General features: G+C 40.8%; 2 protein-coding genes across 3 annotated transcripts in view; both read right to left on the reverse strand.

Annotated features, from left to right (window-relative positions):
- LOC144668488 (bone morphogenetic protein 2-like) overlaps positions 1-610 on the reverse strand; it is a 5689-nt gene extending 5079 nt beyond the window's left edge. Inside the window, exon 1 of the mRNA XM_078530518.1 lies at positions 463-610. Coding sequence (XP_078386644.1) covers positions 463-610 — 148 coding nt within the window. The remainder of the gene's footprint in view (positions 1-462) is intronic.
- Positions 611-6007: 5397 nt separating this feature from the next.
- On the reverse strand, positions 6008-56771 carry ercc6 (excision repair cross-complementation group 6). Of its 2 annotated transcripts, XM_078530739.1 has the most exons (21): positions 56608-56771; positions 53167-53604; positions 51984-52104; positions 51425-51530; positions 47353-48049; positions 32114-32248; positions 30683-30841; positions 29778-29913; positions 27929-28099; positions 24314-24490; positions 22223-22339; positions 19012-19107; positions 18365-18583; positions 17574-17684; positions 17293-17412; positions 16425-16519; positions 14724-14869; positions 12982-13797; positions 12339-12534; positions 11045-11123; positions 6008-9259 (listed from the first exon to the last, which is right to left on the reverse strand). In XM_078530739.1, the coding sequence occupies exons 2-21, from the start codon at positions 53592-53594 to the stop codon at positions 8834-8836; spliced, it is 4551 nt and encodes a 1516-aa protein (XP_078386865.1). In that variant the 5' UTR covers positions 53595-53604; positions 56608-56771; the 3' UTR covers positions 6008-8833. The 2 variants fall into 2 exon arrangements, with proteins under 2 accessions (XP_078386865.1, XP_078386864.1); XM_078530738.1 differs by lacking the exon at positions 56608-56771 and having other exon boundaries at positions 53167-54277.
- Between the last annotated feature and the right edge of the window lie 15318 nt (positions 56772-72089).

Consider the following 72089-nt stretch of genomic DNA (forward strand, 5'->3'; position numbering starts at 1 on the left):
ATCAGCACCTCAGCTGGCGTGACATCGCCAAAAACGTGCACTGGCCACTCAGTTTTAACTCTTTCGAGTTATCAACAGATCTCATGTAACTGTTTCGAGTACATTCACAGTTCTTGGTTTTTAATTTCCGGCAGTGGGATATGAACCCACAACCTTCTGACTCAAAGGCGAGGGTGCTATGAACTGAGCCACAGCTTTACCTGCTTTCACACTCACTGTGTCTCAACCGAATGCTCTTCCCTCTCACAGAAAATACTTTATCACGCAATTTGGAAACTGATCTCGGATTTCAACCTGTAGTGAATTTTGCGAACATCCCCCAAATTATTTTAAAGCTCTTTTCATAATCGCCGGGAATTTTATTCCCTATCCATGAAACTGACCCGAATTTGCTGCTGGGAAATAGTCACCAGTTATTATTGTGATTTCCTCTAAAACAAAAACAAGGTGTGTTTTGCAAACCTTTATCCTCAAAACTTCGCACAACGTTCCCTTCCAACAAGCGGGGGGTCTTGGTGGTGCCGTTGGCATCTGCCACAGCGTTAAAGAGATCCAGCATGTACTGAGGTGGCCTCCGGCTCGGAGCGGTTTTCCGTGGGAAATCTCCCATCTCGAACGCTTCCCGGAGCCTCTGGGTCGCCTCCGACACCACCCGGTCCTGGGTCGCTTCTCTCCTCTCCTCCACGCAGCGAGAGGGTGGAGAGAGGCGAGAGCAGCGCAATCCATTGGCAAATGAGGCGAGGCAGCATCGTCGGGTTTGGCGAGGGGGAAATCAGACACACATAACCACCCAGTTATACATCAGTTTGTGAGCGGTTGTTTAATGCCTTCGTCCCCCTCCACCCCCACCCCCAGACAGGAGAGGAGCGACAGCAGCCAGCCAGCTCCCTATAAAGCTGAAAATGTGCTACAGCCAGGCGTTGTAAATCAAATGTTCAGTATTTTTCCGATAGGGGAAGAAATGAACAAAACATAGGACTCCGGCAGCTTTGAATAAACACTATTAAAGGATTACGTTATTATTGATTAAGGCACTTTGGAGACCTTTTTACAATGTTTCTGCGCCACTCAGAATTCGCCCACACTAGAATTTCATTTTTAGTCTCAAAATTAAGCTTTGTCAACCGAGAACGACCCATTTCCCAAAACCTTAGCAGCTACCTTGAATAGTGGTCCTCATACTTCGGATGTTTTACCTGTACTACTTAACCTCGCGTTTCGTTAGTCTGAGGCGTTGGTTAATGCCAGCAAGGCACATTCACCCGTTTGTGAGTTAATCATTCGCTCTGATCAGAAGGCATATCAGCAAGTTATCAATGCAAAGGCTGTTTTTTCTGGTCGAATTTGTGGGAAATTTCCCTCAGTGGAACAAAAGTGGATTAAATAAACTATTTGAAGCCAAGTCCCAGATTGTTACCTGCTTCATTAGTTGTGTTAGCTTCCCTGCATATGAACTTTCCCCAGTTTCGAAACGCATGTGCAATGTTTATGGAATCGTTGTACTCCAGAAGTGAAATGCAAGGTGCCTTCGTCGTAGGAACCGTGTTGAATTTAATGGCCAATTAATGGATATCAGGTCCTTTTTTTGCAAACGCTTACAATTTCCATTCCTGTGGATGAAAAATAATGTATTTGATCCTAGCTCCGGCGCAGTGTGTTTTTCACACGCCGTTTGTGTTGTGGTATGACTTTCCAATAAAACCAAGCACGAGATGTTATCCAGGCTTCATGCTTGATGCTGACACTTGCAGTGCTCAATATTGCGTTTGCACCAGCCTTCAAGCTGTAGAGGCCTTACTGTACCCAGGCCAGATATATGGAACAATCTAATGCAGACTATTACACCAAGGACTTGTCATGAATTGTACACAAGAAAAAAATGATGAATGTAAATGGTTGGTTTAATTGTCAGAGGCTGTTAGAGATACTTTTCCTGTTGGGATACACATGCCCTGGTTAATTTCTGTTCATCTCGTTTCCCAGGGAACCTGGTGGTGTTATCTGTGAGTTGCCAGCCCAGTCCTGTAAGAAAAAGCAAACGAAATGGGCTGTTCATTGACGCAAATGAAAATCTGGTGTTTGTTGTCTTTCTTTCAATCCGGCTTTAGGGGGGGTTGGGAATCTAATTTTAATTCAATCTGCCAATATGTTTCCATTTCTAGTAATTGCATTGATCAGGAAGTAATTTACAGGATGAAACTGCGCGAGCTCCTCTCAATATTTCCCGGTGATCGGATTTAAAGGGTCGGCGGGTATTAAAGTCTTGGTGACCAATTCGTGAAATCATTATTTAAATAGGACTGAGGGAAGTCAAGGAGTCACCATTACCCTGAGTTTGGAAGGTGAATATGTTACCCTTAAGCAGGGGAAAGAGTTGTACATTTTACCCCACATTTAGACAAATCAATCCAAAAAAAAATCCACACACTTGTACTTGTACAGCATTGTGGATTAGTATCTTTATAGTGGTAACTGGGGAGACCAGGAATTGGCTGAAAGGATAACGAGGGGTTAAAGTGAGCGACCTGTGACAAATTATATTAACTCTTCCGCGAGGCATTCGGAGTTTCATTTAGTTACTTCTCTACAGTGGCAACAACGTCCCACCAGGCTGTGTAATAACATGTTGAGATAAGCAGGAATGTGAAAAGGCTAACTTTGTGTTTCCTCAAAAACATATATCGGCCAATATCGCTGTGCTTTTTTTAAAAAAAATCTCACATTCCAGGCAAAATGATCAGGGAGACCTCGAACAAAGTTATAAATGCCAGACCAGAGAAAATAAATAACAGTTCTGATAGTAAATTTGAGGGCATTTTACTTGAAGAACCACATTTTAAAAACACAATCAGGTATGAAGAAAAAAAATGGCTCATCTTCAAGATTAGCAAACAAAAGATTATCCAAACCAACCACGATGCATTAATCTAAGTATATGATGAAGCCGGGTCGTATTTCGAGGGAGAAGAGTGTTTTTGTTGATGGTTCTGAAGGTACTGGGGAACTCTGAGCGAACCAGTTGGACAATTACTGATTGGGGAGTGATCCAAACTATCCTTAAAATACTGCTGACCTTGCATTTATTTGAACGCCCTCAAACAAAAATAGTTTAAAAACAAGGGCGATGCTAAAATTGAAATTAATGAAATACAGTAGGAGTTACACATTTTTTTTTTAACCGGCATCCAATTTGCTTTAAAGGTTATTTTCACTCAGTCTCTTGTGTAAGGTTTGCTCTGAGACTAAGTGTTTACCTTTGCAACTGTGTAGAACAATTTAAGCCATACAGATCTCAATTGGTACCTTCTCCGGCGTTAAAAGCATTTGATGTGCGAATTCAAAAGTCAAAGGAAGGCAAATTTAATTTTGTGTTCAACTTTTCTTTCAGAACAGATTCATTAACTAAAGGACCCATTATATGATTATAAAGCATTATTTAATGTGTGTGTGGTGAGGGGAGAATAATAAAGACCCATATTTTCATTAGTGCGATCCCAGGAGGCGAGCCCAGGAAAGCCTCATGGGCGTGTTGTTGTTTTTCATTAGTACATAGCAATTCTGCTGACAATAGTTATCTAATCCAATTCCTAGTGTATCTCCTCGGTTTCCCGAAGCATTTAAAGATTGGGTCGTGGCGGTGTAATAAGTAAAATGTAATTGATAAGTAGAACGTAGTTCAGCAAAATGTAATTACACGGATTGATATTAATGCATCCATTCTGTTGCAGGACCCAGCCTAGATTTGGACTGTAAAATGACTCAGAGAGTCTCTCGAAATCAAGGTCGATTTCTATTTCTGTATTGACGTCGTTCGGCTTTTACACGATGCGGACTGGGGCGCGACCATGTGCACTTTACGAACGTCCAATTCAATTCGCCACTCTGATCCTGTTCAGTGCTTCTTCCCCGAAATCGATCAGTTGCATGTGAAGTGAGTGCAAGAAATGAATGAATGAATGAATGCATTCTGGTATTCATGCAAATAAGCTTGAGATCCTGTGACCAGCCAACACTCGGAACCCTGCCAATTAAAGTCTGTTGGTAAAGTTGTAAGGATATTAAACATTCAATATAAAAGGGCCAAATCTGAAATCGTGTTTTGGCCAGGGTTCACCAAAAGCCTGTGACTGCTCATCAAGGCTCTGCCCGGCTATTCACAGCCTCGGTGCCCAGTTGGACTCGGCTGAGGCGGCTCACTGCCACCCCAACATCATCGCCTCCCTCCAGCTCTAATTCAGGCCTGCCTCCACTGAAAGCCTTATCCATGTTCGTTACCTACCTTGTAGGCTTCTCCAACGCGCTCCTAGTCACCCTCCCAAAATGCAGCCTCTTACCTCCTTTCCTGAAACTGCAGCTTGGACAGAACTCCAGGCCATCCTGCCTTGCAATTCGAGCTCCACTCAATGAGCCCATTCGCCCTGACCAAGGCGGGCTCCCTGCTACTTCAAGCATTACATTTAAAATACTCATTGTACTCTCACCCCATCCTCCATTAGCCTAGCATCTCCTGGCCACGTGCTCTGATTTTACCTTTTTTGAATCCTCTCTCCTGCACCACGGCCGGCAGAACTTGCAGCTATCCTGGTCCTACTTCCTCGCCAAACTCCCTCTCCTCCCTGAAACAAAAACAGAAAATGCTAGAAAAATCAGCAGGTCTAACAGCATTTCCACAGATGCTGTTGGACTTGCTTGAGATTTTCCAGCATTTTCTGTTTTCGTTTCAGATTTCCAGCATCCAACACAGTATCTTGCTTTTACCCCTCTCCTCTCTACTTCCTTCTGAAAAAGCTGTCTTTATACCAACCTCTGCTATCCTTCTCCCATTCTCCAAAGCCCCATTGCCTCTGCACTTCACCATTAAAGATCATCTCAGAACTAATAATTCCAACTAAGGTTCTGGCTACCCTGTCCACCTCTCCCACCGTTTACTCCCTTGTCTATTCCTATTTACCTTTTACTCACCCCATTTCCACCCCCTTAAAGTGGATTGGGGCATTTTCTATGCTGAAGGCATTAGATAAATATCATTTGTTTCTTCCGATTTGTTTAGGATTCTCGGAAAAAAAGAACTCCATGCTTCAAATGGTTTCGTTCAACAAACATTTTAATGTCCACCCTTTGAGGCTAATTGGCAGTTAATCTATTCCACAAGTGTTTTAAAGTAGGCATCTTCAACCTAACATGCAGCATTCAAATGTCAGGGCCACATCCTATTGATTAAACTGTACAGGAAAGCAAAGGTATTTAAAAACAAAATATTTCTTCTGAAAATAGCTCCTTTTGTATTTGACATGAATTTTGTCTAAGCCTACTACACTCTATTCAGACACATGCTGTGCTTTTCCATATTTAAGCTATTAACTGGTGCTGTCCTGTACATTTAACAATTATAATTTCCATTAGCATCAATGTGTTTAGAAAGCAATATGAAAATATTTTAAATGCATGTCACATATTTCTTTTCAATTATATTAAGTACAAAAATGAAATGTAATTCAATTCACACATTAAGGAGTGCAATGATATCATGGAATTTCATTGGCAGGAGGGTGAGATGAAATTCTGTTCCTCTAGTATTCTAAGCTTACAAAAAATATGTTCCTATATTGTATTCTTAGAATTTCTTGGTAGTATAACAGAATAATCTGAAAATAAACCATAGTTTTAAAACTAAAGAAATTAAACTGCTTTAGCATTTCCTGAATCAGCCTTGTTTGTCGCCATCTCCAAATTGATCCTTTTAACCAAGCTTTTGGTCACCCCTCAGCCCCCATAGTTCCATAGCCCTTTCCTTATCTATGTTTTTTTTCCTTCCACCACCATTCATGTCCCCAACTCCAACAACCATAAAACACCTGAAAGTGTTTTCTACATTAATGCATAATATAAACACGTCATCTGACATACTAACTTCATAGAGACATCTTTTATCAACTTAAGCTGCTGAAATGATTTCCCCCACAAACATTTGAAGGTTGGTGTCAAGTGAAACTTCCCTTGCCAAAAATGATAGAAAATCAGCTTTTTATTCCAGCATTTTGATGTTTTGAAAATGCAATTAAAATGTGCAAAAAACACTTTCATTGAATTTTACCACATTAATACCTACCGCGACAAATTTAAGACATCAGCTTTCTGATTTACCTGTGATCTACTGGCAGCACAGCTTACCTATCACATCAGGAAATTATTTTCGTTTAGACGAAAATAATCCACATCCTCAATCCAAAAAGTAGCAAAATCATTGTCTCAGTTACTCTTCACTTGTTGAAAGGTTTCAATTTAGATCAAATAGACAAATTCAGGTCATTTTGGAATAAAACAAAAAAGAGTGCAACAGAAAGGTAATAGTGACAACTGACGAGGTGAAGGAATGTAGGCGGGAATGTGTTAAACAGCAGACTACAGTCAGTTAGAAAATACCCTGAATCTTAAAAGATATCACAAATAAACAGCCAACAGTCTCATTACGAACAATGATCAAATGACAGCTTCTTTGATTCTGGCGCATTCTGTAATCGAGCACAGAATTGTATTCACCCGTCAAAAACGCACAACAGAAATTCATATTGAAATTATTAGCTTATTTTGCGGAAACTTTGTTGCAATTTGAAGAAATATTGTGGAAATTGAACAATGATGATTGTACTTTTATACAGTAATAAATAACATTTGGAGCTCCAGTCAACACTCACTGGGATGCTGAGTGTGATTGTGCATTGCCGGAGGCAACCTGGGTAAAAACTCATCCTGTTGAAAATTTAATGAAAAAGTTCTGGAATTTCAAAATGGGAGTTTTAATTTTGTACTCTACTTTTTCATCAAAATTACTGACAGGCGAAATTTCACCTTCCTCTCTCTCTCTCTCTCTCTCTCTCCAAAATAGGTCCACAGACATTATTTAACATATTTATGGTATTGGAGTAGATCATAATTTGTGTTATCTAACTTTCCATTTTGAGTCAAAGAATACTAAAAAAAAAGGATTCTCAGTACAGAATTGTGGATTAAATGGTAAAACAGCTTACAGTGAAAGGGGAAAGCAAAAAGTTTGAAAGGATTTAAATCCACAATGAAAATTTAGACAAATACAAAGTGGAATTTAATCCTCAATATTCTGTACAAGCTGCATCTTAATTGTTTCCAGATTCAGGTTTAAAATACCCTGAGCAAGGAGGATGAACTACATTCATAAAGCAACTTAGAAGAGATTGGAGTACTGAATCACAAGTATAGGATTTGAGGTTTCATCGTTGTCAATCAATATAAGGAATCAAACACTTGTTCAAATCCTAATTTAATAAGTGAAGTATTAAGTTCTATTCAACATTGAAACAGCAATTTATAAGGACAAATATTATTAAACCCACTCAAAAAGTGAAAAAAAAACTGAAGAGATCATTTTTGATAACACTGTCTGAAGGAACTGAATGAGTTGTGGACATTTAATGTCAGCTTTCATTCTTAGTGTAAACCAGGTTTAGCATTTTAAATAAAACTTTTCTTACACAAACTAAATATAGTATATTCTGAACTAGCTTGCTCAGTTACTAACGCTCTTGCCTGAATCAGCAAATTGTGAGTCAAGCCTCCCTACAGGCTTTTAGCTCAGGGTATACAGTACTGAGGAAGTGCTGTACTATCAAAGGAGTTGAGACATTTGACCTACGCTCCACCATTCAAGTTGGTGTGAAAACAACATTCAAAGAAGTGCAGGAGGTTCTCCCAATGTTTTGTCCAACACTATCAAAAACAAATGATCTGGTCATTGATTCATTTGATGCAGGTGGACTTTTCTTTATGCTTAGATTGGTTACTGCATGTGTCTACATAAGAATGACTGGACTTCAAAAAGTAATTTACTAGTTGTAAAGCACTGAAGAAGTGATAAGGTGCTACATAAATGCAAGTTCTTCCTTTTCCCTGTGTTACTGCTAGGACCTCAGAATAGTGTAGTATTGGGGGCATGGAATTTTCATACTGTGCCTGCTTGAACTGTGGAAAAAAAAAAACACAAGCAGTTCAAATGGAGTGCACATTTAGCAATATAAGACCCGTGTGAAGTAGAGGCAGTGGGGCAATGATAAATTAACAAAAAATGCCTACTGGCATCACATTAAATCTCATTACCTTACAGTGGATTCTTCCATAGCATTATTTATTTTACTGGATAATCCAGTGCCCCACTTTACAGTCTGTAATTTGAACACATGTTCTGACTACATTTACCCATTCCCCTAAAACCAACTCAATGTAATGAAAAGACATTTTTATAAAAATAAAAAAAAATGCTTTTGGTTTATGATATTTGTATGAATCTAGTTCTTAACTATTTACTAATTATTGGTTATTAATTGGGTAATGCTAATTAAACATTTCCCAGGCTACCAAACATGTTTGGTTCCAAATAAATCAGGTGATCAAAAAGTGAAACATTTCAAAATATCTTAGGATTAAAAGTACTGTAACTTTCAGGGAATGGAAGTTAAGTGCAATGAAATCACAGATTTAACTTTACACACTGTAGTCTTAAAGGTCCATTTCCATATGCGAGGTCAGTAGCAACTTTTCAACATTAAACCTCCAACAAAAACGCTAGTTAAAAATCTTTCTTCTGTGTCACTGACTAAAAGGTACACATTTCTAGCAGTTTCAGTAAGAAATTTTATCCCTGCAGGGGAGAAAGTTGAAATCAGTTCTGCAATTTCAAGTTTTCTTTTTGTTGTCATGGATAATTCAACCTTTTCCAATAAAATTATTGCATTACATAGCAGCAATTAAATCCAGTACTCAGTCACACTGCTGGCACGAATAGCAGCAGCACCAGGAATGTTCACCGAAATTCTGGTTTCAGTCTCCAAATTCCGTCCCCGGATGCATTTCGGTGGAAAGTGCACAAGTTCCTGAGGAGTTCTCGGAAAACAGCCGTCTGTGCAGTTGATAACTTGGACTGGAACTCCTGTAATATCTCAGCAGTCGTGGCTTGCCCGTCGCTGTTAGCCTGGAACGCAATGAAGTTCCGCATTTCCACCAACAGGTCGTCGTGCTCAGTTGGAACAGGAGGGGGCGCCGCGGCCGCCGCCGCCGGCTCGGAGCTCTCGTCACTTTCAAGCCTTTGGAACAAAGTTAAGTGATTCCTCGCTCGCATTTTGGCGAGCAGCGAGGAAGAGGATGGAAGCATACGACTCGCCTCCTCTTCCTTTGCAACACCGCTGAAATGGGACCTGGCAACCTTGTCCTTTTCAATGACAGCAGCATCCTAAGTGGAAAAAGTAAATCAAAATAGTAGATCTCGTTCAAATAATTCACGGCCCACTTAGGTCATTAAAGAAAGACACTACGCAGTGCAAAACATACAAGCTAAGAAAGCAAAAAAAGTGAAATCTTCCTCAAACCTTGCAGCAGCTATCACAAAAAGTTAAAGGGGTGAGTCACATTTCTGATATAAAACATGAAGTTGATGCATAACCATTTACTTCTAGTGACTCACTACAAGACTTAATTCAAAAGTTATCCAAAAAATATTGTAACTGTAGTAGTAAAAGGTGCAGCTCACATTACTCTGATTACAAGGCCTCCAGCATGGTAAGTGTATCAGCAACATCCAGCTGCCCAACGTTTAATGCTGTTGAAATGTTACGTATAACACAGCAAAATACAAAATGGTCACTTTAAATGAATATTCTGTTTCTAATAGCGAAATCAGAATTTAAATTGTACCAATACTGCTTGGTGAAGTTACGCTAGCTCCTTCAAGCTGCTAATTTGCAGATATCTCAGCACACTACTTGCTTGAACTAAGGTTAGTTCAAGTACCTTTTATTATACAAACTCTCTAGGTTGAATTACAAGCTCAAGTATGTTTATTCAATAGCCACACACCACTTCGCATCATTGCTGAATACAGTGACCACTTAACCTACTGATAATCAGCTGTGCAAAAAGACCCTGAAAGTTATGGGCCAAAGAAAACAAAAAGTTGCAGCATAAGTTACACTAACTAATTATCCACCTATTTTATCAGCCACTTAATGGAAGCAACATTCTTTCTTAACACTTCAATACAGATTAGGCATGGACATCAAATTTCTACATCTTTAGTAGACCTAAAGTGAGATGCTTCTGTTCCTCTCAGTATAGAAATCATTTAAATTTAACCTATGGCTAAATCACCTATGCTTTTCAAATATGAATTTAAAGCTTGTTTGGTCCAATATCAGTAACGCTTTATCTTATCAAAGGTGGCTGTATCAATGTAAAGTGCCAAGGCGTGCCACGTAAAGGTTTAAGGAATAGAGGCCAAATCAAGAAATAAAGGGCGGGGAAGGAGGGAAAGAATAATGTTTTTGAGGCTCAAGTGATTCTGATGATGGATAGGATGCGAGGTGTCAAATTCAACTTCACAACTGAACAGAACAAATGGTCTTAGATGTCAGTGTCTTGGAGGTTAATTTGCTTTCTTTCATTGCATAGTTGACAACCAAAGTCTGACTGAGGCTGGTTGCCAATATTGTTCGTCCAGGAAAGGATAGAGGCTAGTCTACTAATAGGAGGGTAAGGGAATAACTTTTGCCCCTTCCTCTGATCTTTAGCAGAATCTTTAGGATAAAGTAGAACAGTGCAAAGCAAAGAAATGCTTGTAGAAGATACTTAAAATGCTTCTTTTACTTTTTATTATGCTACCTTAACAGTGTTTTATTTGTGATCTTTTTTAACCAGGACAGTGATTTTTCTACGTTAACTAATTTTACAGTATTATGACATTACAAATTTCATTTCATGTGTTACTATGAACCCAATGTCAATAAAAACCCTGAATATACTAAGCTACTGCCAGCAATAGTTAGGTAGGGTGGCTACTCAAATCCTAACAACAACTATCAATTGCACAGTGGGACAATGAACACTGGTTAAAGTGACTGTTATAAATTACTTGAGTTTCACATTACCTCAATCTTCAATTAATTAACAGCCCAGTAATATCTTGCAAGCATTCTATTATTCTATATTATTAAGCAATTAGTCAAAATCATGTCAACTATACCTTGCATTTTTCTGGAGTGGATTTGGAAGAAGGGCTGCTAGTTGGAAGCAGTGGGTTTTTCTTCTGACCAAATCTCAGCCTTAGACATGAGAAAACGGTGTAAGATTTTGAACTTTCAACATACATTTTTCAAAATGGTAACTTATATAATGCTCACACAGTATGTTACTAGTTTTCCTTTGAATCCATCACATTACTTTTCCTGTTCATATAAACATTGTTTACATAGGGATATTCCACTCTGCTTTAAATTCCATAAGTCCACTCAACTTAATCAAATTGGTACTGAAGTTACATGAAAAAGTAATTAACATATAAGGAGGAAATAGGTAACCGAGAGGGTCAGATGGTTACAGGTTTTTTCCATTTTATGTCCAAGCTGACATAAAGGAATATTAAAAGGTAAACATCACAATTAATCAAGGCTGTTTATTAAAGTAGATTTCAATGTTGCCTCTCAAAATCAGCATCAAAAATGCCTATGATGTCAATGGAACCAAATACTGATCCAATCTCTCTCAGCCTTGCACATTTAATTAATACATCACAAATTAGGCTAGAGATCATTCTGTAACATGTGAAGTACTTGTCTTGCATCCTGCATGCATTAAAAATGGTTTGGTACAATACTAAACTGGAGACAAGAATTTGATTTGTGGAGTTTTTCCTGCAGACACACCTTAGTTGTACTTTGAGGCTAAATCCATGAATTGTTATTTTGCACTGTGGTAACATTCGTTACTTTAGTTATTGTGTTTTAAAATATTTCTCTGCAACAAAGATGGAAGAGCTGGTGGATAAGTAAAATCTTGAAAGTACTGTTCATGTGCATTAATTAGAGGTTTAATATATTGTTTCTGCCATTTTACTACGCAGAACAAAAATAAAAAATGAAGAAAATGTAGTTTACAAGTTAAGCAGGTATCAGTAAAAGTGGCCATGAAGATTTTGAATTGTCAGAAAAATGCAAAATGTTCACTAGTGCCTTTTAGTTAAGGAAATGTGCCATTCTTATCCGATCAGGCCTGCTTGGGACTCTAGTTCCACACAAACATGGTTAACTCTTTAACTGCCCTCTGAAGTTGCCTAAGAAGTCACTGAGTTGTATTAAACTACTTTCAAGAAGACCCACCATCGCCTTCCCAAGATAACTAGGGGTAGACAATAAATGCTGGTGTTGCCAGTAACACCCACCTTCTGAGAACAAATCATTCTAAATTAAAAAACAAGCTAGACTAAAACAAAAACTAAATAAACTTCTTTTGTAAAAATAATGCTCCTGCTAATATCGTACTTTATACCAGCTGATGTTCCTGGCAGCTGACTGCCGCTCCTGGATGGCGCACCAGAGGCACCTAGCCAATGCTGTCTTGAGGCCTTCAGTGCTTTCAAAGCCTCCTGAGCAACTCGATTAGCTTCTGCTTCAACTAATACATAATCAGGACTGGATGACTCCATAATGACATCATGCTTCATCACACTGTGGATTCCTTTATGAATCAGAAAATAAAACCAAATCAACTGTGTCATTTGCACAATGGCTACCAACATTACTGCATTTATGTTGTGAATTAAGCTGGACTGTCCCCTGCTAATTATGACTTTTTATCCTCCCACTATTATTAACATCTAATACATGAATTAAATGCTGTAAATGATAGAAGTAAAGATGGAATTAAGGTGTATCATAATACAAATCAACCAACATCAGATTCATAATAATGCACTAATAATTTGCTCTCCCGCTCAATTATATTTGTAAAATTTAACCACAGTGCTAAGTAGCATATTTACTTATCTAACAGTGAGCCTACTAAAGCTACTTGGAACATCTGATTCACTGTTATCATGTGATGGAAACCTTAAGAAACTGGAACTTGTTTTATTATAACACCAAAATTCATCTTATAAGCATGTAAATGGACGAACAGATTTACCAGATTTTTTGAAGAGCTTTTCCAGCACATAATCGTCACTCTGCCTGCAGACTTCCTTTTCCTTTTGTTCCTCCTCACTGTCCCTCCTTTTCATTTTCTGCCTTTTCACCAAGTGAGGAATACGCTCGCCTTCAAATTTTGCATCTCTGTTGCGTTTGTGTTTTCTGTGTTTGTGCTTATCTTTATGCCTGTTGACTGAAAGAGCATCACTCTGCACAACCTCTGTTGTTTGATGTTTTGTTTTAGACTGGTGTTTATGACAAAGTTTATGACTCTTGCCAGTTTCAACCAAGGCAGTGCCAGCTGTGTTTTGCGATGTTTCTGAATTCAGAGTACAGTGTTTGCTGTCCTCATCCAGTACAGTTTGTCCTAGTCCGTGCTCATGATCAGATAGTCCAGCTTTATTGATGGATATAGAGGTTATTGATGTTTTAAATTCTGCACTATTAGAATTGCTGTCAGCTTCCTTATGCACAGAATTGGCAGGCTGACCACTGCCCAAGTTAATATTCAAGCCATGATATTCTGTCTCTGAACTCTTTGGAGATTCCTCATCTTTCATTCCTTGGTTTACCTGAGTAACAGTTTCACCACTGCCAAAAACATTGCTCTCTTTCACTTCATTTTGTGAGTGAACAGAAAAACTTCCTGGCTGTTTTTTCTCCGAATAGCACTGGGAAGGCAAATGAGGTGGTAATTTGATATGCTTGCTGGCATCTTGGTTTGATGGCAAGACGTTTCTCTTCCATGGAGAACCTGAGATTTTCCCAGTTTTCTTTCTGTGAGTGGTAGGCACATGAACATCTGAACCTGTGCCTAACCGAGAACAAACATATATTGAGATTTGCACTAGTCCGAGCCTATGTGATTACATTTCAAAACTGATCATTTGCTGTAAAATGATTAAAAGAACACAATTTAATTACAAGCACATCTTTCCTCAGCAAACTGCGAGAATCCTGCTAACAATTTCTGTCATATAAAATTGGCTGCTGGGGTCACCCTGTTTCCTTAAATATCAGGTTGTTTGGTTCCCTTTCAATTACCCACCATTCCTCCCATTAAACATGTCGATTCAGCCTATTATCCGCCAGCTCTTGGAGCAAATTAACAAGTCACAACTTGAGAGTTAACACTATCCATGCCAATCCTCAGTAGTAGCACTCTCACCTTTGAGCCAGAAGGTTATGGGTTCAAGTCCCATTCCAGAATATCGAGCGCAAAACATGGACAGACGCTGCAGTGCGGTACTGAGGGATAGTTGCACTGTCGGAGGTGCCGGCTTTCAGATAACACATTAAACCTACATTCCGTCCGCCCTCCCAAGTGCACATAAAAGACCCCATGGCGCTATTCAAAGAAGAGCAGGGGAGTTCCCCTCCAGTATCCAGGCCAATATTTATCCCTCAACAAGCACCTAAAAGAAATTTATTTGGCCATTATCACGTTTTGATTTGTAGGAGCTTCCTGTCCGCAAATAGGCTACCATGTTTCCTACATTACAACAGTGACTACCCTTCAAAAGTACTACTTTGGTTGTTAAGTGCTTTGGGACACTGTGAGGTTATGAAAGACACTGTTTAAATGCAAAGTCTTTCACTCTTTCTTTAATTGTGGATTCATCAAGCACATTCTTCTCTAAAGAAATAAGATGAGGGACACCAAGTGTGGTGAATTACAATCCGGGTGCTCCACTTCTTAATGCATTGTGTTCTGCTCGTAAACTTTAAATAGGGCAATACCTGCAAAAATTGCACTTGTTTCTGTTTCCTGAGAGCCATCGAGGCTGCTTAACGTGAAAAGCTCAGTGAGATCATTAGATTTGAAAAACCGTCTCTGCTTTGGGTCTTTCAATACTCGATTAGTCAGGAACTGCTTGAAAATTTGCCTATAATGAAGTGAGAATTACATAATTCAAGAAACCACATACGAAAAGATTTACAACTTCCTCTAATTAATTTAGCAATAAAAAAAAATTAAAATCACATGCCTCCTTAGTTATCTTCGGAACCGTATAGCTCCAGAACAAACATGCATTTTAAATGTATTCACATAACCTTTCCACAACTCTTACACAATTGTGAATTTATTACATTTCGAAACTTTCATCTCCCAATGCTGATTTATTAATCTAAGATAAAAATGGTTAAATATGTAGAATATTACTAAATAATTACATGCAGGAAGCCTCAATTTTTCCCATGGTTTCACAAAAAGTCATCACGTATTCGTCTACCACCAATTTAATACGGCCTTTTCTATAAACATTATGCTTTAAATCATATTGTGGTTGGGGAGGGGGAGATGGTGGGGGAGGGATGGTGGTGCTCCAGCAGGTGTTCATTTTTCCCATTATTTAGCATGAGAACTAAGGGGTTCTGCTAAGAAACGTAATTTAAATAGGACAAATGTGTTAATAGTGGGCTTTGTGAAAACAAATCACTGTAACAGCACCATCAGTACATAGGGTCCAACGTTACTCAATGGTTTACTTTTCATTAATTTCACAAACTAAACTTTTCTGCACTTAGTTGTAATTTTGGTTTATTTTACAAGAAGGGAATCAAACTGCAGAGTGCAAATAATGAAGGATGGTTGCCGGAAACCAGAAATATAGAACATGTACAGCTGGCAACTGAAAGAGAAACACAGGTTAATGTTTCAATTGGGATTCTCAATCAAAACTTTTAGTGAAAGGGGAATGGCAGGTACAGTGGGCAAATACATTGGCCGTTCATGTCTGGGACCTGGGTTCATATAAAATTTCTTCTTCCTGCTGTTTTGAAGGGTGATAAGTTAAAAGTGTTAAGCCAGGCTTAATTTGGTTGCTTGTGAGCATGAACTTACAATTCAAAACCACTCCTAACTTAACGTTCATTGGTAATGTTGCTCAGAAACACTATAGCATGGCAGATATAGAATATGAGAAACTATTACTCTCACAATAGGGGCTGTTCTTCTGAGGCTGGACTCAAGTTCTCTGGTAACCCAATAGAAGGTTCCTGAAAGGTGAAGAGTTCCAGTCCCCAGCTACAACATCTCTTATCTTTTAGGATTGTTTGTAGGGATCCCAACTGAAATATTAATCTGCCCTTCTCTTTCGGAACAGGTTTACTTGCCGAACATTTTCAGTGTTTTCTCATTTCATTTGCATGTGTTTCTCTATTCATGTTTCTCTTTTATATCTCCAAATGGATGAATGCAGAAAAATGAAATTGTATTTATAACTGAAGAGTACTCAGTGGGGGTGGGGGGGGAGGATTGAGAGTCAATGTCTTAGTGGTCGCCCAGTGTGAAATTAAAATGTTCCTGCTTGCTAAACCATTAAAAATAAAACAAAATGTATCCTGGGCTAATGTACAATGTTGGCAACATCAACTGACAGTTTACAAAGTTTAACATGACACGACAAGTCACAAAGCCATTCCCAGTTTTGGGCAGACCTGTGGTAGATCTTTTCTTCAATCGATCCGGCTGTCAGTAACCTGTAAATAGTAACTTGCTTCTTTTGGCCTATCCTCCAGGCACGCTCTCGGGCCTAAAACAATGAGCATTTAGTGATTATTACCCACCAGTTTCGCCACCGCTGAGCAAAGCACTTCAGAATCAAATGCCAAACATGGAAAGGGCAAGCGCAATTCATTTCTTTAAACAGCTACAGTTCCAAGTTATACATTTTTTTTATTGCTGAAACGGTGAGCATTTATTACAGGGAAACATTCTACAAGTAGGGCAAAGGTTTAGTCACATTATAGTTTAGTAAAAATTTGTTACAGCCCCACCTGCACAAAGCAGTCATATTGCTAGAATTCCAGCAGTTTTTAATTAAGTTTTCTACAAGCTTTATACTCGCTGTAATTGCTGACAGCTGAACAACCATATTGCTACACCCAGCCACATGTGAATCGGCCGAACTTGTAGGCAACATTTTATTTCAGGATACCCTTAACGACAGCGCAAAGTGAGCTGTTTAGTGTCAGCATTGGGTCAGACATTTCAAAGCAATTCAGATTATTTCAACATGTACTGTTCTTTCTCAGGCATGAAATCTCTCACATTCTCTGTCCCAACCAGAACAATTTAAAACAGCATCGCCACCAGAGTACATGAGGTAATAAAATGCACAGATTGCAGGTTTTAGCTGCTCTCAATGTAACACACTCAGCTTGCACTTATGAATATACATAATTGCTTAATAACTGCTCTAAATGCACATGCATGTATGTGGTGTTATGTTGAGTACCGATGAGAGATGAAAGCACTGTAATGATTCAATGCTGTTTGCATTGACACAAAGTGAAAAGGGCCCACCTGTGTGTCAGTGCTCGGGTTCCAGTCAGGGTCGTAGATAATAACTCGGTTTGCTCCTGTCAAGTTAACTCCCAAACCACCAACTCTAGTGGTAAGGAGGAAGACAAATATAGAGGAATTCTATAACATGAGAACAGATTTTTGTTTTTAAAAAATTGTTTTTCAAAAAAAATGGCATTTTTTTTTGCATAGAAAAACAAATGCAAACTTGGCAAGCACTAACAAAAATGCAATAATGCAGCACAGGAATAAGCATGAGCAATTTTAAAACAAGTTTTTACCTCATTGTATCTAGAAATGAGCGGCTGTCTAGAACCTACTGCAGTTGTTCCATCCATTTTAAAATAAGAATAGCCTAGATTTCGTATAAACACCTCCAAGATGTCCAACATCTAGTAAACAAAGGGAAAGAAGTATGTTTATCGGGTTCGTGGATGTATAATCTTTATGCACGTATATATCCATCTCTAGAAAACAAATTAACATTATCCACATTTTTAATATAGTATCTGCTCCAAGCCATATACATTGAGAGCAGAATAAAAATGCATTATTTGAAACAGGGATACATTACATTGTAATGACAGAGAAATGTAAATATGCAACAAGATGGTCTTTAATTTTAGGCCTGCTTTTGTTCTAAACCCAAATGAAATGATAAGAATCTGAATATTGATCAGTTAAATCACAGCTGAAAATGTGCCAAAACTCATTTTAAGCAGCATTACCTGGCATTCTGTCAATTCTTACACTGCTACATGTGCAAGATCTTTGGCTAATATTTAAAATACATCCAAGTCCTGGCATATGAAATGTGAATATATTTTATTTTAAAGAATCTATAAAAGATACAGTTTGCACATAAACTCAGCACCAAAAAGTGGGGGAAAAAGGATTAATTTCAGTTATGAGTTGGAGAGTTAAGAGAGGGATTAGATTTTAAAATAGAATCAAAACAATTAGTACAATAAATGCCTGACGTCTTGCTTTTGTGAAGAGGTGTTAATAAGTGAGTTTGTTTTGCATTATATAATTGGCAAAACATCTTAGTATGTCTGCTGAACATGCTAACCTGTCGGGATTGAGAAAAAAGCAGTACACGATGTCCTTGTTTGTACCACAGTTTTAGCAAGGCATCGACCACGATCATCTTTCCAGACCGCTTCCAATACCCAAAGTGCTCTTCTTCAGTCAGCTGCTCGTCAGGTACCCCCTTCAGAATCTTGGGGCCACCGGAAAACAGGTCAGGGTGATTGCAGATCTTTCTGAGGGCTATCAGGCCAGAGAATACCTATAATTAGGTGGGTGGGGGATGGGAAGGGGAAAGAGACTAATCAATGTCTTGACTGTTTGTTCTACTATCCAAACATTAATGTGTCTACGTAAGAACATTAAGAACTTGTGCGCAAGGGGCCTCTGCACACAACATTGGACCGTGTGAGTAGGTGGATGTAGTCTGTTTGGACTACACATGTGTCCAGTACTGATAATAAGCAGCTTCTACATCACAGCACTGAATGGGGTTCCTTAATTATTATCAAACACTTGAAGCTCCATTCTTTGTAAGCACTCACGGATTCATATTAAAGTTAAAGACGAGCCTGTCATTGCTTCTGCAGTACACAAAAGAGGAAGTTCCCTATCCTTAACCCCTCCCCTCCCCTCCCTGAAGTCAGAGCAGGCTTCCTTATTGAATATATAATAGCAGCAATACCAGACCTGCATTTCTCTGTTGAGAATCTGATAGACTTCCTTGGAATCTATAAACTTTTGGTAGACTTCACGTTGTTCTTCTGTTAAGCGACAAAACAGGACCTACAATAAAAGTTTCAGAGTCAGTTTTCTTTACAGTGCTCATTAGGATAACCCGGTCACTTGGGGTTAATGCTTTTGTACAAAAGGCTCCATGACTAAAAGGTTACTTTAATTTCTTCATTCAATAAATGAAGTGTTGACAGGCAATATGCTGTTCAGTTCAAAACTTAATAGAATATTAACATTAGCAGTAAACTGACAGATTCAAGAACAGTCTAAAGACAAGCGACATAAATTCAGAACCAAGTGCGACACCACAAGCTTCTTTATGCTCAATGAAAAATGAATTGTATGACTGGTGACTTTCAAATCAAACAGAAATGCCCTGCTGATCAGACAACTTAATGCCAAACCACTTAGATCACATTCATCAATCTGAATGCCTCTTTGTCCTTGTTTAACCAACAAGATTCACAAACAAAATTAATTCAGATCAGTGTGTAACTAACATAACACAAGGTGTGGATTTTGGATCAGGTTTGCAGTCGCTAGTTCCCTTTTTGTTTTGTGGTCCCGCCCACTCCTAAAAGGTTTATTTTCCCTGAGTCCGCATTTATGAAAAAGCCGGCAGACAGTGTACTAGCAATGGTTTCTATTGTCATAGCTTTACTTTTCTATTTTTTTTTGGCTAGGCATGAATAAAATGCTAACGTTAAATTGTGAATGGCAGGTGACAAGCATGATTCCAATTTAGCTGTGGTGACTGTCATCTTAATTCCAGATCACTGAGATGTGCGGATGTATACCGTTAGATGAAGAACAAACCAAAGAGCAGAAGGAAAACCCAAGAGCAATGCATGGAGCAACTTCATGAGATCCTGTACATTTCCACTGGGTCATCAATCCCCCCCCCATAAATCCAGAATACATTAAGCACACAGGCATAATAATAGCTCCTGCAATAGGTACTAACAATAGACCACGAAAGGCCAGGAATGGGGAGGAGTAGGATCCAAACCCCAAGGAAATTTTTTTGGCTCAACTGGTCAGTATACCACCCTCCATGATGCAAGGATTAAGATAGCACAAGGGCACCTCACAGGTATCAGCTGCACGTTGCAAGCATATGATCTAAAAGCCTATTCATTGACCAATCAAAGGGATATTAACCTGTAGACCTTGAAAATTCTGTGGATCCACTACAAAAGAAGTAAGAGCAATCCTTTCAATCGCCTGGTATATTATCCTCCAATACAAAGACACGCAGGGGCTGGTTTACTCAGTTTATATTATCTACGCACCTGCCAACACTCTTCTGGGACCACAGAATATTACCCATGAAGCTTTACAAGCACAAAGCAAATCTGGTGGAGTTTCAACTTTAGCAAACTGCAGTTAGCAATATGAAGCAGAACAGATGTCCTCCCATTCATTCTTTGAAATATTAATGTTTCAGTTCTGCCCCAAGCTCTCTCTCAGGGCCAAGGCTTACTTGATAGCAAAATTGACAAAAAGGTGGAGCCTTCCTTTGTCTCTGTAGAAGAGGGAGAAAAGAGAGGAAAGTGCTGCACTGCCATCAAACGAAAAGCATTCTGTTTGGAAATTTTCAAAATAATGCATTCTTCTGATGCTTTCAAAGAACATTACCAATCGCAAGGTAAAATTCCTGCTGTAGCTGGTAATATACTTGGACTTTCTCCCCCACCCACTTTCTGATTTATTCTTGGGACGTGGGCATCACTGGCAAGGCCAATGTTTATTGCCTGTCCCTTGTTGCCCAGAGAAGGTGGCGATATGACAGAGGGACTTGCCAAGCCACTTCAGAGGTGAGTTAAGGGTAAATCAAGTTAAGTTGGCAGGTCCTTGCCCAAAGGGCATTAATGACCCAGCTGGATTTTTATGACAATCCAACGGTTCTTACTGAAACCAGCTCTTTCAAATTATTTTTGAAACTGAATTTATATTCTAAAATTTCCAGGGTAGGATTTGAACTCATTCTCTGGATTACTAGTCTAGGCCCCTGAATTATTAGCTGAACGGGAACGCACAATGGGCTTCAGGAAGTATTTATGTCTTTTTATGAAGTGATGATGAATGTTATATCTACAGTATAATGCAACAGCATTACTGAATGAAGTATCGTGCATTATTGATGAACACTCTACTTTCTGATTAGTTCAGTCTTTAGCTTCTGCTTTTATGCTAATCACTAGTTGCTCTTTGCAGCAAACAACTTTGCTGGGATACATTATTGCCAATTCTTAAAAAACATATCCAAAAAAAAGACGACACTAATCTTACCATTTGCTAGTTGTGCGCGCAGTGTGTTTGACATGGAAATACACGATAGGCTGCTAATTAAAGAATAATTCCCAATTACAAAAATGAGCCATTAAAGTTATTGGAATAAAATTAAAAACAATGCACTTCCTCTTTAATTCAACTATAACTTATACAGGTAATTAAAAATTCACAGGGCACAATTTTAAAAGCACAATCAGCATCTGTGCTCGCAGATGTGGAATGCTCTTGTTTTTGTGGTAGGACTGAAATCTTCTGTTATTTTGCATTCATTTCCCCTGCTGTGCTTTATGATGGCATTTAAATATTTAATGTAGCTACTGTCACACCAAGCTCAGGGAGAGAAGGACCCAATGAAGTTCTGGAGGTCATTCCTCCTAAATATTTTGGTCATCTGTGTTTTAAGCAAACCAGCCATCATCTGGGACTCTTGTTGCACTGTGAAACAACAGTACTTTCAAATTGGATTAGCTGTTAACTTTTAAAATTAAGATGGTGCAGCAATTAATACTATACCCCCAAAAGTGATGCAAAAATAATCAACTTATTAATTCTGAAATCTCAATAACTCAGTGGGTAATTGCATACATAAATTGTGGCAGTGTCAACAAATCAGCAAGATCCCAGGTGCATTCCCTGTACGGTGCTGTCAAATAATCTGAACCAATGCAATAACTGGCACAATAATTGGCCAGCACCCCCTGCTAAGAGCAGGAAATTTCCGTTTCCAGGCAATGGGGTAGGGCATTGCAATGGGATAGGAATGCAGAGTGCCCTCATTATGCTACAATATGACACTACTTGGATTACTGAACTAGGGATGGCCCGGCTGAAATTTATTTCTAGCCATTAAAAACCCCCAAGTTTTACTCACCTGTTCATTCTTGTCTGGTAGTGCCAGATTCATTTTTACATCTGCTTTTATTCGTCGCAGCAAATAAGGATTTATGGTGTCCCGTAAAACACAAGCACACTTATAGGCAGTTTGCACCTGAGAACATTTCAGAGTAACTTTTAGAAGGGTACATATGTAGGTCGAATAATAATAAACCAGCGGGGACACATTTACAAAGAGTAGTTAAAGCAAAAATGTGCTTTGAGAAAATCTAACTCACCACTTAACAGAGACCTTAGAAATAATATATAAGTAAGTTCATTTTAAAAACACATTATGAAGACATTTTATCGGGCACAGCAAGAGTAACACATTTAGTGTCAAACCGGTCTCTTGTATGTTTATTTAGCCAAATTAAATCGAGAAATAATGCACGTCTGGTAATTAATACTGCAATATTAACTCATATTAACTATAATAATCTTCCAGCAGTACTGATTCTTCTAGTGGCAAATGTGGCTTTTATGTTTAATTCTTAATGATACCAGTGCTCCGTTTTACTAATGTTTGGATCTATGTATAATGGCTTAGACTCAACAATATAGTTCAGAGCTCTCAGGAGGACACGAAATGGAAGTTTTATTAGCTGCGCAAGCCTTACCCTCAGGGAAATAGCCCTTTCATCATGGTACGTTATCTTTGTGTCTAATCCTATATTAGCCCAAATGCCATTTATCACTAATCTGAGTGGTCTAAGGATCAAAAGGAAACCTGCAGGAGGCCTGCAAGATGCTACACAATACAAAATGATTAGTGCCTATTTGCCACTACATAAGTAGGCTTAAGGAAGAGAAAAGATCATGGCACAAACAGAAGGCTGTTTTTAGTTTAAAGAACATATGGCAAAGTAATGGATCAGTTGTATGAAAAGGGTAGGTATTAAAATACACGATTGAAACACCTACTCAATTAACATAAACAAGACTTCTATTACTCAAACAAAATCTAATATCGCAAAATAAAATACAACATTAATGTAAGTAAATTAATTATTATGCTGGCGAGGTTAAAAGAAAAAAGCTGCACATTCTGAACAACAGCATTTAAACACTTCCTGTAATGGAAAGAAAACTCGTATAGTCAGCATTTCAGAAAAGAGACTCTTTAGCAGCCATGAACCGCCATATTGCTGTGGGGCAGTAAAGGCACCATTCTTGCTATTTCTCCCCTTGTTTCCAATTTGATAGTGATATTTTTACCTTTGTTTCTATCTTTTCCTTTTTCTTTTTGAAGCCTCAACTTCCACTTTTCTGTCATCTTCTTTCCATTAATATCGTAAAGATTAAGGCCAGGATTTTACATTGGTTGGGCAGGCTTGGCGGGGGTTGCCCGCGATCAGCTCCGCATTACGATTTCACGCGGGTGGGCCAATTAAGGCCGGCCCAGCGTGGATCGCGAGCGGTGCACTACCTGTGCGGGCAGGGGGAAGGAGGAGGGAGAGTCGGGTCCAGCACGTATTAGAGTGCTTCAATCTCCCTGAGGCAGCTCCGTGCCTCAGGGAGATTGAAGCGCTTTTAAAAAAAAATGATTAAAGACACTAAAAATTTAATGAAACATGTCCCCTCATGTGACTGTGTCACATGAGATGGGACATGTTTTTAAATGTCAAAAGAAAGTTTTTATTTAACTTGCAACAGCTTTAAGAAGTTGATGAGGTTTCCTAAAAAATGTAAAGGCCGCTTGGCCTTTTCGCTTGCCTGCCAACCGCTAGGTTGGATGGGTAGTGTAAATTTGAAGTTAGTTCGTTCGTTAATGGCCTTAATAGGCCTTTCAATTATTGGCGGGCGCGCAGCTGACTCCGGCGCACACCTGTCAAATGAGATATCGCGAGACAGCGTGATGACATTGGGGCACACGCCCGGCGTCATATTACACTCGTGTGGCGGGCACGCGCCTGCATGCCGAATGTAAAATTCTGCCCTAAAAGTGTGAATGGTGGAAATCTAAAGCAGAACAGGTTGCAACAACATCGCAAGATGGCCAGCATCTGAAATACCAAAAACCATGAAGTCGGTGTACACTTTTTATTCATTATTTTGTATGGAAAGCATCATTTTCTCTGTCTCATACCTGAACAGGTGAGGCATTTTGATAGCCTCCCATTGTGATAGGGACAGAAAACTGTTCCATAAAGACTTGCAATGTTCCTAGCTTTCCTGGAAAGACAAAGTCAAATAAGGACCAGAGCTCCTTCAGGTTATTCTGCATCGGTGAGCCAGACAGGATAATGCGATGTGGAGTGCGGAACTGCAAAGCGAATCAAAAAAAATTATGAAATTGCAGCGTTTCTTCAAAGTGCCCTCAAGCCTTCTAAGTACTACCCCAACATTCTTTTCCAAAATATTCAAACTTTTCTGCATTACACTACATTTATAAACTTTACCAGATTTGCCACACAGACTGGAATGAGTATCCATAATCCCATAATATCCGGCAAAAAAAGCTTCTAAACAGAGGAAAATGCGCAACACAACTGCCTCCTCTCCCCACCATCACCACCCCCAGCCCCTCCCTGAACACTGGAAATATAGCGATGTTGTACGAAGGGTTTCAAATGGGGCAGTTTTTACACTGAAACCCGAGCAATAAATTTTTGTTGTGGTCTCAATATTGGGCTACATCTCTGTACCCAATTGAGTGAGAGTTGATCTATGGGTTGAATTCTGGAATGCTCTAACCCAATGCACTGCGGATACTTAGTCGCTGAGCATATTCAATACTGAAATTGATAGATTCTTGGGCACTAAGGGAATTAAGGGATCTGGGGATACTGTGGGAAAGTGGAGTTAATGTGGAAGTTCAGCCATGTTCTCACTGAAAGACAGAGCATGTTCAAGGGGCAGTATGCTTCACTCCTGCTCCATTTCACTCGAAGGGCAAGTTCCTAAAGATGTGTGCCAACCCAACACTGGTATTACAGGTGCTATTTTTCTTTTCAAAAGAAACTTGTTGCTGTTGGGTTGCTTTGCTGCTTAAAACTCTCTATCAACTAATAAAATTGATAGCATTGCGGTATAAAAATACATTTTAATTTTTGCTACTCTTAGTGCTGTTAATGCACACTACTTGCCTAAGTGCAAGATCATTGTAAAACTCTCATTAAATAAATCTCTTTAATTATTTATCTACATTAAAAGCTCTTATGATTCAATAAAGCAGTGCCAAAATTAAGTTCACAAAGATACTTTTAAGAAAGAAATATATCCGATCGTTCAAATAATGGTATGCAAGAAGATTTATCCATTTGCAAACAACGATTTAGAATGGATCTCACCACCTTTTAAACATCAAACTATTATGAAAAGTTGTGGTTACTTTTAGCATGCATTAATTTTTTCCTATCAGTTTAATTGGTCTCTTTGTAAATGTTTCTTTATGCAGGTAATTAGCACACAGGAAGAGTCTAGGGGCTACTGGCTAGAAAGGCAATAAATCTTTCTGAAATTAAACAGAAACAAAATACTGTGGATCCTGGAAATCTGACGAAACCAGTTCTGATGAAGGATTATCGACCCGGAATTCTAACTCTGCTTCTCTCTCTACAGATGCTGCCTGACTTACTGGCCAGAATTTTTCCCTCGTCAGGCGGGCTCGGTTGGGAAGCCGACCACCGCCCACGATCGGCTCCGCACTGCGATTTCACAGGCCTGGCCTGCGTGGATCGCGAGCGGCAGCACTAAGCGCTGCCTTTGCGGGGGGGGTGGGGTGGGGGGGGGAAGAGCGGGCCTGGCACGCAGTTCGTGCTTGCGCGCAAAAGAGCGCTCCAATGTCCCTGAGTCACGGAGCTGCCTCAGGGAGACTGATGCGCTTTTTAAAAAAATTAATAAAGACTATAAAAATTTAATGAAACATGTCCCCTCATGTGACTGTGTCAAATTTTTAAATTCAAAATAAGTTTTTTATTTAAATTGTATTAGCTTTAGGAAACCTCATCCTGCTCATGGATGAGGTTTTCTAAATAACGTAAAGGTCGCTTTGCTTTTTCGCCTGCCTGCCAACCGTAAGGTTGGACAGACAGCGCAAATTTCCAGTTAATTACCTTGTTATTGGCCTTAATAGGCCTTTCAATTAATGGTGGCCACGCAGCCGACTCCGGCGCACGCCCGCTGAACGAAATATTGCGCGAGTGCATGGTGACGTCAGGACGCATGGCCGACTTCATCGTGCATCAAATTACGCTCGGGCGTGCGCCCACAAGCTGAAGGTAAAACTTTGGCCACTGAGTATTTCCAGCATTTTCTGACTTTGTTCCTGAAACTAAGTTTTGTTGTGTCAGGGGCTGATTCCTTTGAACCCTCTCCTTGAAATTGGTGGGTACCAGCAGCAGTGATTAAAAGCTAAAATCTCTCTGGAACAGGGCCCAAGAAGAGTAGGTTCATAAGGGCAAAAATAGTTCTTAACTACCATTAACTGTTACATGACAATCATCTACTTGAAACATTCAACGTGTTAGGGAAAAGATAAAATCAATTACTAAGAACTAAACACTGGATTTTACTACATATTCATATAAATCTTTACAGTTTATGGTGTGCATCGTGTGATTCTGGAAAGTGAGCCAAATGCATGTGAAATCTTTTAAAATGCAAATAGATCTCAAAGTGATTCTTTCATTGTATATAAACTTACAAAATAAATAGTAAAGCCCATCTGTGCAAAATGTGAATGAACCTTTTAATAAAAGATTTGAATACATAGCAAAGGAGTGTTATATGTAAAGGTTTCCATTGGTGACAATTGTTTAGACTTAGTTTTAAATACAAAATATTGCATGTTGCTCAGATACACTATGGGCAGGATTTTATGCGTCGGCAAGTGGGGGCGGGGCCCATCGCCAACGCGAAAAATACGCGTGGTGACGTCGGGGGGAATTCCCAACGTCACCGCGCCCCATTTAAATTTTCAGGAAGGTGGGGCCACAGCAAAATCAGCTGCGCGTCCACCGACCTGTCAATGGCCAATTGAGGCCATTGACAGAGGCAATTAAGTAATCAAAGGACCTGCCCATCCAACCTTAAGGTTGGCGGAGAGGCCAGGAGCCCCGGCGTGAATTAGAAAAAGCATGAAACCTCATCCACGGGCGGGATGAGGCTTCATGTAGCTTTTAAAAAATTTTAATAAAGTTTTTGTGAAAATTATGGACATGTCACATGAGGGGACATGTTAGGGAAATTTTATTTCTCTAATTTTAGGTTTTTGACATTTACAGCCGGTCTCCCTGAGGCTGCACTTAGCCTCAGAGAGATGAGCGCGCTCTTTTGTGCGCACGCGCGAAAAAGCGCACTCTCGATTTTGGGATGTTTGTTGTGGGTTTACTATCGACTGAAGATTTTAGGCTTGCGCCTCCTCAAACAACCATGAAGTCAGGCAACAATTTAGCCCCAGATTTGTTTCATAATCATTTGGCAGCTGGCCAGTAGGAGGCATACACATCTAAACAGCCCACACAATTTTGCCCCCCCTGTGGGATGACATTTAGAAGTCCTCCTGGTATCTCTATTAAAGAAGTGGCCAAAGTCTACCTGGTTTGGTCAACCAACATGATGCACTTGACCCTTAATAGCATATGAAGTGACTTAGCAAGAAGTTTAGTTATAAACACAATCACTGAGGGATGGGCAGCAAATCTGGTCTCAGCTGTGTTGTCCACACTCCAAGAGCAAATAAAAAGATTTTAGGGGGTACCTGTTTACATGCAACAGTAACTGCAGCATTTGGGTTTCTGATTTTGTGCCCTTCATCCAAAATTACGTACTGCCAGTTGTAGTGTGCAATGGACTCTTGCATAATTCGGACGTAGGAATAAGAGGTGATCAGAATACCGTCACATGCTGCAATTTCTTGAATAAGCCTCTCCTGCAAGATCAAAATACATTGTGTTGTAATTGCATCAAGAGATTCGTACACATAATTCTGTTCTGTATGCACAGAGTGATCACAAAAATCATTATAAAGTGTACCAAGACTTCCATCAGCAGATGTAATACTCAAATCATCTCTCGCGATTTCAAATTAAGTGCTTGTAAAATATGTAACCTCTCCCAGTTTTTGCAATTAATAAGGGACGTCTGCAATTAGCCTAACTCGATGAACACAGTTCTGCTATCATTAAAAGACATTTTGTGAAAGTGCTGCTGTTGTTATTGATGCTCTGGAGACCTATCCCTCCTAGAGGGCAAATAGTGGACTGTTAGAAAACAACAGCCATAAATCACACTGTCAGGTACCAAAACAGGACTTAAACGCAGGCACATGAAGCCCATTCACAGCAAACAGAGCATAGGAGGTTCACAGTCATGAATTGCTGAACCTGTAATTAATTTAAACTTCCTTCAAGCAAAATTTTAAATAAACAATGTCTTGTGCTGACAAGGGGAAAAAAACATGAGCGAGGAAGCTCCATGTCAAAGTAAAAAGGAAACTGGTCTTTGTCAAACCTCTTAATAATGTACGCAACAAATAAAGCAATCCTTTTGTTTCTTTTTCTGTGCTGGTAAACCCTCTAAAGCCTGAGACAGTGTTTTCCATCATAACGGAAAATGCAAAAGGAGTTTTATTTTAACGATTACTTAAAAAGATATAAGTAGCATACTACTTTCAGTTCATTACCTCATTCCAGTTATTTATCATTAAAATCAATCACACAGGCAGATGATAGCTGATCCATATGTACACATATACACGGACACAGTTAGATCGGAAAACCAGTGAACGTTTCATGGCAGAAGCAATTGTTTTCCAAGAATCATTATTTACAGAACTTATATTTCTTCAGCTAAGCTCATATGACTATAAGCTAGTTGAATTGTACGTGGCATCTATGGTTAAGCCATTGTTGACACTAACCATATGACTTTAATGTAAAATAATGCATAGCTGGGAATGAACACCAGGCAGTAATCTGATCGATGTGTTCAGAAGACATATTAACCATCACCTGAATAGAGAAGCATTAAAAAAATGTTTGGAAAATAGTGACGGGACCAATTCCGGGTCTCAGGGGACAAAGCTGTGAAGAAAGCCTCAAATGACCAAGCATTTTTCTCTGAGTAAAAGACGACAACCGGAAGAGGCGATGCAGGTTTTCAAAAGAATACTAGTTATGGGGGGTGTGGAAGAAAAATTATCTTGAATAACGAGCATAGGGCTACTCGTCAGAAGTCCAAAATTTGCAGGTTTTTGACAAAAGGTCTTCAGCCTGAAACGTTAACTTTGTCTCTCTCTTCACAAATGTAGCCTGACCTGCTGAGCATTTCCAGCATTTTCCATTTAATCAACAAATTTCCAGAATCCGCAGTATTTTGCTTTTGTAAATACACTCATAACCCAACTAACATCAGTATGTCTGGAGTCAGGATAAGATTATGCATTGCATCAATATGAATCAAACTCTATCACTTCGTACAAAACAATTACTGTTAACATTCTTATCACAATTGGGCAATGATTTTCCTATGCTCACGGACACCTCAAAGCGTTTTGTTGTTGTCCTGAGGTAAACACTATCGTGATCCTCACCTCCCAAAGCACCCACCTTTCTGCTGGTAAAGGAACCTGTCTCATGAAGAACTGCCACTCTGAAAGGGGGCCACCACGTGTGGAATTCTTTCACCCACTGGTGCATCACTGTTGCTGGGCAAACAATAATCACAGGTCCCAAGCCCTCATATCTTAAATTTAAAAGAAAAAAAAACACAAGTCACCAGCTTTAGTAAGTTCATATTTCATTAATTCAACATGACAACTTTTCAAAAATCAATTGACACAGGTCTTGTTTTCTTGATGGTCACATGCAACTGTAAATATCACTAGGTTCTGATGCAGGCAAAGGTCGCTACTCAGCAAAACACCCTGGGGTTCTCCAGGGCACAGCAACGCAAAACCAACAGATTGCAGAACAAAAACAACGAGGTGCAAGTCTGCGGGGGCAGTGAAGTACATCTGCATAATGCAGTTTTTCTAAGCACTGACTGACAGCATCCAAAGATATTCATTACTGTGTAAAAGCTGTGGACACTGTGTGCTGCCAAAGCAGATTTTATGCAAGATTTAATAAACTAAGCTAACAATTTATATAGGCGATATAAAATTCTGTTTACAAAAACTATCGATATTGAGGCATAAGTGAGTTTGCAAACAAACCCCTACTGTGAGGGTAACCTTATGCAACTTATCGACCCATGGCATCACATGTTTCTCTTCTGTAAAGTGAAGTTTAAATGTTTTGCCTTTCATTAAATGTGTTACATGTTTAATTTCTCTTGCCCTTCAGCTCCTACATCTCGTAAAAATTCCCTTTGATGGTCCTACTAAAAGAATTAAAGGAATATTGTAATTGAAATGTCATTAAAAATTCACGAGTCCCTCCTACAACAGCAATACAACTGATGAAATATTAATTGAGCTACATAGACTGACAGTCTGCAGAGGGGCACTTGCCTGTAATTTGAGCCTCGTGTCCTTATCTTGCTGTAGCTCAGGCCTGCCAAGAAGGCAATTATCTGAATGGTCTTGCCCAGTCCCATTTCATCTCCCAAAATTCCCCCTGCTTGCTGGCAGTGCAATTCCCACAGCCACCTCACACCTGTCTGCTGATACCTGGGAGCAGCAAAGTGAGAGTTGTTTTTTTTTTAAACAAAACATAATGGAAAGCATTCACAAATGAATCATTAACTGTTGTACAATCTTGAATTCAATTCAAAACCAGAGACAATAAGCACGCTTCAAAGCCTTAAACATTACCAATATTTAAATCATATTGCAATTTTGGTGCAGTGAGTGAAAGCAAATAGTTTTTAAAAAAAATCTTGAAAATGCAATTAATTTGACAAAATACATTATACAGCACTTTTTGTTCCGTATACTATCGATTTAATAATTTATTTTTTGTCAATATTTCAAAGTAAGCAATGAATCCTATAATGTTCTGCGAGCAATTATTTCTTACAAACTATACATTGCTTAATAGATTTTAAAAGCCGGCACTGAATTTTTCAACCAAATTACTAAATGCTGCATGATCCATTTCTATTCCACTCAGAAATGGTTATTAATTGTTTTAGCAGTCAATAAAATGGGCAAGGAAAATACAGAAGTGTGCAATACTCTTTCCCACAGCGACACAAAGTGATAGCATTGAAAACTGTCCAACTGAAAACTGAAATTTATGCATCAGTTTACCTCGCCGCATGACAAATGCCAATAAGTAAGCAAATGGATATTCAAACTAATTAACTCAAATAAAATTCAGGCTCTGGCTCTATAACTTCTACTATGCAAATGTGTAGTCCGCATGTTCTAATAATTTGTTTTGCAGCACCTAACACTTTCCAAACGAGCTTTTGTGGCACATTGGGTAGCGTCCCTACCTCTAGTCTCTACCAGAAGCACCAGGTTCAAGTCCCACTCCAAGACATGGCCATGGAAGATGCATTCATGCTTGGCCAAACAGGTTGCTTATCCCCTGTAAATCCTTCCAAAACACCTGATGGCAGGAGGTAAGAGTGGGAGAGTTTCCTGGTCAGCCATGCTGCAGAAAGCAATGGCAAATCATTGCAATACTTTGCCAAGCATAATCATGGACCAATCCATGGTCGCCAATGCCCTCTTCGGGTATGGTACCTAAAAGGGGAGGAGGCACATATTCCCATGTTAGCCCGGCGGCACTGGTTACTTTTACACTAGCTGGTGCTTCTTAGCCAGAGGTAGAGAAAGAACCCACCATGTGAAGAGGCATTTCCAGTTCTGGAAAGATGCACCACCAGCTCCAAGCCTCACCTCGCCACCATCAACCAACTGCACCCACCCATCATCCCCCTCCTGGCAACTCGATTTATAATGTGAGAGTCATCCTTTTGTGTCTTTACATACTTGTATAACTTTCTCCAAAAGAAGCCTGGCACCTTGAATCCTTCATCAAACTCTGCGTCGCTTTCATCAGATGCAGCACCTTCACCGTTAGCTCGTCGTTCTTCCTTTTCCAGAAGCCGGTTCCTTTTCCATCTCCTATGTGGTGACCAGTTAGGTTATGTTAACACACAGAAATAAGGTGGAATTTAACAGTATAGCGATGCCACTTTCAGTTCACGGCATGTCACGTGCTGCTGATAAGGTCACATCCCAAACAAAAGCAGCAAGGCAACTTAAAAATAACGATACCATCCTTCATTCCCGTTAGGCTGGGGGAAACCAGCTAACCATGTTCCATAGATAGCTTTGTTTTACTGACCAATATTTACCCCTGAACCAACATCACAAACAAATGGTTTGGCCATTATCGCACTGCTCTTTGTGGGAGATTGCTGTGCATAAATTGGCTGCCAGGTTTCTAAAACAGTGAATGCAAGAGGCTCACATCCAGATCAGTGTTAACTTGATCCTTTCACACATCTTTTACGCAACTATAAACTGTGTCCACCATCAAAAAATGGATCATTGTTAAGCAGTTCTACACAGTTTCAACTGAGGTTTAGAAGACGCTTCCATTGCTAGCTGCAGACCTTATTTCAACGTTCATAGTGTCCTAGCATTAAAGATGATCTATTCTAAAGTTACTGCCCCATTAATAGGCTGCATAAAAAAATCAACAGTGCTATTTTAACAAGCTTGTAATATTTACTAAGGACTTAGGGATTCCCTCAGAGTATTGCATCAGGAAATGTTCTAAACATCTATAAACAGGAAATGATGAAAGACAAAGTACTACACACGCTGGCATTTAAGAAACCTCAGCGCATCAGCAAGTTGGGTTTCTATTGCCTTGCAAAGGCTTGAATGGCAATTTACAGACAACACTGAACAAAAGTGTTGTGTACCTGGATATCCCAAAATCTGCATGGTTTTCCTGGAGCAGATTCTGTTGCTCCCTGCTGGGGCTGGTGACCCAAAATGATTTCTCAGTGTTGGAGCTGAAAGATGCATTCCTATCAAATGCATATTTTATTTTAAGTTCACCTACATTGTGCTTTGCTGGCTGCGATGGAAGGCAAACAGCACGTTTACACTGAATTAATCCTTAACCTTCCTGCCTTACTTTCTCATTTTCATTAAAAGTTACTGTTTGAGAGTGACACTATGGATTGTGGAGAAAGTCCAAGATCTTATTTGCATTGCACAATAATCATAAGTAATGCACTTTCTAATTGTTTTAGTGAAGTAATATACTATGATCAAAACTTATGAAAATTCAATAGTACAGAAATCAATTATGATGGATGAAAAATGGCACAGGAAAGACTTACGTGGTAGTATCATAGGGACACAATGAATGTAGAGATAAATACACCAGGATAAAAAAACTGACAGTCAGGCAGAGTGATTGACAGGTAAAAGGCAAGAGTAAGCACAAAAGGAACAAAGCTACAGTGGGGAAACATATAGCTCATGGCATCTTCAAACTCACTAGGGCAGTGCTAATAAAAATAAAATCCACTGAACACAAAGCCACACTAAATTTTCACAAGTGCAAGAAACAATCAAGTATAGCAGCAACCATATAGACTGACTTTTTAATAGGTACCCACCATAAACAGCTGGATTCAGATTTATAGGATGCAACACAAAGTTCAAAGTAAGACAATGTGAAAAACTAAGAACAGCAATCTTAATCCACCTAACCTGTGGAATGACTGCTATATAAATTTATAAAGGGATACCAAGTGCTGGTACCTCAAGAGAAGTCGCAAAATCAAATTCGAAGGATTCTGAAATTGTTTAGCCCTGGATAGATAAAATCGATAGATGGACGAATGATGGACATAGAATTGTTATCTAATCACGGTTCTACTGAACTTGATCTGAATTTTATTCCTGTTTAGGCCTTGACAATTCTGCTTACTCTTACCCATAAAAATATATTTCCAAACACTAGTTGTCTGAATTTTACTAGCCTCCAGCTACAATCTCTATCAGCCAGGTTAGGCTGTTCCAATCAAAGAGAATGCTTTAAGTTACCACAGGCTTGGTGCAAAGGCTAAACAATGTTTAGTTGCAGGTCATTTAAACAGCTCTGAACTGCAGAGAGTTTGATTCCCCTCATATCAAGTTACGTTTGTAATATGGAAATGAGGGATTGGGTTTCTGTCACCTTTCCGTCTCTGGTTTGTTAGGTGGGCATCAGGGGAAAGCAGCAGCATTCTCAATATGTAAATCAACTAGTTATGGTTGATGCTGTAAATTTAATTTACAAACAAAAGTAAGTAGTAAAGAAAAATCACGAATTACAGAAACCTGTGTCTAACACAGAATATGATAGAAAACAGGTGGCCAATCTGTCAGCAGCTAGAGGCAGAAGACACACTAGTGTTTTGAGAAAATGATGGACAGAACCTTTATCAAACTGTTGGAAGTAACGAGGGGAAAAGGCAGGTGAAGGTCATAAACACAGTGATACTAATAGTCTGTAAACTCGTAAAGAGGAAGAAAGAGATGGAAAATGATGAGTGATAGACAAAGGCCCTCAGTCAGGCTATGATATGCATTAGAACGAAAGAAAATAGAACAGTCCTAAAATGGGATGGGGCCTAGTGAAATGAGAATGGGAGAAAACAGCAGAAGAACGATAGAGGTTTAGAGGTGCTAATGGAAGAAAATGCTGGAAAAGAACAGCCTGAGAGAAAAACAGATCTGAAACGGGTCTCCGTAGACAGAAAGGGAGCCATGCTTGAAAGAGCGCTTTCATGAGAGGGTGGTAAGGACAGATTTAAAACCAAGTAACAATGGAGTTTTCTGACTACTGTTGAAAGGAAGTGATGAAAATAAAGTCCCTGGACATGTTCTTGATGAAGATTGGAAAAGGGCACCTGCTTTGGATTTTAAATGGCATTTCAGGCTCCAGTAATATTGTTCATCTGGTCATAAAGGGTACCAGTAAATCTGTCAACCTTCAATTAGTCAACTAACAGTTGACCTTTACACTTGATTTTATAGTACATTGGCAAGAATAAGACTTTGCAAGGGTGGATCATAATAATTTCATAAAATTAGTGTGGCCTTCTTGTGTTTTGGGAGAATGCTTAATTCTTAACCTGATTTAATTCCTGGTGATGATAAAAATGTCCCAGCAAGCCAGTTAATTGTATCAAACTACTACAAAATCATAAGAATAAATAAAACTAAGCAGACCACCAGATGTCAATGTAGGCACTGGACAAGACAAAAGCACATGCAGAATTAGTCACACCTCTAGCCAAGCTGTTTCAGTATAACAGCCCAAAATTGCCTAGGTATGACCTGCCCTACTCTCAATCATCAGCCATGGCGATGGAAGGTGTTTACAGTGTTCTCAATAAGCACTTACTCACCAATATCCTGTTCATCGGTGCTCGGTTTGGATCCCAACAGGACAACTCAGCTTCAGACCTCATTAAAGCCTTGGTTTAAACATGGACAGAGGAACTGAATTAAAGAGGAGATGTGAGAGTGAATGCCTTTGACATCAAGGCGCCCTAGCAAAATTGAAGTCAATGAGAATAAGGGGGAAAATTCTCCATTGTCTGAAGTTATACACAGCACAAAAGGAAGATGGTTGTGGTCGCTAGAGGCCAATCATCTCAGCTCCAGGACATTCCTGCCACACAAGTGCCAGGCAATGACCATCTCCAACAAGACAAAATCTAACCATTGCCCCATGACATTCAATGGCATTACCATCACTGAATTCCTCACTAACAACAACCTGGGGGTTACTATTGACCAGAAAATAAACTGGAATAGCCATATAAATGCTGTGGTTACAACAGCAGGTCAGAGACTAGGACTTCTGCGGTGAATAACTCACCTCCTGACTCCCCAAAGTCACCCCCCACCCCAAACCAATCACCATACTTGGAAACATATCTATGTTCCTTCACTGTTGCTGGGTCAAAAACCTGGAACTCCCTCCCTGACAGCACTGTGGGTGCGCCTACACCACATGGGCTGCAGTGGTTCAGGAAGGTAGCTTGCCACCACCTTCTCAAGGGCAATTAGTGACGGGCAATAAATGCTGGCCTAGCCTGCGAAACCCACATTCCGTGAATGAATATAAACAAAAAGATCACTGTAGGCTTTTCCTCAGGGAAGAATTCTCGGCCCAACCATCTTCAGCTGTTTTATTAAGGACTTTTATTCCATCATAAGGGCCGAAGTGAGGATGTTCATCTATGATTGCACAGCATTCAGTTCCATTCATTACTCCTCAGATAATAAAACAGTCTGACCCTACATGTAGCAAGACCTGAAGTACATTCAGGCTTGGACTGATAAGTGGCAAGTAACATTTGCGCCAATCAAGTTCCAGGCAATGACCATCTCTAAGAGAGAATCTAACCATCTTCCTTTGACTTTCAACAACATTACCATCCCCAAATTCCCCATCATTAACATTCTGAGAGTTATCATTGACCAGTAACTTAATTAGGACCAGGCATATAACTGCCACAGTTACAGGATCAGGTGAGAGGCTGGTAATTCTACACCAAAGCCCATCCACCATGTACAAGGCACAAATCAGGAGCATGTTGGAATACTCTCCACTTACCTGGATGAGTGCAGCTCAAACAATAATCAAGAAGCTCGACATCATCCAGGACAAAGCAGCCCACACCTCCCAACACTCTAAACATTCATTCTCTCCACCAATGGCACGCCATGGCTACAGTGTCTAACGCTTACAAGATGCACTGCAGCAAGTTGCCAAGGGTTCTTTGGCAGCACCTCCCAAACCCATGACCGCGACTACCTAGGACAATAGCAGCAGGCATATGGGAACACCTGCAAGTAGCCCTTCAAGTCACACACCATCCTGACTTGGAAATAAATCGTTGTTCACTCATTGGTACAGGGTCAAAATCCTGGCATTGCCCTCCTCACAGCACTCTGGGAGGCCTTACAGCACATGGACCGCAGTGGTTCATGAAGGCAGCTCAACACCAGTTTCTCCAGAGCAATTAAGCATGGTTAATAACTGCTTGCCCACATTACATGAACATATCAATAAGTACAAATCCCAACCTTGCATAATTGTCACGAATGAGAGACAATTAGATGCACGTGGAGCATGTGATGATTGAGGGTATTGTGAAAATGCCAATAAATGGAGTCAATCTATCAAAAACAACGGATTTGTTGAACCTAATGGTGTCTTTCAGTTCTTTAGTGTCTTTATACAGTGAATGCCTCACCCATCCTCAGGATTGTAGGCTTGCTGTGTTGGGAAGGAGAAGCAAAGTTGGCAAGGAGCAATCCTGTACTCAAGGTATAACATCTACATTCTGCTGTGAAGCTGTTCACAATTGATCTCTGGTGGTACACCCTTAGCTGAAGAAAGTAAAAGAGCTGCAAGCCACAGCAATGAGAAGCTGAACATAAATCGTAGGAAATAAATTTGACACTCAGAATTTTTTTCTAAATATAATTGCACTCTACAATACTTGGTTACTGATCGTAATGAAGAAGCAAACAGAGCTTGTATCCTTTTTACACAAACACTTTCACAGTCCTGGAAGACCAATAAGGGTAGACTTCAGAGCAGTGAAGGCAGTTTCATTTGCATTTTCTGTTCCTTTTAGAGTATAATATTCTAACATTCATAAGTAGAAACTGCTCCACTATAAAAGGATAATAAGAACTGGAATTTGATTTCTTAAGTGTTATATTTGCTGGTTCCATACTGTGTTTTTAATATTGCTAGTGTGTATAAGCAATATCTCATCCATTTAAAACAACACAGCATTCTCAGCTGACTTATCTAATTCAGTATATTAGGTTATTCAATGCAATTGGTGCGCCATCTTACTTTTATGGCATAACTGAGTGGGTTTAATTGATGTGTCTTAACTGTCATAATACATGCATTTATTGGTGGTGGTATCATCTCGCAAATTAAGGTTGATAAAGCTAATTATACATCTGAGTAAGAAATTAAAGGTGCGCATAGAGAGTTTAAGAGAGCTTCCCTTGTCCAATTCCCAGTTCGGCCATTTCAACAAACATGCACCCTCACCAGTTTTAAGCTTTCGCAAACACTTTCTGCATAATTAGTTTGAGGTAAAAAAAAAAAAATTCAAATAAAGGGAATGTACTCTATTAGAAAAAATCAGAATGCTGAAAACATGAATTGAATTAGTCACACGGGAAAAGTGCAGAAGCTTGAGAAACCCAAAACCCATACCTGGCATTTTACATAACTAAAGGTTTTTTTCATTGGTAGAACAAAGGGGGCAACTAGTTTCCTGTGATAAAAACTCAGTGTTCTAACACTTTCAAGGGAGCAGAGAACCTTTGAATGCTGTTTCAAACTGTTCTTACAACTAAGTAATAATCTGCTTTTTGCTTGAATCAGTTCTTTCCCCATTTGAGTAGTAAAAGTTTAAGCCACTTCTAAAGGAGAACGCGGTAATATGGACACACATTAATGGAATATATATATATAAATATTATAATATGCCATATAAGTACAGTACATGTACATCAATACCATATTATGTATATTAACGGTGCTGCTCTTTGCTCCTGTTAGTATATGGGGACATCACATTTTTTTGCAGACAAATCATTGATTAGGCAGTAACAGCAAATGTGATTTGGAGTGTCAATCAGTATAACCATACCACATTCACCAAGCTAAATCTGGCCCTCATGCTTTTTGCGAGTCCTGTCCACAAAAAGCAAGACAAATCCAAGCCAGCCAATTACCACCCCATCTGTCTACTCTCGATCATCAGCAAAGGGATCGTTGACAGTGCTATTAAGTGGAACTTACTCAGCAATAACCTGTGCACTGACGCTTAGCTTGAGTTCTGCCAGGGTCACTCAGCTCCTGACCTCATTCCGGCCTTGGTCCAAACATGGACAAAAGAGCTGATGGGTTAAGAGGTGAGAGTGACTGCCCTTGACATCAAGGCAGCATTTGACCGAGTGTGGCATAAAGGAGCCTTAGCAAAACTGGAAACATGGGAGTCAGGGGAAAACTCTCTGCTGGTTGGAGTCATATCCAGCACAAAGGAAGATGGTTGTGGTTGTTGGAGGTCAATCATATCAGTCTCAGGACATCATTGCAGGAGTTCCTCAGGGTAGTGTCCTAGGCCCAACCATCTTCAGCTGCTTCATTAATGACCTTCCCTCCATCATAAAGTCAGAAGTTGGGATGTTCGCTGATGATTGCACAATGTTCAGCACCATTCGTGACTCCTTAGACATTGAAGCAGTCCATACCCATATATGCAGCAAGATCTGGACAATATTCAAACTTGGGCTGATAAGTGGCATTTAACATTCATGTCACACAAGTGCCAGGCAATGACCATCACCAACAAGAGGGAATCGTACAATCTCCCCTTAACATTAATGGCATTATCATTGCTGAATCCTCCACTAAACCAAAAACTGGACCAGCCATATAAATAGTGTGGCTACAACAGCAGTTAAGAGGCTGGGAATTCTGTGGGGATTAACTTACCTCCTGACTCCCCATAGCCTGTCTGCTATCTACAAAGGCACAAGTCAGGAGTGTGAGGGAGTACTTTCCACTTGCCTGGATGAGTGCCGCTCCATCAACACTCAAGAAGCTCGACACCACCCCAGACAAAACATGCTGCTTGATTGGCGCCCTACCACCTTAATCGTTCACTCCCTCCGCCACCAAGGCATAGTGGCAGCAGTGTGTACCATCTACAAGATGTATTGCAGCAACCTCACCAAGGTCCTTCGACAGCACCTTCCAAACCTGCGCCCTCTACCACCTAGAAAGACAAGGGCAGCAGGTGCATGGGAACACCACCACATGCAAGTTCCCCTCCAAGCCACACGCCATCCTGACTTTGAACTATATCGCTGCTCCTTCACTGTCGCTGGGTCAAAATCCTGGAACTCCCTCCCTAACAGCACTGTGCATGTACCTACACCACATGGACTGCAGCAGATCAAGAAGGTAACGCACCACCACCTTCTCAAAGGCAGTTAGGGATGGGCAATAAATGCTGGCCTAGCCAGCGATGCCCACATCCCATGAAAGGAATATTTTAAAAAATGCATTTATTTGATAACAAAATCCATCTCTGCATCAAATGTTGCACAAGAATAACCCTGAATTTAATAATTCATGGAAATGGAACAAACAACACATGGCCAAAATTAACTTTCTTCTGCACTTTTAATTCAATGCACGTCACCATCCATTGTAACACTATTACTTAAAAAAAATTGTTTACAAGTTTGTGGTAGAGCTTCCCTGAGTTCATTCAGTCGAACCTGTTTCTGTGCTGATCTAGGTCCAGCTGCAATGAAAGATATGATGGGGTCATACCTAGCGGTATACAGTGCTCTGAGAAAACGGGCACAAACTTCTGCTTAAAAAGCAAAGCTTCTCTTTGTTAAATAACATGGCAGAAGAGACACCTGCTTTAAATGAGAAGTTTCAGTGGAAACGAGAATGCAACTTCCACAATAATACGGATTTAAAGAAAAGGTTGAAAACTGCACAGAATCATAATTTATAATCACTTGCAGCTATTTTTACACAAATAATAATCATTCATTATGATAATTACTGCTATGAACTATCATTTATTTATAACTAACGTACGCAGTACTCAGGAAGGCTGCTGGTCGTGCTGTGTGTGCTCTGCCACTAGAAGCCACTGCTGCATAAGACTGAATTCCTTTCTCAATCTGCAGTCTGTCTCCAACAGATGTCACCCAGATTTGACTTTTTCCTTGTTTGAAAAAAATACAGCCCCTATAGCTGTCATGCTACTTGTAATCTAAAGAGGCAGCTGAACCGGGCAGAAATCCAAATGGCATATCAACGATGATCAGAAATATGATGCTACATATTGTAATTACACAACCATTCATATACTTCAAAAATGACTATTTCAAACAACTGGTCGAAACCTTAAATCACATTGCAGGACTTTAGGACAAAGCGTCTTGGGAGTTGTCAGATTTCCAACTTAGAGAGGACAGTCTCTTAAGGATTTGGATTGCTGATTGTTTATTTAACACATCATTTCTGTTTCTTGCATACTATTGCCACGATAGCACTGTTTTCCTCTGAGTGCCTGACAGAGTCTTTACAATGTGCTGATATTTACAGGTGGTCTTCCACACAGAGAAGTTTGCAAGCCATTTATTTCGGACTCCAAGTCACAAGCCATGAGTTAATTTATATGTAATTAGGTTCATGGAAGATCAAAAACTTTTTTCTCTCTCTCAGCCACTGAAGGCAGCATCTTTTATTTAAAGTAGATGCCAATGTTTATTTAATGTTCATTCTTTGCAAGAAGTTTATTTAAAATTTGAAATTTAGTCTTACAAATAATAATCGGGATTCAGTCTACAGCTCTTAAGTTTAAAACAAAATCAGTAAAAATATACAGAATTTATAGGATAGTTATAATACAGTAGAAAATAGTTTTAATTCAAAGTTGCTTAATTCAAATTGTCAATTTAGTTGAAATTCTGCAAAAAAACCACCTTGTGCTGTTTTACTCAAATTATTTAATTTGAACAACTGGGTAATTTGGAATTTTTTCAGCAAAAAGAACCTCTGAATTACCAACGGCTGACTGTAATTGCTACATCATCAAAAGTATTTTTGCAAAATTACTTGAAAAGTTAAAACTGAAACCCATTTCTTATCTATTATTCCCTGTTTTTGTGTGCTTTTAACAGGATAAACAGCGTCTTAATTAGAGTACATAAAAGACAAAGCAAAGTGACAGTTAAAACAGTGCATTTTATTCAGACTGACAGTATTTGCTTCCAATGTAGCTCCACTTTCTAAATTACATTAGATTCCATTTAGTTTGGTTTAGCCTATTTGCTGAGCTGTGAAAGTTGCTTTACATTAGGGACACCGATGAGCCTGCCTCATCCTTTCACAGTGATATTTCACAGCAGTAGCAAAATATGCCATCTTTTGCAGCTCTTATTTTAATACACTGTCACAAACTTCAGGGGGACTGGACATTATACTTTTGTCAAGTGTTGCAAAATTGAAGTGCTTGTATCGCAGCACTCATTGGCTTATAAAAATCTCAGGTAGTTGTGCCTGCTGTCAACAGCCTTGCCATAAGGTTTGAATCAGAATGAGTAGCTATTCAAGCCTCTAGCGCCTGCTGCGAACAGGATGGACTTTTAACTGAACATTAAAAAAAAATCCAAATCTATATTTGTAAAATACCTGAAAAGTTTGAGCAAGAGGAAGTTGGATGTTTTACGCTGCTTCTATGCAGTGGCAACATGAGTGGTGTTCTCCACTAACAGAATGCTGCCACGAGCCAAAAAGACGTTCTGCCTACCACACAAATAAGTAATGTGGCATATGAATTTCAGTGTCGGAGTACGTAGGCCATACAACCCAACAACTAGTGGATCGTATCAAACAGCACGTCCCTTTGGCTGTGCACAATAGGCGGAGTACTGACTGCACTCAATCAATCCATACTTTCAAAACTCAGATCGTAACAGCTAACGTTAGGTGTGATTCTGCGTTTGGGCACTTGCTGAATAATCCCAAGTATGTTAAGAATTACACAAAAAACTAACTTATCATCAGTCGGACTTGCAACGTAGCTAGCTGACTTATGCTTGCTCGAAGCTACATATATTCATATGCAAGGAGTTGTCCTCTGCAGGCTAAAGGGACATGCCCAGACATTGAATCTTTTTTGAATGAACAAAAGCATGGGGGAACAATAGCTCCCTGGTGCAGTCCATGGCAAGATCTTCAGAGCCAACTTGCCAACCAATCAGCACCCCTTTTCGCATGCAGTATAAATTGTTGCTCCTTTTGAGATTTGGCATTCTTGTGTCTGTCCTAATGAGTGCAAGACGGAAAAGTTTCAGCTCTTTTTCTTTGGCAATACTCAAGTTCTGTACTACCAAGCAACTATATCTATACTTCTAATATGTTAAAAATCTTATGCTTGAGTGCACCACCATACATCCTCAGTTCCTATTGTCATTTTATTTGCCACTCTTTTGTGTTAACTTTTATTATAAATTCCTAATCCCTATAATAGAAACTGCCTATGTAAACTTGTCAAACTGTAATTATACCTTCCCACCAATAGTCATGCTGCAGCACCACAGTGTTGCACTTCCCAACTTCTCAGTGCGTACTGCAAAGCTATGCTCATACATCCTACTTCCTAAATCATCACGGGGAGGATTTACCCCTCGTCTGGCGGGCGGGCCTCAGAGCGACCGTGAAACGGTCCACCGGTCCCGCAATCTGGCCCCAGCCACAATTTCACACTGGCTGGCCAATTAACGGCCAGCTCGCATGAAACGCGTGCTGGGAGCCTCAGCGCTGCTAGAGTGGGGGCAGGGGGAGTGCAAGCGCTGAAGTTTGCGCATGTGCGCAGGGGGTGCGCTCACTGAGAGCTTCCTGAAGGCACAGAGCTGCCTCAGGGAGCTGAAGATTTTTGAAAACAAAATCAGAGGTGTTAAAAATCCGGGAAAATGCCTGCACAGCGGGCTCACACACCATTACGTGGTGATTATTAAAATCCTGCCCAAACATTCTTATACTTTTAAATTAATTATGGAAATTTAATTAATTACGGAATCCTCGCTCCGCCTGTGGATGAGGTACCACAAAAAATGCAAAGGCCGCCTGGCCTGTTCGCTCGCCCGCCAACCGAATGGTTGAGCGGGTAGCAAAAAATGCAAATTAATTAATTAATTGCTTATGAGCCTTAATAGGCCTCTTAATCGTCGGTGGGCGTGCTGCCACCTCTCACGCACGCCCACCAGCTGAAAGATCGTGGGAATGCGTGATAGCGTCAGAATGCTCGCCCGATGTCATTGCGCACTATGTCACTCCCAATCAGGTTGGGCACGCACATGCCTGCAGGATGAAAAATTCTGCCCCATGTGTTATCTAGAAATAATACTATATAATTTCATACACGGGTAGGGTGTCTCAAAACCGGCAATGATTCTTTGGCCCGTTCACAGTTCAATGTTAATGTCAAATTATTATTTAAACGTACTTGTATAAAATGTACTGATTAAAGTGCATGTCGAACAGTTTCTAGTTATAGCTGCCATTCCTGCAGCAGCTGTGGAAAACTCTAAGTTCAGTCAAAGGATGAAATTAAAGTTCTAAAGTCAAGATTCTGAGTGAATGTAATGGAAACTTATAATGGATAACCAGTCACAGCACTGAAATTGAACAAACACTTTCTCCATCTGGAGGGGAAAGAGTACTACTTTTGGGTTTCCTGAAATGGGAATATTCAGGTTTCACGTTCTGAAAGAAATACCCTGTTTACGCGAAAGGAAGTTTTCTATTATTCACTTTTGAATTGAATGAACACGGAAAAACTTCTTATACTTGTATAGATGCACCAAGTTGCTTCAATTGTAGGAATGGATTCTTGATTCAAGCACTTATCATAGACTCGGTTTTATTAATGCCCACAAATTTTAATGGGTTCTACGCAAAAGGAGAGAAGCTAGTGGTGTGGCACACAATATAATGGTGCAATTAAAGTCATAGAAAAGGTTGACATCAGCGATTAAACGGCACAATTTTGAATCACATTTGGGAGCCTTTGATCAGATCTGACTTTCTAATCCCCAAGTACTTCCCTGCAGCGTCTCATGTGAAAACTTTGTACGGAAAGTGCTGAAATGCTCCTCCTTGCAATTTCTTCCACTAAGGATGTTGAACTAGCACAAAAGGTTCGACTTTCATTTTCAGACCAAATAGCCTATTGGAAAATATGTTTATTTTCATTTATTCAGTTATGTATCTTGTTGGCTGGAAGGTACGCTTGAAATGTGGCTGATCCCTACCGGTCTATTGTTGATTGCATAATGGCAACACACAGCAGATAAAACCATGTTATTGGGATCAGGCTTTAACGTAACATGAATTTTAAGGCTCTTTTGATAGACATTACTTAAACAAAATGCCAATTTTAACACAAAAAAATTGCTGAATTATTAGTTTCATTTGCATTTTGTAGAATTTTCTGTGTGCAACTGGCCACTTCATTTGCTTAGTTAACAGCAATTGTATCCAGAGTAATCCATTGGTTGTGAAGTTTTCTGAGCTTTCTTGATAATGAGGTTACATATAACTGCAATTTCTTTCTAATAGATTTTTGTCACTTACTGATGTGCAAAGATAGGTTTTATGAGATTAGAAAATGATCAGTGCTCGAAACCATTCAAAAATAGGCTCATGCTTAATGGAATTGTGTTGTAAAAGGTGGGTAACTGTTTGTAACACTAACATTTCCTGTGTTGGAGTGGGAATTAAGAACTGGCATTGTGATGAGAAGGAGTTGTAAAACTCTGATGAGAATAAAGCATAAGTTTATGAATTTAATCAAAACCCAAGCTTTTAACCATTTCCCCATTGTCGGTATTGATCATATGATACTGATCAAACTCCTGTGTTGTACACAGAGAGTTTACAACAGGCCCAGACCGGGCATGAGGAAAAGCCCCGTGGTAGAAAGTGATATCATGTCACAAATTACTCACATCAATCCTACATTCATCTTTCATTTGTTTCAACCTGAGTCTCATGTCCTCCTCTCACTATTTAAATGATATTCGGGTTCATTACACTTAAATCGCTTAAGTATCTTACACATCTCTATAAAAATCACCTCACAAATCCTTCCTTTGCACGCTGTAAAACCTAGGTTTTTCTAGACTCTCCTTATAACTTTATCCTGTGCCACGTGGAATCTACCTAGGAATCCTGTTCAACAAAAGACTGGTGACACTCTAGACAGCAGAGTTAACTAGGGGCATACACTGTGTCTCAGATTACTAGTGGGACAGAAGATATAGGTACTGAGTGATGAAAGATATGCTGGGATGCATGTAACATAACAGTGGCAACATGGAAAAGGGCAAATTTATTTTTATAACAGACTAATAATCTCTGTGATGCTTTAAAGAGACAAAATACTGCGGGGTGTGAGAGAAAATATATTTGTTCAGGGGTAAAAAAAAATCTAACATTTGAGGAGAAGTTTCACAAATTGTGAGCAGAATCACAGCTGGCACAAAACGTTTAGTGCTTTTTGGAAATGTCAGGATAAATATCCGGGATCAGGAAATATTCTGATACATGTTCAACTCAATTATGGCTACAACCACATAACGTTCGCAAAACGATTCCATTCTGGCTAGCAGACTGCCTGCCCCACAAAACTCAAAGAATGGAACATGCGAGAAATAATAAACCTTTTTTGTTTTTGGAATTGTGATGTTTCTGCCTACCAGGCACCATTTGGCTCAAGCTGTACCATCAATTGAGTGAGTTCAAGTTATTTTGGCCTGAAGAAATTGGAGGCGCTACATAGTTTGTCAATTCAATTTTTACCGCGTTGTACATCAACAGGAAATGAGAAACTTATTGGCAGTGGAAGTCACATAAAAACGTAGTGATAAATGACTGAGCAGCTTAAATTGACCAAAGAAATACAGAAATGCTAACAGATACCGTAGGCTTTATTTATAATCTGTATTTGGCATTGAGGGGAGTTTTTTTAGATTGAAATCACTCCCCCTAATTCGCTTCTCTTTAATGTATTAACACATTTCTCAAGTCTTCAATCACTTTAGCCATTAAATAAAGAAAAGACTTGCATTTATATAGTTTTTCAGGATCATTGGACGTCTCAAAGCACTTTATAGCCAATGAAGTGCTTTCTTTTGTAGTGTGGTCACTGTTGTAATGTATGAAATGCAGCAATCAATATAAGAACAGCAAACTCCCAGAAACAGCAATGTGACAATGATCAGATTATCTGTTTTTGTGGTGTTGATTGAGCAAAAAATATTGGTCAAGGCATCAGGGAGAACTCCCCTGCAGTTCTTCGAAACAGTGGCATGGGATTTTTTGCATCCACCCAAGCAGGAAGATAGCACCTTGGTGGCACTTCTGACAGTTCAGCACTCCATCAGCACTGGAGTGGCAGCTTTGATTTTTGTGCTCAGGTCCTGGGGCGGGACTTGAACCCTGAACTTTGTGACTCAGAGGCCAGAGTGTGACAAACTAAGGCACGGCTAACACAACAACGATTAAATCAATATTTAATTCTGAGATGTATTAACTGGAGTAGACCCCATATTGTAAAATTAAATTCATTTACCTTAATCTTTTCCTGTATAGCTCTTCATTTCCATCATCCTTGTGTGCTTTTATCTTGCATCTTGATTCATCCTCCCCTGAGCTTGATGAGAAAGCTTCAGTCGAGTAGTTCGGTTTTCGTTGTTTTTTTGGTGCTTTCTTAAACCTGCCGTTATCCAAAAATTCAACGTCACTATCACTGTTTTCATCTGGGTAAAGCAACTCCTCATCGGGCACGAAGAGGGACTCTTCACTGTCTGAGCCTTTGTCTTCTCGCCCTCTCGCTCGTTCTTGCAGGGAGATCTTCTCTGCTGGAACTCTTGCTTTAAATTTAATCTCAAGAGTTTTGTGCTGCAGTTTCTGCAAATGCTTTTTCAGTTTTCGGTCCGTTCTTGATACACTGCCATTTTTCTTGTGGCTAACTTTTAGATTTTGAGTTTTGTTATCTGAGGTCTCAGCTTTGGCCTGGCCTGCTGCTTTTCTCTTCTTAGCTCCTTTAGTAAAAGATTTTCTCCGTATTGCAGACATCTTTGCCTGATCAGCCAGGTACTTCTCAAAGTCTGACGCCTCATTCAGCATGATCTTGCGAGGCTCCTTTTTCGTTTCTTTCTGTGGTATTTTGGTGCCAAAAGGTGTCATCTGTCCTGTACGGATTAAATGCTCCCATTCTGTTTCCTGCACTGGCATCAACATACTTCCCAACGATGAAGGACCTGGTTCTGGCAAGGACACCAACAGGATGCCATCAAATCTAACAACAATTTACCTGCTTATGTCATAAATATTTCCTGTATAGTGCACACAGGAATGTGATTTTATAACATGAAAAAGTATCAACTACAATAGCAAGTACTGTGCATTAGGGATACTCTCAACTGTTTACAGATGTACAACTGTTCACCTTTCTTGTAGGAATTTCATCCATAAATGTGGATGTATATAATACGAAATCTTCAGAGTGCATTCCCCCATTTCAATCTATCACACCCACTTCCAATTAGCAGCTCATTAATACATTACATTTTTGTTTTATTGTGAGATGTTAGAGTTGGAAATGAAGCATTTTTTGTGCTTTGAATAGAGCACAGGAACAATGCACCAATGAACAAGTGTTAGTTAAAGGCTCCTCTCTCTCTTCAGGTACCATGCCCTAAGAGGGCATTGGCGACCATGGACTTTCATGTGTTCGTCCATGGGTATGCTTGACAAGGTACTGCTGTGGTTTGTGATCCCACAAGATCAGTGGTTAGACCATAATTATACATAACTTACATGGATGATTTGCACCTACGAATAAGTAAGTAGCTCAATATCAAAATTCGCCAAACAGTGAGCTAAAGCTAACACTGAGGAAGAATATTACATATATATAAAAGCAAAGAACTGCGGATGCTGCAAATCCAAAACAAAAACAGAAACAGAAATACCTGGAAAAACTCAGCAGGTCTGGCAGCATCGGCGGAGAAGAGCACAGTTGACGTTTCGAGTCCTCATGACCCTTCAACAGAACTAAGTAAAAATAGGAAAGGGGTGAAATATAAACTGGTTTAAGGGGGGAGTGGTTGTTGGGACAAGAAGCCAGTAATAGGTGGAGATAACCAAAAGATGTCACAGACAAAAGGAAAAGATGTGTTGAAGGTGGTGATATTATCTAAAGGAATGTGCTAATTAAGAGTAGAAAGCAGGACAAACAAGGTACAGATAGACCTAGTGGGGGTGGGATGGGGGAGAAGGAATACTAAAAAGGCCAAAAGGTAGAGATAAACAATGGGTGGAAATACATTTAAAAATAATGGAAATAGGTGGGAAAAGAAAAATCTATATAAATTATTGGAAAAAACAAAAAGGAGGGGGAAGAAACGGAAAGGGGGTGGGGATGGAGGAGAGAGTTCATGATCTAAAATTGTTGAACTCAATATCCAGTCCGAAAAGCTGTAAAGTGCCTAGTCGGAAGATGAGGTGCTGTTCCTCCAGATTGCGTTGAGCTTCACTGAAACAATGCAGCAAGCCAAGGACAGACATGTGGGCATGAGAGCAGGGTGGAGTATAATATTACATCATCCAAGAAGGTATTTGAAAACTTGCAAACTGTGCAGTTGAGTGTCAAATGAACCTTAACATTAATAAAGTGAGGTGATGCACATTGGTAGGAAAACAGAAAGATAATCTACACTTTAGAGAATGAGAAATCTGAATGAAGTAAAGAAGCAAAGGGATCATGGATATAATCTTTAGAATGATTGACCTAAACAGAGTTGGTGTATTTGGTGACCGCTTTCGTGCCTTCGGAGATGGCGTGTTTGGCCAGTTCCCCTGGCAGCATGAGGCAGAAGGCGCTCTGGAGCTCCCTGGCCGAGATGGTGTAGCACTTTGTTGTAGTGAATTGAGGTGTGAGGCCTCGGAGGCGATGCGCTCGAAAATGTTGACAACGAAGGAATTCTTAACATTCATGGCCTTGGATGAGATCCTGGTGGAAGGGCGGACCAGGGTCAGCACCCTGTACACGTTAAGTGGAATAGCTCTGCTTGCGAGATTTCCTCCGCTTCTTGGACGGTTTCTTGGTGACTTTAGCCAGCGACTGCTTCGACGCCTTGTGGGATGCACCGCCCTTAGCCACAGCCACCACCTGAGGCATTCCACTCGACTTGGACCAATGTGAACTAATCTTTTAAAAACAGCACTGCAGCTCAGCAAAGCATTGCATTCTCCATGGAACGCCTCTACTAATCAGAGTCCACTTGCCAACTAGCCAGCACTCTCTTCTCATGCAGTATAAATTGTTGTTCCCTTTACAATTTGGTATTCTTGCGAATTTTCCTGATGAGTGTAAGACGAAAAGCTTCGACAGCATGTCTCTTTTTCCAGCAATACTCAAGTTCTCTACTACCAAATGACTACTTGCATTTAATAATGTTAACAAGGCACTGGGCTTCATTTCTAGGGTTCAGAATTCAATAATGGAGAAGTTATGTTATATAGTTGCATAGTTTCCTGATCAGGTCACACTTAGGGTACAATGCACAGTTCTGGTCTCCAAACGTAAACAATGATACTGAAACACTGGAGAAAGTACAGGAAAATAGATTGACAAGGGATTGTACCAGAGCTGAGAGATTATGGCAAATTGAACAGGTTGTGATTTTTTTTCTTTAGAAAAGAAAAGACTTAGAGGAAATCTGATAGAAGTCTTTAAAATAATGAACAGGTTGGATAGGGTAGATGTGGAACGCTCCACTTGTAGCAGAATCCAAAACAAGGGACCATAAATACAAATAGAGACCGATAAATCCAATAGGGAAATAAGGGGAAATTTCTTTACTCAGGAAGTGGTTTGATGGAGGAACCCCCTGCCACAGGAAGTGGTGGAGGTAATTAGCTTAGATGCTGTCAAAGGGAAACTAGATGATGACATGAGAATAACGAGAATAAAAAGGATTTGCTGAAAGGTTGAGACAGAGTAAACGAAATAGGAGGAGAAGTGAGTGAGGTATAAACACCAGGCCAGACCTGTTGGGCCTGTTCCTGTAGATTCTGTGTAAAACTGCACTGAGCTCACTATCCAGACATTAGTTGTGTGATGTTGCTATTTTTAACAAGTTTTTTTAGCATAATTAGTGGCATGTTTCAATATCTGCTTTATTAATTTTTGCATTTTTGAGATTAATTGCTGATATTAGGAAGACAAAGCCAAATTTCAAAATAAACAAGCAAGTTCAAGACATCTTAGCCACAATGGAACTAAAAGATTCTACCCCTGTACATAAGACGTCATTTCCATGTCTATATAATTGTGGATGTTCCAAGAATTTTAGACAATGCCAACCAGGGTGCTTATTAAGTTCAAAGTGGTAAGCAATCAACACTGCTCATTAAAATAAATCTAAAATCACAAGGAGATGTTGTCAGTTACAGTGCAGCCCCCAGGCAATTGCAAAAGGTTAAATGTCATATCTGCACTGGGTTTAAACATCAGCTTCACAACTTATTGATCTATTTAAAAAAAAAAACCAGCAGGCCCGATCAAAATTTGCCAGGTGCAAAACTCTATAACAGCGCGATTAAATTTGAGCATCGAGACCAGTCCTTCACTTTACCTTCATCGCAAGACTCGAATTCAGCTTCAAGCTTCTGAATGTCGGCACCACTGAGCACTGCCTGGAGGCGTTTCTGTTTGGCCCTTATCTTTTTCAACTGCTTCTCCTTACGAACAGGAATAAAAGAAAAGTAAACCACCAGCGAGGATAATATTCACAAACACCCACAAAAACAAGGCTTTTTCTTGGTCAGCTGAAACCACAATACTAAATACACTAAGAATATATGGTGATCGGGCAAGCCCTGTATCAATACATTGCTTGTTTAGATGTCCTGACCATAGGCAAGGTACGTTGTTTTCTCTCTACTTAGACTGCCATCTTCATTGATAGTGACCTTATGACTATCAGATTGTTGTAAAAGCCCATCTGATTCCCCTTGAGGGAAGAAAATTTGCTGCCCTTGCCTGGTCTGTCCTATACGCGACTCCACATCTGCAACAATGTGGTTGACCCTCAAATGCCCTCTGGAACACCCTAGTAATATTAGTTTCCAATCTCAAGAAAATATTGAAATCCTCAAAGGATCATGACGTCAAGAGAAAGAGAAGAGCGGTACCTTGTTTTCTTTCTGTCTTTTCACAGATTCCAGCTTCCTGTTAACTTCTTTACTTGATTCGGCATGAGGCGCTAACTGCTCAATTATCTTATTTGTTTGCTTCAGGCATGCGGTAGTGGACCTAAACCAAGAGGTAAACACATGAATAACCCGCCTCACAAACAGAAATGCTTTGCAGCAGAAAATGCCCACGATCTAGCTGCAAGATGAATCCCATCAGGATTGCAGTGAAGAATGAATCCTTGGAAATCAAAGTGCAGCTAATGAAGAGTTGATAACTCAGGGTTGTCAACAGTGGAGGAGCAATGGGCTTCAATTTATAATTGCAGTAAAATTGACTTACGCAGCCTAACTCATAACCCGATCACGGAATTCTAAAACACTGAACCAAACCTCATTCAGTTCCACTAACTTTGCTTACAGGGCCTACTTTTGAATTGCACTAATGGTAGGATCTGCTTCTATGACTGTTTATAACGGCAGTCAATGGGACAGGAATCATTGACTCCAAAAGCCCTAGGGGATCCCTGTTTACACTCCAAGTGGAGGCTGGGGAATCCCATCCTGAATCCTGGTGTCAAGGGATCCTTACCCAGAGGAGGCAGATACCCTCTCCATTGCAAACACCCCTGGGGTTTCTGCGCCAATTATGGGGGTAGAGATTTCCCAGCACTACCTTGGCTCTGCATTTGAAGCGTGCACCATTCTAACCAAAGGAAGTTCTAAAATTTCGGAGGCAACTGGTCTCAGGGCAAATTCCATTGGAAGCCGATCTGCAGCTTCTTCAGGTTTCACTTCCATTAGGACCAGAGCTGCAAGAGGCATCACTAGCAGGCGCAGGACTGGCAGGATATCTGACCGATGGTACAATCCTGTTGTGCTTTTGGGGAGGGGCAGAGTCAGCAGCAGTATTGTGGCAGAAAAAGTGGTCAGGAAAGGAGTCTCAGCTCATCCCCTCCCGAAAAGGCACAGCCAGTGTCCTCTAGGCACAGAAATATTGAAGTCCATTATGTCCAATGCAATGTCAAGAAGTGTACTGGTTTATAGTCGAGCCTCGTGTACAATGTATCTCATATAAATTAATAAAATACTTTAAATTATGCATATAAGTGATAGTATCTGCTGTAAGTCTTTATCATAAACTTAAATTCTTTATTCCAGTTTCATTTAAAATCTTCAGTACCTCAGATCATCTAAAACGGAGTGGTACTCCTTCTCTGCCTCAGCTCTTTTGGCTGCCTGACTGGCTTCATTGATAGCTCTGTCCACTTGCTGGAGAACTCCTTGCTCCAGCACCTCTTGGTCATAGACGTCTACTCCCAGACCACGCAGCTCCAAAGCCTGAGCGCTCGGTTCCACAGCCTGAATCTGCTGCCGGTCAATCTGGAGGACTTTGTGAGCGCTCTTTGTGTCGGCAGGTTGAAAAGTAGCGGAAGTGGATGGTCTGCTGTCAGGGGTGTTGTCAGCAGAAGCATCCAAACAATGATCAGGGAATCCATTTTCTTGAAGAGTGTCCGGAGCCGATGAGATGCCGTGAATTGCAGAATCGACCCCGCCTGGTCTGTGGCAATCTGCTGAAATATCAACAGAAGGAACTCCTTCGGCAGGCATTTTGTGCAATCTATTAACAGGAAACATGGAGTGAATTACATGACTTGAGTACGGGGTACAAGAACGGGCAAACATCATATAAGAACATCGGAATGTACAAGGCGGGAATAGGACTGTGGTTTATCGGGCCTGCCTATGTCTAGGAAATATTTATCCCACCTCTCTTACACCTTGTCAGGTTTTTTTTTGCCAGATCCTAATCTAATCTCCTCTTCAGCTCACAAATCACAGTTCAACAATTGGTCTTCACTCCTTGCATCGAGAACCCGTACCACTCTCTGTGTAAAGCCATTAAATCTCCACTGCTGTTTTTAAGGTTAACCTTGGGCTTTAAGCTGTGGGAAATACATTTGCATTTATTTTTCTCCGTGCTCTTTAGAATACTTATGTAAGATTACCCCAAGCCTTCTCTTTGCCTGTGTAAACATTCCCAGCTCTTCAAGCTCTCCCCATATCTCATCTGCCTAGTCCCAGTTATTAATTTCTGATGAAAAGTCATCGACCTGAATAATTAACTCTGTTTCTCGCCATAGATGCTGCCTGACCTGCTGAGTACTCCCACCATTTTCTGTTTTTATTATCAAGTTAGCTGCCGTATTTGGGGGAGATCACTACAAACAAACCAAAACTATAAAATAAAATATATTTTCAAGCTATTTTGTATTTTATAATCCTTGCATTCAATTCAAGTCTTCAGAGAATTAACCCTTTGATTAAAACACTAAGCATGACTGATTTAGGAGTTTTCAACAATGAGAAAAGAGTTATTACATAAACCTGTGGGCTCATATCCAAAATCTACTTCCGTTCACAACTCACAAGCGAGGACTGCACATAACAGGTGAAAACATTTAACTCCTTAACTCCCTGTATTTAGTCTCTTTCTATGCACAAAACAAATATCTGGAACACTTATGACATTCTATAGCAAACTGCAATATCATCTGGAGTCTTATAGTCACCCAGAGTGGAAAAATACTGTCTTAAATCTATTTCATCCAGTTTTAATGAAAGGTCTGAAATATCAACCCTGTTTTATCTTCACAGATGTTGCTGTACCTGCATTTTTTCTGTTTATATTATCTGAAACCTATCGTTTGGAAATCAGTGCACAAAAGTCAGTGCAATAATTGTTGTCCACATCTGTATACATCGCCATTTAAATCGAAGTTTTGAAATCATTGTTTACCAATTCCATTCATTAAAACATGTTTACCAAAAGAGTTATATGAATGTCCCAAGGACATTATAAATAAAGTATGTAAAACTTAAATCAAAGGAAACACCATTTCCACATTCACCAGCAATACACAGAACAGTTAATAGATGAGCAAAGAGGAAGAATTCTGCAAAGGCTGGAAATCTGAAATGAAAACACAGTCCCAGTTCCTCTTTAAACTTACTTCATTACAATACCCAGACTAGTCCATGATTGATCCAGTTTAACCCTGAACCCAGATTAGTCCATGATTGATCCAGTTTAACCCTGAACCCAGACTAGTCCATGATTGATACAGTTTAACACTGAACCCAGACTGGTCCACGTCTAATCCAGTTTAACCCTGAACCCAGACTGGTCCATGTCTGATCCAGTTTAACCCTGAACCCAGACTGGTCCACGTTTGATCCAGTTTAACACTGAACCCAGACTGGTCCATGTCTGATTCAGTTTAACCCTGAACCCAGACTGGTCCACGTCTGACCTAGTTTAACCCTGAACCCAGACTGGTCCATGTCTGATCCAGTTTAACCCTGAACCCAGACTGGTCCACGTCTGACCCAGTTTAACCCTGAACCCAGACTGGTCCATGTCTGATCCAGTTTAACCCTGAACCCAGACTGGTCCATGTCTGATTCAGTTTAACCCTGAACCCAGACTGGTCCATGTCTGATTCAGTTTAACCCTGAACCCAGACTGGTCCATGTCTGACCCAGTTTAACACTGAACCCAGACTGGTCCATGTCTGATCCAGTTTAACCCTGAACCCAGACTGGTCCATGTCTGATTCAGTTTAACCCTGAACCCAGACTGGTCCATGTCTGACCCAGTTTAACACTGAACCCAGACTGGTCCATGTCTGATCCAGTTTAACCCTGAACCCAGACTGGTCCATGTCTGACCCAGTTTAACACTGAACCCAGACTGGTCCATGTCTGACCCAGTTTAACCCTGAACCCAGACTGGTCCATGTCTGATTCAGTTTAACCCTGAACCCAGACTGGTCCATGTCTGACCCAGTTTAACCCTGAACCCAGACTGGTCCATGTCTGATTCAGTTTAACCCTGAACCCAGACTGGTCCATGTCTGATCCAGTTTAACCCTGAACCCAGACTGGTCCATGTCTGATCCAGTTTAACCCTGAACCCAGACTGGTCCATGTCTGATTCAGTTTAACCCTGAACCCAGACTGGTCCATGTCTGATTCAGTTTAACACTGAACCCAGACTGGTCCATGTCTGATCCAGTTTAACCCTGAACCCAGACTGGTCCATGTCTGATCCAGTTTAACCCTGAACCCAGACTGGTCCATGTCTGATTCAGTTTAACCCTGAACCCAGACTGGTCCATGTCTGACCCAGTTTAACCCTGAACCCAGACTGGTCCATGTCTGATTCAGTTTAACCCTGAACCCAGACTGGTCCATGTCTGATTCAGTTTAACCCTGAACCCAGACTGGTCCATGTCTGATCCAGTTTAACCCTGAACCCAGACTGGTCCATGTCTGACCCAGTTTAACACTGAACCCAGACTGGTCCATGTCTGATCCAGTTTAACCCTGAACCCAGACTGGTCCATGTCTGATCCAGTTTAACCCTGAACCCAGACTGGTCCATGTCTGATCCAGTTTAACCCTGAACCCAGACTGGTCCATGTCTGATTCAGTTTAACCCTGAACCCAGACTGGTCCATGTCTGATTCAGTTTAACCCTGAACCCAGACTGGTCCATGTCTGATTCAGTTTAACCCTGAACCCAGACTGGTCCATGTCTGACCCAGTTTAACAGTTGCACCTGATCTGGTGGCCTAAAGCCGGGGCTTCCAGACAGCAGCTTCACCACCTGCTCGCTCACACACCGGTACCGAGCCCAATTCTCCGCTGTCCCCAGGAGAGGCACAAATTCCCCGGCAAGCCCCACTCGACAGCTTCTCCAGGCCGGACCCAGCGTCCAACAACAGGATGAGACCTCGCAACACAGCGCCACCAGCAGGAGGGGAGGAGTCCTCTCAACACAGCGCCACCAGCATGAGGGGAGTAATCCTCCAAAAACAGCGCCACCAGCAGGAGCGGAGGAGTCCTCTCAGCACAGCGCCACCAGCAGGAGGGGAGGAGTCCTTCCAACACAGCGTCACCAGCAGGAGAGAGGAGTCCTTCCAACACAGCGTCCACCAGACAGGAGAGAGGAGTCCTCCAAGCACAGCGCTACTAGCAGGAGAGGGAGGGGTGCTCCAAACACAGCGCCACCAGCCTGAGGGGAGGAGTCCTCCCAAAGCAGCACCACCAGCAATGGGGGAGTCCTTCCAAAGCAGCGCCACCATCAGGTGGGGAGGACAATCCGCAGGAAGGGCAAAAATCTTCCCAACACAGCGCCTCACCAGGAGGAGAGGAGTCCTTCAAAAACAGAGCCACCAGCAGGAGGGGAGGACATTCCGCAGACACGGCACCAGAAACAGGGAGGGGATCAGTCCTCCTAACTTAGTGACACCTAGTGCTGTGGAGGCCAATCCGCAGAAACAGCGGCACCTACAGGAGGGGAGGACAATCTGCGGGACACAGTGACACCTACAGGATGGGAGGGCAAATCTCAGTCACAGTGACACAGTGACAAAGGGGAAGACAATTTGCAGTAAACATACATAATGATCTTCATTGCGTGGCAAATTCAAGAAAAATGCAAGAAACAGCACCAGCTACTGTTATGGCCTTTTTTGACCTCACCAAAGCCTTTGACTGTCAAATGGAGGCAAAAAAAAACTGCTGGAAAGCTCAGCAGGTCTGATAGCATCTGTGGAGGGAGAGAAAGACAGAGGATAAAGTTTCGAATCCGCATGACTCTTCTCGGACTCAAAACGTTAACTCTGTCTTTCTCTCCACAGAAGCTGTCCGACCTGCTGAGTTTTCCAGCATTTTTTGTTTTTGTTTCAGATTTCCAGCATCCGCAGTATTTTGCCTTTATCTTAGTCTAATGGAGGTTTCTCCTCAAATTTAGCTGACCTCAGGAATTTTTCACCATCCTTCGCCTACTCCACGATGACATGCATGCTGTGATCCTCACCACTGGAACCACCACAGACCCTATCTCAGTGAAGACTGGAGTCAAACAAGGCTGTGTCATTGCATCAACCCTCTTAATTTTCCATGCCACGATACTGCAATTCACCTCCGGCAAATGACCCACAGGCGTGGAGCTAAACTCTACAATTGAAAGGAAATGGTTCAACTTATCCTGCCTTCAATCCAAAACCAAAATCACTCCAACCTCAGCCATTGAGCTTCAGTGTGCGGGTTATGCTCGTGTATGTGTTCACTCACAAACTGAGCTCCAGGTCATCGTCGACTCCTTCTCTGAAAGCATATGAGAAAATGGGCCTTTCACTAAATGGATAATTAAGATCCTCTTCCAACCAGCTCCTACAGCTTTACAGATGTCCTCAAAGCATCCTTAAGAGAGCAAACATCCCCGCCAAATCATGGGAGTCCCTGGCTAGCGATCAACCAAAATGGAGAAGTTTTATTCAGGAAGGCACCAAACACATCTAGAGACATTGTTGGGAATGTGCAGAGGCGAAGTTGAGGCATCAGAGAGAGCGTACAAACCTCCAGACACCCCATCTGCCCAACCCTTCAAGCACCACCTGCCCCGCTTGTGGCAGAGTCTGCAGATCGCACAGTGGTCTCATCAGCCATCTCAGAAAACGTTGAACCGGAATGGAAGCAATACTCCCTTGTTCCTGAGGGACTTCCTAAGAAGAAACATACATTGTTCTGGGAAAGGGATTTCCTCTTATGGTTGATTCCGATCTGTCTGGAATATCACCCAATAGAAAGTAAAAAAAAACTACTAACATCTCCTGATGTTGACCATCCTAAGCTTATGACAAGGGCAATTTTTTTTTAAACTAAGCCTCTGAAATGTTTATTCCCTTTCCCTTTGCTCTGTCCCTTTATAAACTGCATCAGGTCACAGTAGATTTGTCAGCTCTTCGATGTTGTCCTAGGGTCTCCACCACAACAACAACGACTTATGTTTATATACTGCCTTTCACATAACCAACCATCCCAAGCAGCTCAACAGGAGTATTATAAAACAGAGTACGACATCAGATCAGATAAGGAGACATTAGGTCAGATGACCAAAAGCTTGGTCGAAGAAGTAGGTTTTAGTGAGTGTCTTAAAGGAGGAAAACAAGGTAGAGAATCAGAGCAATTTAGGGAAGAAATTCAAGAGTTTAGGTCCTAGGTGGCTGAAGGCACAGTCACCAGTGGTGGAGTGATTAAAATCGGTGATGCTCAAGAGGCCAGAATTAGAGGAATGCGGATATCTCGGTGGGTTTTGGGTTGGGGGAAATCACAGAGATATGGATGGGCGAGGCCATGGAGGGATTTGAAAACAAGGATGAGAATTTTCAAATAAAGACGTTGCTTGACCGGGAGCCTGTGTAGGTCAGCAAGCACAGGGATGAGAGATGAACGGGACTTGGTGTGAGTGAATACAGGGGCAACAGAGTTTTGGATGACCTCATGTTTATGAAGGGTGGAATGTGGGAGATCAGCCAGGAGCATTATTTGAATCATCAAGTCTAGAGGTAACAAAGGCATGACTGAGGCCTTCAGCAGCAGATAGGCTGAGACAGGGCAAAGTTGAGAGATGTTATGGAGGGGGGAATTGAAGACTAATTTCCTAGACACTGCTGTAAGCAATGAGTAGAATCATCAGGGCATTAAAAAATGTTTTATTTTTATTTTCTTTGAATATAACAACATTGAAGATGGAGTAAAAAGCTGTCTGAGAGGCAAGAATCATCCAATTGATGAGCAAAGAGTTTATTTGCTTTCCAATTGGGGTGGGCAGGCAAGGTTCTGTGAGGGCAGACATGTTGGGTGGATGAGTGGGAGTCAGGCAGTTGGAGGCAGGAGGTGATGCAGTGAAACCCCCAGGAATGTGTCCAACATGAATTGGCAGCCCTAGGTCATAGACTTCCTGTGGTCAGGATTGGGGAAGCAAGTAACCAATTCCCAACCTTGCATCCATTTCCTTTGGAAGTATGTGGCAGAGAAGTGTGGAACGTAACACAGCAAATGACCCACCTACAAGTTCCTAGCCCCGCCTCCTGTGGATGAAAAACCTCCTCCTCTGCAATCACTGTGAAGATTGCCTGTGCGCTGAGTATGAGGAAAATAAATGCAGCTCATAAACTCACACCACAAAACTGCTCATAAACCAATTGGAATTGGCAATCAACCTGTATTCTCCATTTGGTGAGTATGACTACCATGGTAAGTGGAAAAATTCCACCTGGTGCTGTAGGCAGGGGAGTCATTAGGCTTATTAGAAAAGGAGATGTGAGCGAGGTTACTTTGGATTTGACTTACTCGATGCTGGATCCTGCCTTTTGATATACAAAATGTAAAGGAGTGATTTTTCATGGCACTGACATGATTCTTCCTGGTGAATGCGAAAATAAAATAAATCACCAAAAATTCAAATGAATAAGAATGTTTATTATCTCTGTGGTATATCAGCTCAGCTCATATCAGCTCTACCAAATTATTGACCTTGGCACAATCAACATCCTGGGGGTTACCATTGACCAGAAACTGAGCTGGACCAGCCATATAAATACTATGGCTACAAGAGCAAGCCAGAGGCTGGGAATCATGCAGTGAGTAACTCACCTCCTGACTCCCCAAAGCCTGTCCAACATCTACAAGGCACAAGTCAGGAGTTTGATGGAATATTCTACACTTGCCTGGTCAGCTCCAACAAAACTCAAGAAGCTTGACACCGTCCAGGACAAAGCAATTCGCTTGGTTGGTACCCCATCCACAAACTGACAAACCACTGACTCACAGTGGCAGCAGTGTGTACCATCGGCAAGATGCACTGCAGGAACTCAACAAGGCTCCTTAGACAGCACCTTCCAAACCCATGACTGCTACTATCTAGAAGAAGAAGGGTAGCAAACACACTTGAACACCACCACCTGGAAGTTCTCCTCCAAGCCACTCACCATCCTGACTTGGAAATATATCACCGTTCCTTCACTGTCGCTGGGTCAAAATCCTGGAACTCCCTCCCTAACAGCACTGTGGGTGTACCTGCACCACAGGGACTGCAGTGGTTCAAGAAGGCAGCTCACCACCGCCTTCTCAGGAACAATTTGGGATGGGCAATAAATGCTGGCCTAGCCAGCAACACCCACATCTCATGAAAGAATAAAAAAATGTCATATTTGTAGTGTTGCTTCCATGCAGCTAAGGACAGTGCAATCTTTGTCCAGTTTGTTATTATTATTAGGGTTAACAGTGCATCCCATGCTGTAGGCTGGAAACAGTGCTTGCATCTTAGGAAATCACAGGCACGCATCCAATAATGCAGTATCCACTTCCTGAGGTGCAGTCCCTAGGAGCGTTGCTCTCCTCTGGGGTTGTTGGGTTGCTAAATCACCGTGATCGTCAACACTTATCCTTGCCGGCAATGATGACTAGTCCCCTTTCACAATTGATTATCCTCTTTTACTGTCAGTATCTACTGCCCTTCCACCAACACCTCCTCTTTGTACTCTAACACTTTGACCTCCTGTCTGCTCCTCTTAATTATTGGCTGTAGATCTCCCTGAGGCAATTTAAATATTGTTATAAGTATTATCTGTCTGCTCTTTGTTGACACTTTTCCAATTCCCCTAATGTTCTGACGTAGTCTCAACTTATTCCCTCTAATTTTTCTTAGTATGCGCAGCCTGTTCAATGCACTGTGCGCTACAACCAAACTGCTCCACAACTGTGCACTCACTCAGCTTAGAGGGAACATTAAACTTCGCTAAATATGTCTATTTAGATGTTAACATGCTTACCCTAGGATAAACTTTTCTAGGTTTTTAATTATTCATGGCGTTGTGCATTCCTGATTTCCACTTTTCTCAAGAGCGGCTATTTGTTGGCCCTGCAGTCAACCACTCGCAGCAGAGTTAGCTCGAAGAGGAAGTCAGGTAAGTACAGAAGGGAGAAAGGAATATAAGGATATGGAGATAGGGTGGGAGGAGGCTTGTATGGGGCATAAACACCAGCACAGGCTAGTTGGGCTGAATGGCCTGTTTCTGTGCTGTAAATTCTGTGTAATTTTATATTATTGCTTTTCATCCTTAATTTTCTTGTCTCCCTGTGATTCCTGTCATGTTTGTAACCAAAGCAGCCATCATTAAAATAATGCTCTTCACAATCTGAAATTGGCACAATTTCATAGTCGATTACATCTTGTACATATAAATGGACAAATATTGCAGACAAAAATGATCTAGTTGTCTGTCCAGTCTGTCTTAGACAGTTGTGATGCCTTGTGCACCCTCCAACTGCCTAAAGCCATCTAGTCTCCCGTGTGTGATATAGCATAAAGCGTTAATGTTAGATATGTAAATATATGGTCTACATCATCAGTGTGGTGCAATCACATGACAACTGAGCTTGTAGCGAGATAGCTCTTTGTAGAACCTCATGCGAAATCCGTATTGTACACGGCTCACATAATATTCAATAGAAGATAGAGTTTAACAACAGCCTTGCCTCCAGCAATATCTATAAATCATGATCATGAACAACCCCATCTAAGAGCCACGACAATGGTAACAGATGATGACAGCAGAAAACACATCGAAAGAAGCAACAAAAGAAGAGACCAGCGGCTGAAAGAAGCAGCAAGAAAAACGATTGCAGGAGAGGACAGTGCAGGTAAATTTTCAACTGTGCTCCAGAAAAAGCTTCAGTGAAGGGAAGGCATGGAGAAAATTCTACCTTTACCAGAGCACTTCAACCACATGGAAGGCCTGAATCAAGCCAAGAAATGGCAGAACTGGCATTGTAGGTTTACCAGATACAGAACAGCTTCAGGACTAGCAGAGAAGACTAATGAGGAACAGATCACAGAATGTTAAGGTCAGTACCTTACTCTACGCCATAGGCAGTAGTGCAGATGACATACTGGTCAGACAAGGCATTGAGGAAGGGACGCTGACTTATGAAAAAGGTATCAAAGCCTTTAATACTTATTTTATTCTTTGAAAAAACATCATTATAGAGAGGGTGAAACTCAATAGATGCACCCAAACACCGGGAGAGTATGCAGATTCCTTCATCAATGATTTATATTGACTAGCAGAGAATTGAGAGTATGGAGCCCTGAAAAATGAATTAATTCAGGATCACGTTGTAGGAATCTTACAAGAGACTTTATCAGATTCTCTGCAGTCGAGGGAAGATTTGACCCTATCGAAGGCTGAGCAGATAACAAGACGGGAGAAGTGAGAAAAATAAATCTGGTGGTGAAAAATGGCTGAGACAGTGCAGTTTTTAGCACATAGAAGTAGCAGCGCACCTAATCCAAAACAAAGATAAAGTGTAGAGGGTGCAGTAGCCACCATTTTTCAGGGTTCTCGTTGAGGTGGGGAAAAGGCTACATTGGTGTGAAGAATGCTCCACCAAAAATACAGAGTGCCGCTCCTACAACAGGAGAGGATATTTTAAACCTGTACGCCATGGCAAAAAGCTCCCAACACAAACATTAAAGGAGGAACAACGAAGATCATCTACCATTCAAGAAGTTGAAGATGAAAAGGATTATGAAGCACCATTCTTGGGAGAAATTACAGGATCAAATGGGAACAATTGGAGTTCAGGTAGTATGGTCAATGGACATAAAACAAGCTCCAGTTGAGTCACTGGAGCAGAAGTTTCAATTCTTTCAGACACAGAACAGTGGCCAAAGCAAGACTTCCTCCAGCCATCGACCATAAGACTCCACGGTCCAGGAGGTATTCAGTTGAAGGTCAGGGGACAGTTAGCTGCTACGCTTCAGTACAAAAGTAGAGAAATCACAGAAACATCATGTGTGATCTACACCCATCTTCACTGTTAAGTCGAAAAGCTTGCACAGATCTACAACCCATCGATAAAATTGATGAATTGGAAAACCTTGAGCAAGCCAGGCAGAAGATTTCCCTGGAGCAGCAGGTGAAGGAACCACAAGTCCATTACAGGGAAGAGCAGCTAGGATCAAGCGAGAAACCGATAGACAATTATGTCCAAGACAGACAGCAAACAACAGCAGGCACACTGTCACACATTCCCTTTGAGAAGCCTGAACAGGAGGGTATCTACTTCATTGAGGATGTGTACAGAATTCCTACCAGCAACAGCACAGAGGCTGAATGAAATCCGACAAGCACAAAAAGCAGATGAAAGATGTGCTAAAATTAGAGATTACTGTAAAAATGGATGGCCAGAATATGTTCCAAACAATCTCATCATGAAAGAATATTTTGAGCAATGGAAGGCATCTCAGTGTTGTAGATGTCTTGCTAATTTATTTATTTATTTAAATTTGTTTGTGGGATGTGGGCATCACTGGCTAGGCCAGCATTTATTGCCCATCCCTAATTGCCCTTGAGAAGGTGGTGGTGAGCTGCCTTCTCGAACCGCTGCAGTCCATGTGGTGTAGGTACACCCACAATGCTGTTAGGGAGGGAGTTCCAGGATTTTGAGCCAGCGACAGTGAAGGAAGAGGGATATAGTTCTAAGTCAGGATGGTGTGTGACTGGGAGGGAATCTTCCAGCTGGTGGTGTTCCCAAGTGTCTGCTGCCCTTCTCCTTCTAGTTGGTAGAGTTCACAGGTTTGGAAAGTGAGAGGTTCATGATGAGATTTTAGTCATACCAAGAGTCCTCAGACTTAAGATCCTTCAGAGGATACATCAGGGACACCTAGAAATTACAGAGTCATGCTAGAGCATGAAATTCAGTCTGGTGGGCATGGATCTCAAAAGCACTAGAGGAAATGATTTCGAGCTGCATCTCCTGTGAGGTCCATTGCTAAAATCCATTCCTCATTTCCATCCAGACTGTAGGAACATCTCAAAATGGCTCATTTCAAGCTCAAGGTGAGGACATTCCTCATAGTTGTTGACTATTATTCCAGATGGATTGTAGTTAAACGTCTTCATGGTGCTACCTCAGAGATAGTCATTAAATCACTGAAAGAAATTTTTGTCACACGTGGCATGCCAGGTTTTGTCAGAGTTTGCGAATGAATGGTTCAAGAAATATAAGGAAAACTATGGATTTGTCCGCACAACTAGTTCACAAACAAAATGGAGAGGCCAAAGAGGCATAAGAGCATTAAAAGCTTTGTTGAAAAAGAATGATGATATCAACTGTAGTTGAGCTAACATTCTACGCCACTTCCGAATGGCTTGGTTCCATCGGAACTTTTGTGGGAAGAAGACTACGGACTCAAGTTCCTCATACCCTCATGCCATGTCTAATAGCAACTGATATAGAAGGAGTAGGGGTGTAGGAGGATAAGTATTGTGCAAATCAAACCAGAAAGTATATCAACACCATAGAGTGCATGATTTACCAGAACTCTAGCTAGGTGAGTGAGACTAGATTAGAGACCAGAATCAAGAAGACCAAATACTGGAAAAGACACGAAATCCAAGGTCTTATCTTGTAGAGACTGAAAATGGGATAGTGAGAAGAAACTGAAGCGCACATATAACTACAAGACAAAGATCGTCAATGGAATGGACCAACTACCCATACGATCAGGAAGACAACCTGAATAGAAAACCAATAGTCTCTGATGATTCACACACTACTCTACAGAGTTCGAAAGAGAACATAGAGAACTTGAATCCTGTGCAACTTCTGACAGAGCTGACAAGGTTGGGGAGATTGATGAAACCACCACAATGTTTATCTCTGTGAACCCGTGACAATGACAGACACTTTGGGGGTGATTTAGGATAACATAAATAATGTATTTATGGGAATCAGAGAGTTGTGGGGGAGATAAAGGGTTAATGTTAAATATGTAATTATATAACTTACATCATCAGTTACATAAGATCACATGACAACAGAGCACAGAGAGAGAGAATTCTAAGTAGAGGCTCATGCTAAGTCAGTATTGTATATGGTTAGTATGTTCAGTAAGAGGTAAAGTTTACCAACAGCCTTGCCTCCAGCAGTGTCTACAGGCCAGGACCATGAACAACCTCATCTAAGACCCACAACGATGAAAACAGAAGTGACTAAAGAATAGGTTATAAAAGCTCAAGTTAATTAGAGGGGTGATAAAACTGGAAAAATCAATCTTGATCCCCTCCCACCCCACCCAGCCCTTGCCCCCGCCTCTGTCCCCATCCCCATTCCCATTCCCATCCTCATCCCCATCCCCATCGCCGTCTCCACTTTATGTGATTGAAACTAGCCCAGGGGACCATGTTGCACCTGCTTTACATGGCAGGAAATATGCCTCTTGTGGAAGGTGATCCCCAACCCAGTCAGAAATGGGTCCAGCTCTTGCTTGAAGGAAGTCAGCAAGGGAGTTTTCACTACTATTCTTGTGAAACATTAATGCACAAGCGAGCGACATGCTACAAACACCAAAGGCCATATAAGGAATTTATTTCACCTTAGTTTCGTCTGACCCAATTACTCTTAATCTATCTGAGTGGAAAACAGAAAACTCTATTTGTTGTATTTTTTTTTAAGCTGCCACCTAACATACTCAGCCCACTCAGTTTCGGGAACACATTGTGGAATCACAGGAAAATAATCTTTGCACAATTGTGTCAATTGCAAATAGTTTGCATTCTGCTTCCCTCTAGTGTTACTTGTTGACATTTACACCCTTTTTAGTGATCAAGTTTTATATGGCATGACCCCCTTTCTGTTGATTGCAAACCAGACATTTTGGACAATTTGGAGGGGGTCATTCGGGAGGGAATATTTTAGCTATTTTCTAGAAACTACCTGGCTTCCACTAGTCACCCATTGCCATCATCAATGATCAGGTGTCTGTAATCTTGATGACTAATGCTTCTACTGGGTCATTAGAAGAGGAGGATTTATATTGTAATGCAGAAACGTCAAGGAACGATTTTTATCTCAATTTTGAAATATATTTAGAACCCATTAAATTAAAATGCAAAGAAATTAATAGTGGAAGCTGTACCTGGGAGAACTGAGTTGATTCCTGGCTGTTTACAGAGCAGTACAAGCTCGGTAAGGACTCTGATTTTTTTTCTCTATAACTGTAATCTCTCCAGTCCGGAATATTTGGGAACAGGTCGTTTCTGTATTTCGGAATTTTCCCAATTATAGAATGATGTAAGGATGCCTAACCACAAGTGTGTGAACTGGAAAACACTAGAAATATAAATAATTACCTGAAGCACAAAACAGTGGTAAAACATTATAACGCAGTAATAAACATTGTTTTACTTATTCAGATACCATATTCCATGTTTCTGCGTCCAAAGTACTGCATTAAAATGATGCCGAGTTGCTTAAGTCTGCTTAAATATTTTCTGGGCAATTGGTGTTTCCAAATATATTTCTGTATTGGGGCGATTATAGTGTAATTGTACATTTTTTTTTACTGACATTTACTATGTTCTCTTCTTCTTCTTCTTCACAACTTAGAGATACAAAACACAAACTCCACAAAGTCTCAGTGGGTAACTGTAAAGCACAGTGTGATACTGAGATATGTAGATCAGTGGAGCTCCGGAAAGAAAGACTTGCATTTATATAATGTCTTTCATAAGTGCAGGATGTTCCAAAGCACTTTATTACCAATTAAGTACTGTTAAAGTGTAATTGCCATTGCAATGTAGCAAATGCATCTGTCCACGACAGCACTAGTAGAAGTGTCCACTGTAGAGTCCTCATTTTAGGGAGGTCAAACAGTTACAGGGATTACACAATAAATGGGAATATACTAAGAGGGGTAGATGAAGTGAGAGATCTTGGCGTACAAGTACACAGGTCCCTGAAGGCAGCAGTTCAAGTAGACAAGGTTGTAAAGAAGGCATATGGAATGCTCTCCTTCACTGGCAGAGGTATAGAATATAAAAGTAAGGATATAATGTTGGAATTGTATAAAACACTGGTAAGGCCACAACTGGAGCATTATGTGCAATTCTGGTCACCACATTACAGGAAGGACGTAATAGCTCTGGAGAGAGTGCAGAGGAAGTTTACAAGAATGTTGCCAGGGTTAGAAAAGTGTAGCTATGAGGAGAGATTGGATAGGTTGGGGTTATTTTCCTCAGAACAAAGGCGGCTGAGAGGTGACTTGATTGAGGTGTACAAAATTATGAGGGGAATAGATAGAGTGGACAGGATAAAATTGATTCCCATTGTGGAGAATTCTAGAACCAGGGGACATAGATTTAAGATAAGTGGCAGAAGGTGTAGGAGGGACATGAGGAAGAGCTTTTTTACACAGAGGGTAGTGGGTGTCTGGAATTTGCTGCCCAAGTTGGTGGTAGAGGCAGAAACTCTAAACTCTTTTAAAAAGTACCTGGATCTGCACCTTAAGTGCTGTAAGCTGCAGGGTTATGGGCCGGGTGCAGGAAGGTGGGATTAGAAAGGGCACCTGGGTGTCCTGGGGCTGGCATGGACAAGATGGGCCAAATGGCCTCCTTCTATGCTGTAACTTTTCTATGGTTCTATGGAGACTTCACATTGAGGATACTCTCCATCGTGTTGTGTGGCACTACCATCATGTTAAATGGGATGGATTTCAAACAGATATAGCAACTCAAACTGGGCATCCAGGAGGCACTGTGGGCCATCAGCAGCAGCAGAATTGTGTTCAGTCACAATCTGTAACCTCACGGCCTGGCATATGTTAATGTTGTGATCCTGTCACAGTGAAGTGCGTGCTCTAACTGTAAGTGAGAGCAGCCGTTACTAATTGAGGAAAGGTTAGGACATTATTCTTAAGTATATATAAGAACTGGTGTCCACCTGAGGTGTTGGGGGAAGGAAAAGGAAGTCTGTGTCTGTGTCTGTGTCTGTGTCTTTCTCTGGGTTCAGTGAATAAACCTAATTTAAGGAAAGACTGGCTCCAGATTCCTCCTTTGCTCAGCAAATGAGCAGCAAATTATAACAGCATATTCCCCATTCTATCAGTACCATCAAGCTAGGAGATCAACCCTGGTTCAATGAAGAGTGCAGGAGGACATGCTAGGAGCAGCACCAGGCATACCCAAAAATGAGGTGTCAACCTGGTGAAGCTACAACACAGGACTACTTGCATGGCAAACAGTGGAAGAAGCATGCGATAGACAGAGCTAAGTGATCCCACAGTCACCGGATCAGATCTAAGCTCTGCAGTCCTGCCACATTCAGTCGTGAATGAAGGTGGACAATTAAACAACTAACAGGAGGAGGAGGAGGCTGCAGAAAATTCCCCAACCTCCTTGATGGGGGTGCCAGCACGTCAGTGTAAAAGGCAAGACTGGCTAAGCGATAAATACTGGCCGGGACATTGGGAATACTTCCCTGCTCTTCTTCAAAACAGTGCCATTGGGTTCTTTTACATCCAAGTGAGAGGGCAAGCGTAGCTTTGGTTTTACACCTCATTCGAAAGACGGCAGCTCCAACAGTGCAGCATTCCTTCGGCGCTGCACTGGAGTGGCAGACTAAATTTGTGCTCAAGCCTCTGAATTGGGCCTTGAACCCACAACCTTCTGCAAGATTGTAAAGATATAAGTGATCCCCATTCATCCTCAGGACATCACAAAGCACCTCAGAGCCTTCGAATTACTTTGTGATGTAGTCGCTATTGTTAAGTATGCAACTGCAGCAGGCAATTTGTGCACTGCAAGGATTCACAGGAAGCAAATAAAATGTGACCAGTTAAACTGTTTTGATGTCGAATTGTAATCAACACATAAGCCAGTTTCCAAAAATATCTGAAAAGGTTGATAAGCACCCCATTCACCACCATTCTCCCCGCCACCGGTGTGATGAGCCTCCAGTGTGTATCATCTACAGGATGCAGTTTTGCAACTTGGCAAAGCTACTTCAACAGCACCTTCTCATCTCGCAAACTCTATCGCCTGGAACGACAAGGACAACAGGCGCAAGCGAACGTCACCACCTGCAAGTTCCCCTCAAAGTCACTCTCCATCCTGACTTGGAAATATATTGCCATTCCTTCATTGGTGCTGGGTCAGATTCTTGGAACTCCCCATCTAACAGCACTCCAGTTGTCCCTGGACCACACAGACTTCAGTGGTTCAAGGAGGTGGCTTGCCATTGCATGCTCATAAGAGCATCAGGAGTAAGCCACATGGCCCTTTGAGGCTGCTCCACCTTTTAATAAAATTATGGATGACCTCCGGCCTTAATTCTGCTCTCCTGCCCAATCCCAATGTTCCTTGATTCCTCAGCCCAAAAATTTATCCGCCTCCATTTTGAATATTCTCATCTACAGCCTTCCGTGGTTGGGAGCTCCAAAGATTCACAATCCTACAGGTGAAGAAATTCCCCCTCATCTCAGTCCAAATTGGCTGCCCCCCCCCTTATCCTGAGACTATGAACCCTGGTTCGAGAATCTCCAGTCAGGGGGTAAATAACCTCTCAGCATCTACCCTGCTCAGCCCTTTCAGAGTCCTACGTGCTTCAATATGTGTTTTTTATTCATTGCTGAGATGTGGGTGTCACTGGCTAGGCCAGCATTTATTGCCCATCCCTAATTGCCCTTGTTCAGAGAGCATTTAAGAGTCAACCACATTGTTGTGGGACTGGAGTTATATGTAGGCCAGATTAGGTAAGGACAGCAGATTTCCTTCCCTAAAGGGCGTTAGTGAACCAGATGGGTTTTTACAACAATCGGCAATGGTTTTGAGGTCATCATCAGACTTTTAATTCCAGATTTTTATTTCTTGAGGGCATTAAGGGATAGGCAATAAATGCCAGCCTTGCCCACATTGATGCCCACAAGCCACCAATGAATAAATAAAAAAAAGGGTTAGTGCACCAAAGTGCTTTACCTCACGATGAGTGAGTTTTTACTTTAGTAATTTAGGGTCATCCAGCACTTGGAATAATTCATATGAATGTGATGCAACTAGAAACTGAATGTGCGCGAAGTAATAAAATTGGGTTATGAAATATATAAATCGGGCCATGGAATGTAATTAAATCAGTCATTGAAATGTTGTAAAATTAGGCTGTAAAATAAAATAAAACTGAGCCGTGAGAAGTAATGAAAACTGGGTAGTGAAATGTATTAAAATGAGGCTATAAAATAAAGTTTATCTGAGAGGATTACTGCAATCTAGGGGCAAGGAGATGAGAAAATTGGCATAAAACAAAATCAGATTGCCAGCTTGTAAATAACTAGGTTTGTAAATTACAGAAGAGCCAACTTGACAACAAAGGTTATCACCCACACACTTTGCTTTATCGTCCTGTAATTGAGTGTTATTTGTAACTGATAACATTGCAGCAATCAGATCATTGACCTCATTTCACCTTATAACTCTTTCGAGTTATCAACAGTCACAGATTGTAACTCTTTCGAGTACATTCACAGTTCTTGGTTTCCGGGAGTGGGACATGAACCCACAACCCTCTGATTCAAAGGCGAGGGTGCTATGAACAGAGCCACAGCTGACACCTCCTCATTTCACCTTATGGGTTTCATTAGGCCATATCGCTTCTGATTGCCAATCAGTCAAAAGCGAAAGAGATTTCTTGTGCCAAAGAAATTCAACTAAACCACCTTACAACACTCAGTGTACAACACAGCTTTTAAAGAATAGATGTAAAGGTTCAGCTAGTGATCCTAAACTGCTTGAACTCTTGCGATTTAATGAGTCACTCAAGCTTCTCGAACCCAGTTGCTGTGTTTCAATATATACTGACCATACTATACCCTGGTATGTTGGTTATCACTTAATAAGTTTGAATTGAGTGTCTCACGATTGTTCATTTTTCATCAGCGTGGATGCCATTGTGGTTCAATAAAATGGAGCGCTCTGACTATCAGTTGCGGCCAGCAGAAAGTAGCACTCCTTCGACCATATTAAAACTACTGCGACAAGCTCAAAGGCTATACAATTGGAAAAAACTAGTCACCCTGCAGTCACTCCTAAGGTATAATGTCATTCTGGGAATGCAAATGATGGCTATAAGCTGCCCAGGTCTTGTTGTTGTAATCCATCAATTGCCTTTATAAACCTCTCTTGGCAATAGTCACTTGTGATCAATTAACTATTAATCTCCATGCAGCTACCTCAGGTGTCCATTGTTTTCCACATTGTATGCATTATCTGCGATATATATTTAATAATAAATATTTCATTAAAAAATTAAGAACTGCTGACCTTCTCACTATAGAGAAATGCAGTGGGAAAATATTGGGAAAAATGCATGAGTCAACACATGCTTAAGAGCTAACTTTTGGCACATTTGTTCAGG

The sequence above is a fragment of the Cetorhinus maximus genome, chromosome 27 (assembly GCF_964194155.1).
Source record: "Cetorhinus maximus chromosome 27, sCetMax3.hap1.1, whole genome shotgun sequence".
Lineage (NCBI taxonomy): Eukaryota > Metazoa > Chordata > Chondrichthyes > Lamniformes > Cetorhinidae > Cetorhinus > Cetorhinus maximus.

Coding starts and splice junctions, on each gene's coding strand:
- ercc6 (XM_078530738.1), bottom strand. CDS start 53,672: ATGATGTTTGCCCGTTCTTGTACCCCGTACTCAAGTCATGTAATTCAC. Junction 52,105..53,166: donor TCCGTTTTAGATGATCTGAG/GTACTGAAGATT, acceptor CTCTTGGTTTAG/GTCCACTACCGCATGCCTGA. Junction 9,260..11,044: donor CCACTCCAGAAAAATGCAAG/GTATAGTTGACA, acceptor TTTTCCACTTAG/GATGCTGCTGTCATTGAAAA.